This window comes from Gossypium hirsutum, chromosome A12 (genome assembly GCF_007990345.1).
Source record: "Gossypium hirsutum isolate 1008001.06 chromosome A12, Gossypium_hirsutum_v2.1, whole genome shotgun sequence".
NCBI classification, from domain to species: domain Eukaryota; kingdom Viridiplantae; phylum Streptophyta; class Magnoliopsida; order Malvales; family Malvaceae; genus Gossypium; species Gossypium hirsutum.
The window spans coordinates 30526683-30598771 of record NC_053435.1 but is presented as its reverse complement, the minus strand read 5'-3'; positions in this window follow the sequence as shown (position 1 = coordinate 30598771).

Genomic DNA, 72089 nt, shown 5'->3' with positions numbered 1-72089 from the left:
AAGATGCTTTCCAACCGAGCTAATTCTAATACTGTTAAAAGTAATACTCACGTACCTGAGTGAAAATGTTACTCATGATGAAATAGAATTCAAAAAGGTATGGATAGATGATTTATAGTACATGAGAATGATGAATGTTATGTTTTATTAGTATAAGCATATATGTATACATGAAAGTTAAATTTTGAGGCTTACGATCTCTAAACTCTTACCAGTATAGTATTACACAATGAATTTCACAAGATTTATATGGATTAAACTCATGAATGTGAAACTAAAGAGTTTAAAGGCTAAATGATTAATTATGTAATTAGAATCAAGAATGAGGTAGTAAATAAAGATGGGTTCTGAAGAGAGATATCAGATTTTTCTGAAAACTGTTTAGGATACACAATGCGTATTAAAGAAAGAAGTTATTCATGAGAAATTGATTTATTTAGATATGGTATCTACAGAATAGGTTAACTAAAAATTTCTTTCGAATAAGCTTCGTGAGTGAACTAAATGATGTGAGATTATTGATGACTTTATTAGTCAGTGGAATAGTGATGAAATTGCAAAGATATGTGAATACAACTATTATAATTGAGTATATTACAACAATCTCTTTTGGGTATTCTATATGTTCTATTTAGTCTCAGAGGCATATGAAACTGTGCATGTACAGATGCAATGTTTATCGTATTGAAAGGCTTGTAAATTATGATAAATGGAACTGCTGAAAGTCTGGTTGATTAATGAGCAGGATTACTTTATCATACTTGGGTTTTCTAATTTATCATGATTTATATAAGATTTGATGATAAGGTTCATATGTTATCATTTTCTATTTCTACTGATTGAAGCCCTGAATTGTAAATATGCAAGTTATATTGTCTTAATCACAGTTGTCTCTACTGAGTATGCGTGATATTACTCTTCTGAATTTTCTCTGAGGTATCATCAATCTCTTAATTATGTAAACATGGGTTACTTGTGAAAGATATTTATTGGTCAGTGGTGACTATATTTACTACTGTTATAAATTCTAGCTTGAGTACAGGAGTTTGGTAATATGGAACACAGATTATAGAAACTGTATTATTGCACTGGTTGATATTGGAGCCACCTTTGGTTTTCCTCTTTCATTTGAAAAATATTATTAAGATTGAAGTATTATTCCATTTACATTGTGGAATTTTAGATCTATTATAATGTTATGGTTTTAACCTATCTGATGATTGTGACCTCGGAATAATGTAAAGCTTTGGTATCCTTTTAATTCTTGTGAAAGTGTTTTCTATGATAGCTACATCAATGACAACGATATTACAGAAAGACGTAAGAGTTGAATGGACCAATAAATGTTAGTAAAGTTTTGACTAGTTGGAAGCTCTATTGATCAAAGTATTAATTTTGATTCAGCCTGAATTGGGTAAGGAGCTTGTTATTACAGTTATGTATTATTCAATGGGATTAGATTGTGATTTGATGTAGTAAGACAAAGTAATAGCCTGTGCTTTTAGACAGTTAAAAACCACATCGAAGGAATTACCCAATATTATGATCTAGAATTGACAGCTATTGATTTTGTATTGAAATCTGATAATATTACTTGTTTGGTGGAAAATGTTGTATATTCATCGATTATAAAAGTTTGAAGTATCTGATGTTGCTAAAAGATTTGAATTTGAGATAGCGTATATGGTTTGAAATGTTGAACGATTATGACTTGATAATTGTATATCACTTGGAAAGAATGAATGTGGTTACAGATGTTCTAAGTAAAAACTCTTTGTGTATTTTGTAAGCCATGGATATCGAATATAATTCTCCGATAATAATTTAATTTTAGCTGAGTATAGAGTTAAACTGATGTCTCTACATCAGATCAGATAAACTCAGAAAAGTGATAATGAGTTGTGAGTTAAATGAGTATAGTGTAAAATAAATTCTGAATCAGAATTTCAAAATAGATTCAGTAAATGTCTGTTATTCTGAGACAGAGTCTGTGTACTGAAGATATTAGAGCTTGTACTAAAAATTTTACATGAATGATTATAGTGGTACTATTCCTATTTATCAGGAGAATGATAAAATGCATAATGATTTGAAAAAGATGTATTAGTAGCTCAAAAATGAAATGTGGTATTTCTTAAATTTTACTTAAATGATGGATGTACCAGCCAGATAAGGATGAAATTTTCAAGATGGTTATAGTTAGAGAAAATACCGAAGTGGAAATGGGACAAAGTTACTATGAACTTTATGTTGGGATTATCCCTATCTATGAAAAAGAAATATACTATTTGAGTAATTGTTGATTGTTTGAAAAAGCCTGCACATTTTATTCTGATACGAATGGATTTCTCGCTCGATAGATTTCTTGAATTACCTATTTCTGAGATTGACAGATTATATGATGTGCTAGTTCTATTATCTCTAATAGAGATTTACGGTTTATATTCTGATTCTGAAACAAGTTACAAGAAACTCTGAGTATATGGTTATAGTTTAGTACGGTATTTCATCCTCAGATGGATGATCAATCTGAACATATGATTCAGATTTTGGCAGATATGCTTCGATGTTGTGTACTTGAATTTGAAGGTAACTGAGAAAAGTATTTGCCTTGGGTTGAAATTACTGATAACATTTAATAGTCAAATATAAAATTATATTGTACGAGGCTTTATATGGTCATTAATACAAAACTCCGGTGTTTTGGATGGAGTTCAATGAGAAAATATACATGTAGTAGTATTGATTCGTTGGACTCGAAGAGAAATGAAAGGGACCTAAGACAGTCTAAAAGTAATATTTGATCGTCAGAAATCTGATATGGATCTAAAATGAAAAGAAATGTAGTTTCTGATGGTGACAAAGTATTTCTGGAGATTCTCCATGAAAGAAAGTTCCCCAATTTGCCTGTAAAGGCAAATTAAGTCTGTGGTTTATCAGGTCATAAAGATTATTGAAAAAAATTGGACTTGTTTCATATTGATTGGTATTATTTTCAGAGTTCCAAAGAATTCATAATGTTTTTATGAGTATATGTATTATGACAAAATTGATCAGACCCGTCATCTGTTATTGCTTTGATAAATGTTAAATTTAGCCTGACACGATTTACAGTAAAAGATTGATTGAAATTTTGGTACTTAGAGAGAAAAGCTGAGAAATATAAAGGTATCTTTAGTGAAAGTTCTTGGACAATGATATGATATAGAGAAAGCTATTTGGGAAACGGATAGAAACATGATAAAGTAATGCCTGAATCTTCTTACTGGTAAAATTTTCGAGGACGAAAATTTCTTAAGGGGGGAGAGTTGTAACAGCCTAATTTCAGTAAAATCGGAACAGAGGTCTCGGGACCACAAATCCGAGCCTAAAAATAAAATTTATTTTTATTTTATTATATGATTCATATTATACTAGAAATGTCGTGTGAAAATTTTGAAACTAAAATTTTATCGATTATATGCTTAATTACAAGAAGGACCAAATCGCATAAAATGCAAAAGTTGGATTGTAGTAGCTAGAAGGATCAAATAGCTGTGGAATTCAAAACTTAAGGCCGTTGTATGGTAATTAGACCATTAATAAAAAGTATGTAGATATTTTTGGATGATTCATCCATGGAAAATGAGAAAAAGGCTAGGGACTAAATTGGAAAGTGAAAATATTAATTAATTAAAAAGATGAAAAGAAAATAAAAATCATATTTTCTCATCTTCTTCCCCAAAATAAACATGGAAACCCTAGGAGAGAGAGAAGATACTTTCATGGCCAAATTGGGTACGTTTTCTTGTCCCGTTTTTAGTAATTTTGATATTTTTGAAATCGGGATAACTTAAACTATCTGTTTGGGGGATCAATTTGAAAAGTTATCAAGGTATAAAAATTGGGTCAAGGATGTATATGCTGGAAATTTGCAATTTATAGTAGAAAATGAAATATTGATGATAGATAAACAACTTTTACAAAGTTATTTTTCATGAAAACTTGATTTAGGGACTAAAATAAAAAATGGTGAAAATCCATGGAAAATGCTAAAATTTGTGAAATGTATGTGCTGTAAAATTTGTATGTATAATTCAGATAGGCTTGGGTAGAGGGTCAGATTTCATGAGTTTCATTTTCCGAGTCCAGGGACGAAAATGGAATTTAAGAAAAGTTAGGGGCAAAATAGTAATTTTTCCTACGATGAAAATTTAGTCCACATGAATGTAAAATATGATAAATTGATGTTAAATTTACTTGTATAGATTTGGATAGACCAAATTCGGAGTTAGAACGAGGAATGAGGAAAATGTTGGATTAGTAGATTTTACGTACACGAACCTTTGTCAATGTAAGTTTGTATAACTAAATTGTATATGTTTTTATGCTTGATTTAATTGTTGGGTTTGTGAATTTTATTAATGTCATAAATATGTGAAATGATCACCTACTCGATATAGCCCGATAAATGAAAACGCCCGATAAAATGGTAAATGAATAAAGTGTTACTTTTATGCTTGACATGAATGTAGAATGTGTTTTACTCGAATTACATAAATGTTACGGAGGTATGAAATAATAAAATGCTCGACAATGCTTGAAAAGTGTTTAAACCCTTGTTGAATAAATGGAAAATCGATAGATATGTGATTTCCCGAAACGAAAGAGGTCCGGTATTTATTACGGATAGGATTTATAGCTCGGATGAGTAATCCTTTGACCTCAATTCTGATACGATTTAGCCTGGACAGGTAATCCTGATATAAGTCCTCTCAAACATATATTATGGATTGGATTTAGCCTGAGTGAGGAATCCAGATCGAGCTCTTTAGAGCATGTCATAAAAATGATTTAGCCTAGACTGGTAATCCTGTTGTATACATGTGTGGCTTGAAAGTGTACTTTATGAAATAGTACCTTATGGGTACCATTGGACACGAATTGATGAATTCTAATTTGTACACCTTCGGTGTGCTACTTGTGTATCCATTGATATTTTGAATAAATTCAACGGGTAAAGTTCTGACAAAGGCAAAGATGAATTTAAAATAAATTGACATGGAATGATATTTGTATATGGAAATTACTTGATGAGAATGTTCATCCTTCATCATAGACCCGAATACCTTGAATGTACTACTACTTGTGTGACCTTAATACTCGAATAAAATGAGTACAGTTTTGGTATGGAATGGTCTGAACTCGAAATGAATTATTATGAAATTATACCTGAAACAATAAGATGAATTATGCATATTGAATGAATACATGATGTGGAAGGCATATGTGCATGAGAACTTGATAGTTCTTAAGCCCTTACTTGTCTTGATGTTACTATGGAATATATGACTAACAAGGGCAATGAGGATGTGTGTAGGGCTCGAGATCAAAGTGGTTGAACATCTTACTTAGTTATCTCAAATAAGATAAATGGTAAGTTAAGTACCATGTTATATGAACTTACTAAGCATTTTATGCTTACTCTATTTTATTTTCCCCTTTTTTAGAGTAAATCGGAAGCTCTTTGGATTGGGATGCTTAGCAGAGATCACTCATACTATCCATCGACCCATGTCGGTATAGTACGGTAATTCATTTGCGGTTGTAATGGCATGCATAAGATATGTTGGCCATTTTGGCATGTAAATGTAAACGATACTTGTAATCTAGCCATTGGGATGGCTAGTAATGATTGTTTTGATATACTTGCAATGTCATATTTTGTTAACCACATGTATGTTAGTAGTTGATCAAATTATGTCTAACATGAGGACATAACCAAGTTAAGATTGTAAACATGTATGCATGAAATGTTATGCCATGATGATGGATGGAAAATGCTTGATTAGAATGCTTGAAATGGTTAGTAATTTGTATGTGATGATATATTAGGTTAATGATAGAATTAACTTGAATAAAATGCTTGGGATTGTTGGGTTATGAATGCAAGATGCGGTGTAGGATTATGGAAAAGATTGGGGTGAGAAATGAAGCTAGGAATCGCTTTATTTTGTCCACACGGGTAGACACACGGGCGTGTGCCTAGATGGTGTCTGACACATACCTGGTAACACGGGCATGTGGTTAGGCTGTGTGTCCCCTGCACCTAAATTTTGAGAAATAGAATGCTCAGAATTGAGCACATGGGCAGAGACATGGGCGTGTGGCATGGCTGTGTGTGCAAATCAGAAAGTTACACGGGGTCGAACATGGCCTCTAACACAGGGGTGTCCTAGGGTCACACGGGCGTGTCTCTTGGACCACACGGGCATGTAAGTCCTGCACCTTAGAAAAATTTTGAAAAGTTGCGAAAAATTCTTAGAGGTTCCTATTAAGTCCCGACTTGATTCTAATGCTCGTATTGGGCCTCAAGGGCCCAATCTAGGGACGTTATGAATGATTTCAAAATTTAAATAGTAACTTGCAATAATTGATTGTAAAATGTTCTGAATGTTCGGTAACGCTCTGAAACACTGCTTCGGTGGTGGACACGAGTTAGAGGTGTTACAGAAACTTAATTACAAGTTATTTGAGCCCTAATTATATATGTCTAACCGGTCCATTTGGTAGTTTGAGATGACCAAAAATGAATTGTACGTAAAGCTAATAATATGGAATCAATGAAAACGATGAACTAAGAGAAATATATCACATGTATCATTATTTGTACTGAATATGTTTTCTCACTAAATACAAAAAGATGACTTAAGAATTAATTTAATTTTTTTGAATTATTATTTAATTAATTGTAATTAGATGTGTAATAGCCTGATTTTGGACCTAGTTAGGATAGTGGTTATGGAACCACAAATTCGAGGTCTAAGAAATTATTATTAATATTATTTTTTGTGTCATAGTATGATTATATAAGTGCATGAAAATTTTGGCGAATTAATTTTAGTGTTTGTGAGCTTAATTGAGAAAAAAGACTAAATCGCATAAAGGGCAAGAGTTTTGTTTTGCTAGTCAAATGTGTTAAATAGCTAGAGAACCATAATTCGGGGTATTTAAAGTGAAAATAGGCCTTTAAATTAGTGGTGGTCGGTCATAGAGACAAAAAGAAGAAAGTTGTCAAAGTTAGGTGAGTTTTGGTGACTAAAGTGGCTAGAAATAAAATAAAATAAAGAGAGAATGATATCATCTTTTTCTCACCTTCTTCTCCACCAAAAATACCAGCAAATGGGGGGTTTTGAAAACTCAAAAATATCAGCCACTTATATCCCCTTGTAAGTGATTTAGATAGCCTTTCTTAATGATTTTTGCATTTTTAGGACCCTTGTAGCATAAGCTAGCTAATGAGGGGGCTATTTTGCAAAATAGTTGAAATTCTAGGGTTTTTCCATGAGAGTATTTGTAATATTTGCTGAAACTTTGTGAAAGAAAATGAATCTTTGTGACAGTCCTAATTTGACCCTAGTCGGAATGTGGTTTCGGGACCACAAAACCGAGTCATAAAAATTTACTTTAATTTTAATTGTATATATTTAATGTGTAATAGTGTGTGTATGAAAAATTAATGTTTTAATTTAGTCTTTGGAATGTGAATTTTCTTGAAAGGACTTAGTTGAGAAACTTAGAAAAGATGATAGGTAAATTGTAAGGATCAAATAACAACAAGGTGAGAAAACTTGGGTTTGCATGTCAAATTGCCCAAAATTCAAGTAGTGGCCGGCCAAGCAATGATGCTCCTTCCACTAAGTTGAATTTTTAATGTAATTCTTTTTATTAGTTAATGGTTAAAATAAATTAAAGAAAGGAATTATTAGAAAAAAGAAGATGAATAAAATAAGAAAGCAAGAGAAAGTATTCATCTTCTTCCTTTTGCAAGTGCCGTAAGCTAGGAGAAAGAAGGAAGAAATGTTCTAAGACATTCGGCCATCCTAAGGGGTTGATTAAGCTCAAGAATTTAAAGGAGGGGAATCAAGCAAGGGCAAAGCAAAGAACATCGAGTAGCCGAGTTGGAACCGTTTTACCCAACACAAAGTAAGTCATTAAGCAATTGTAAGGTTGATTAGTTTGTGCATAAATAATATTAGTGAATCATGAAAGAATCCCTTTTGTTAAGCGTTCTTTTGAAGCGATATATATATAAATTGTTACTATAACCATATATGCTAATCAAATTAAGTAAATTGCCTTATTATAATGAGTCAACATTGGCACTATGTGTGCGGATTTTATATGCTATTTGAAGTAAGTTAATTGCCTTATTATAATGAGTTAACATTGGCACTATGTGTGCGAAATTAAATGTCACTTTGTGTGCAGATTTTATATGCTATTCGAAGTAAGTAAATTGCCTTATTATAATGAGTTAACATTGGCACTATGTGTGCAGATTTGAATGTCAATGCATAAGTGAAAATTTCAGGCACTATGTGTGCGGTTTAGTATGGCACTATGTGGGCGAGCTTAATTAGCACTATGTGTGCGAATTCGGGTGACAATAAAATATGTGCAGGAAAATAATAAAGTGATAGAACTATTAATTAAAATATCGAATTTGAGACATGAAATGTATATGTATGAATTTATCTAGTGCAGCATTGTACCATGTGTTGAGGAAATGAATTTAGATCAATTGTGTCGTTTTGCTATTAGATTTAATAGAAGGACTTGGCTTGAGATTGAATTAATAATCTAAGTAACTAAGGCATACTTCAGTATGGCTGGAGTAGTAAATCTTACATTATTTTCTTATGATCTTTTATCAATGGAATATATTATATTGCTTATGATTTACTGAGATGAATACTCATCTGGTGTGTTTACTTGTCTTTTAACTAGATTCCTTCGGTCCATTTTGTGTGCTCGGGTCCATCGTCGAAGTCATCACACCAGCTTGCAACTTTTTGGTACCCTCTTTTAGTTGATCTAAGTGAACATTACGGCATGTATAGGCTATTATGTTTTTGTTTGAACCTTGATATGTATACTTCAGCCATACGAATATGGCTTAAATACTAAGTTTGAATTTGGTTATACTTAATCCTGGTTATAATGTTTAATGCTATTAATGAATGATATATATATGCTTGAGGGTTGAAAATGCTAAGAAATTTTGACTATGTATTTTTGGGGTGGTTCGATTATGACACATTTATATAAGTGATTAAGTTGCAACGTGGCTATTGTGTATGATCTTTTTAGTTAAATCGAGATAGTATAATGGGTCGTCTGGTTATGTTTGAACTTGAATATGAATAACTATGTATTTCGACTATGTATGAATAAGGGTCGTGTATGGTAGTATATGGAATTATGCATTATTAAACATGAATATATCGTATTGAAGATGTTAGAAATAAATGCATGAAATTTTATTTTTTTTCTTTCGAATAAGTATTTGCTTCAGTAGTACCACGTAACCCATTCCAGCGATGGAAGTAGGTTAGGGGTGTTACAATCTTGGTTGTTTAATAAACAACTTTTGTGAAAAGATTTTCATGAAAACACCTCAAATGAACCATTTTGTAAAGTTTATAAAATGAGTGATAAGTGTGAGAAATAATTGAAATTTTGGGCTAATTCTAGTATAAAAAGAATTCAACTAGGCTTGGTAAATGAGAAAATTTGATAAAAAATCATTTTACGAGCCTAGGGGCAAAATCGTAAATTTTGTAAAAGTCTAGGGGCAAAATAGTCATTTTTCCAAAGTATAAATTATGAAATGTATTGGTTAATATGATGATTAAAGTAGTGGATTTTATTATTTTAGATCAAGAAAATAGAGATTCAGGCTTAAATCGAAAGGTACGAGGTTATGGACTAAAATGGAATAATTAGCTGAAATTTCATTCGAGGTAAGCCCGTGTGACTAAATAAGCATGTTATCCATGTTATTGTTAATATACTTGAAATCTATCTTGCTATGATTGTATTGAATTATATGTTAATAGTATTGAATATGAGAAAGTGATGCCAAATGTTAATAACATTTATGTGATGATTGAATACATTGGAAATTGGATGGAATATGATATTCCATTGAAACGTGTAAGTTGTATGTAAGTAAGGTAACTTTATCATTTTTATGTGTTGAATGATTAATTTTGCGTAATATGATTGAAAATGCATGATGAAATTTAATGTAGTAGAGTCCCGATTGAACCGAGGAATAGATTGGATATCCATGCCATGACATTCGGGGTGACATGTGAACTAGTGTAAGACCATGTTGGACATGGCATCAGCCACATTTTGTATGCCAGTGTAAGACCATGTTAGACATGGCATCAGCATTGACTGTGAGCCAGTGTAAGACCATGTTGGACATGGCATCGGCGTTGATTGTGAGCCAGTGTAAGACCATGTCTGGGACATGGCGTCGACCACCATATGAGAGCCAGTGTAAGACCATGTTGGACATGGCCTCGGCATTGAGATGAGAGCTAGTGTAAGACCATGTCTGGGACATGGCATCGGCCTCGACATGAGAGCTAGAGTAAGACTATGTCTGGGACATGGCATCAGCAACTCACCCTTTTGTGTGAGGCTTATCGAATATCCATTAGTATTATAAAAGGGTTCACAAGTTATTTGAAGGCTCAGGATAATGATATGAAAGGATATAATCATGTTGTGAGTGGTACATGTTCTTATTTAAACTCATGAGATATGAGTCTAGTTATGTTGCCCTGATGGTAAGAACGATCCGAGTAAGTTCTAGCTATGAAAATGAGTAAGCTGTGTTTATGATCATGTTGAAAAGGTACAAGTATGTACTAAAAATTCATGAGTGATGAGCTCGATACATATTGGACTTTTGGTAAGAATGTAAATGAGTAAGTCATACTTATGAGAATGACTTTGTGACAACCTTGTAAATATTAGGTCGATACCTATGGTGGGTAATTATGTTGTAAATTTGATTGATGATTATGTATGAGGCTTTTAGGTCAAATTAAATTGGGACATGATATGTTTGTTTACCCGTTTACCTTGTGGCCTAATGAATATGGAAAGAGAAATTGATTGGCATAAAAGCCTATTTAAAGATAATTATGAAGAGGTAAAATTAGCATTGAAATAGTTTTAGACAGCAGCAGTAGTCTAACTTTAAAAATCCACCAAAAATTGTGAAAATTGAATTAGAGGTTTAATAAAATATTAAATTAAATATTATTGAGTCTAGTTTCATATAAAAAATGGTGTAAGCAAAAGAAGTCCATGTTATGATATATTTGAATTTTTGTGAGACAGATTCAGAATGATTTCAAAATCCCCTATTCCAATTTGGGAAAATCATTAGAGATTGTAAAAAAATAATTAAGGGTTATAATTTATATGATTAGAATCCTTAATGAACCTATTTTCAAAAAAGACAAAAGGGAACATCATATGAATCCTGTATGATAAGATAGTTAGTTTTTAGTGAAGAGGGGTCGAAACTGTCGGACAGCAAAATAAGGGTGAATTTAAAGAATAAAATGTACTTATTGGCTTGATCAAAAATTCTGAAAATTTTATGGTAAGAAGATATGTGAGTCTAGTTTTAGTAAAAATTATTAGAACTTAATTTTGAGTTATGTAGCTCTAGATATAAATAATTTAATGACTATGACTTGAGAAAATAGCTTGACCTGAACATAAATAAAAGTACAAATATGGTTGTATTACCTTGAGAAGCAAGTTGATAAATTGCTTATTATTTTCATATGGTCTTACTAACCCATAAAGCTTACTCCTTCCTTTCCTTTTCTTTAGTGTTGATAGGTTAGCTCAGGGTTGGAGATCATCGGAGGCAGCATCACACTATCAAGCCATCACCTTTGAAGCATTGGCCCATATATGTTAAGCGTTTTCATGTGAGTGGCATGTATAGGGACTTAGTTTTTATGTTATCCGTTATTATGACTAGTCAATGGTATTGGCTTACCTTGAGTTACTTATATATGACCATGAGGTGTGGCTCATAGTGATTATGGTTTGTAAATCTATCTATCCATGCTAAGTTCTAGTGCTTGTGATGTGATTATGCTTGTAAGGCATGCATGATTGGTATTAAGACATATGTGCATGATGAATGTTTTATGACCAAATCTAAATGGTCATGGCCATGAATTAATTGTGTATTATGGAAATAAAGATGTGAAGGATTAAGGGTAACTTAAAGGCTTGGAAAATAGCCTAAGTGTTGGCCACACAGGCTGAGACACGACCGTGTGTCTCAACCGTGTGGGGGACACGGCCTTAGCACACGGGCGTGTGGCTTGGTCGTGTGGTTCAGATTATTCGCTGACGTCATAGTCAGAGAGTTACACGGCCAGAGGACATGGGCGTGTTGAAGGCACACAGGGGTGTCCTTGTGTCCACATGGGCGTGTCACCTTGTGTCATGGAAAAATTTTCTAAGTTTTCCCAAAACTTTCTAAGGTTCTTGGTTTAGTCCCTAACTACTTTCAATGCATGTTTAAGGCTTCGTAGACCTATGAATGACACATTATGCATATGTATGAAAGGTTTTGATACGAACGAAATTTTGTAGCCCATATTTTTCATGTTTGTGAACAATTAAGTCTGGTAATGTCTCGTACCCTGTTCCGACGTAGGACAGGGTAAGGGGTGTTACAAGATTATTGAAGTTCGAAGTAAGAATTAAATTAATTAGTTGTCGTGAATTGATTGAGTAAGAAAAATATATTTTCTCATAAATTCTAATGAAATAAAGTTGTCATGACTTAACAAAATTAGAATTGGGTTGAAAATTTAATTTAGTTAAATTAATTTATTAAATAAGTAATATTTTGGAAAATAGAAAATAATTATTGGGTTGGATAAATTATATGTGTTGGATAAAAGTCCAGATAACAAATATAATATTATCCAATACACAAAATGTCCAAGTATGTAACACCCCTAACCCGTATTCGTCGCCAGAACAGGGTTACAGGGCATTACCAGAACATTCTGAAACTTTTACAAATAACTTATGTAAACGACTATTGATTTACCGAGATCATTCATAACATCCCTTGATTGGGCCATCGAGGCCTAATACAAGCATTAGAATTGAGCCGAGACTTAATTGGGAACTCTAAGAATTTTTTGCAAAATTTCAAAATTTTTCCAAGGTGCAAGGCTCACACGCCCATGTGGTCCAAGGGACACGCACGTGTGACCCTTGGGCACGCCCGTGTTGGAGGCCGTGTTCGACCCCATGTAACTCTCTGACTTGTACACGTGACCATACCACACGCCCATGTGTTAGGTCCTGTGTTTAATTAACTCAATTCAAAAATAGGTGTAGGTTTCACACAACCAAGACACACACTCGTGTTCCAGGCCATGTAGCACACACGGGTGAGACACACGCTCGTGTCTCTGCCCATGTGCTCAATTCTAAACATTCTGTTTCTCAAAATTAGGGTGTAGGGGACACACGGCCTAACCACATGCCCATGTTACTAGGTCGTGTGTCACACACAGTCTAGACACATGCCCATGTGTCTGCCCGTGTGGACAAAATGAAGACATTTCTAGCTTCATTTCTCACCTAAAATTTCACCCAAGACATGCAATTGAAACATACATCCAATACCAACCAATTCAAGCATTCGAAATTGGGTAGTTTCCATCATTCACAAGGCATATCACTACAAGCATATATGATCACAACCTTACTTTAGTTTAACTTAGGCATTCACAACATTGATCACATATTTGTAACATAACACATGTGTATATATATATCATAATAATTTACTTAGTCATTCCAAAATGAACCATCACTAGCCATTCCAATGACTAGGTTACAAAATAACATTTCAAGCCACCATTGGCCAAGTTGTCCTATACATGCCATTATACCAAAATGATTTTTACTACTTATACCCAAAATGACTAGTTGATAGTGTGACGATGCTTCAATTATCTCCAACCTTCCCGAGCCTACAAGCACTATAAAATAGGGGAAAATAAAACGGAGTAAGCATTAAATGCTTAGTAAGTTCGTATAATGAAAACTAAACTTAGCAATCCCGTTTATTAAATCTAAGCATACAACGACAAGTTTTCCACCCAATTGGCTAAATTGCCTAAACACATGCATTCAATCAAACATGTTAGTCACCAAAATCTTCATATCAATCAAGTAACATAAATGAGCTCATCAAGCAATATTCTTTCAAGTCATTATCATTTCATCTCAAGATTTTCATGCCATGTCAAGAGTTTTATGTCCGTTGAATCATTGAAATTCTGATGGATGCTTAAGTTGTACACTTGAAGTGTACGATTCAATAATCCGTCAATTTCTTACTCAAGGGTACCCATTAGGGCACTAAACCAAGAAACACTCTCTCGAGCCACATATCGTGTAACAGGATTACCTGTCCAAGCTAAATCCTTTATATAACGTAAGCTCAGAGGAGCTCGATTAAGATTACCAGTCCAGGCTAAACCCTAATCATAATGTATGCTCGAGAGGTATTATATCGAGATTACCTATCCGGGCTAAATCCTTTCTATAACAATGTCAACGAGATTACTCGTCCGAGCTAAATCCTGTCTGCAAAAAATGTAGGAGCTTATTAGTTTCAGGAAAGCGCATATAAACATCAAAATTCAACAATCAATCGGGGCTTAACCATTTATCACAATTTCAAGCATTATATCAAATTTTTCATCATAGTATACAAGTAAAGCACATCAATATAAATCACATTACATACAAACAAAACTTTCAATTAACATTATTACATGCTCGATTAAGTTACACAAACTTACCTCGACACTTGTTCGCGTAAAAAGTCTACTAATCTGAGACCTTTTCTTTTCCTCGATCTAACCTCGAATCAGTGTTGTCCAGATGTAACATCCCAAACCCAGCCTGGACATTACGGCCGAGTCCAGTGGTGTCACATGGTAGTGTGTTTAAAAACTGTAGAACGTGTTGAAAAATCAAACTTTGCTGAAAACATTTTTCGTTTGGAATCTTTTCATTAGTACTTATTAATTCGATTATCACATTAATTAATCATTCGAAAGCTTTCACAAAATTATTCTATGCGGAAGCTTTTAAAACCGTTTGCGTATTTGTGAGTATTTTGTTAAAACAGTTGGTTCTTTTGAAAACTCGAGTTTTCCCCAGTATTAGCAGATATAAACTAAAACAATAAAAATCTCAAATTAAAAATAAAAATCCAAAAAAGCCATGATAAAGTAAAATAACCCAAAATAAAATCAAAATCAAAATTAAGTACTAAATAGAATGAAATAGGCCGTGTGGCCACCGCTGAGGCTTCCACCGCACCGATCTGCCTATGTCTGGGGATTACTTGTACAGATAAATCAGAAGGGTGAGTTTACGAAAACTCAGTGTGTAATCCCATATAAAACAACAGACAGAAAGCAATTAAAGTCTAGGCCTAAGCCCTTTTCAGTACCAGATTCAGTTTCAGTTAGGGCCTTAGCCCATCTCAATACAAGAGCAGTCATGTATTAGGGCCTTGGCCGATTTTAGTATTAGTAATCAATACAGTAACAGATATGCAATCACAAAATCCTACCCAGTCAGCCTCTACACACAATCTCTGTCCAACCCTACACTCTATATGGGGATAAAATCAACCCACCCATCCCTACACTCTAAAAAGTACCGAATGTGGCACTAGACAGTGTTTGCAGCTGAGCTGTCAATAAATTAGGCTCGAGGCCTTTCAGTACACTTCCTCCGAACAATATCAACCCCCATCCCAATGCAATGCAATATACAAATATGACATGCTACAACATAATATCATGCATATAATCAGGGCATACAATATCAAATCAGTGGGACATAATCATGCTTAATAACATGCACAATCGTATCAGTCATACAGTCATTTCAGTTAATTAGGAGTCTAGGTAAGCTTACCGAGCCTACAGTAGGTCCAAAATTGACTCGGGCGACCCGTGCAACCTTAGTAGTCAAATAGTGAAAATGGGCCCACGAGCCCATATTGTTTGCCCGTATGGGCCCAAATGCTCCTGTGGCCCACACGTCCCAAAATGGCCTTGGCCGTGTGGATCACATGGCCTGGCCCAAAAATCCCACACGCCCGTGGGCCCACATGGCCCAATTCAATCCAACCCGTGTATCTCACATGGCCAGCCTCGTCGATCACACGGCCTATTACACGGGCGGCCACATGCCCGTGTGGAGTTGACAGTCCCATTTTTTGGCTTTTTGCCGAATCTCATTTTCATTGACGTGGTTACACACCTGATTCTAATTTTTACGCCTAAAACTCCCGAACACTCCCACTACCTTAAATCAGCCATAAATACTTGATTAAAATTAAACCATCGAATTCATCAAAATCCTGAAGTAAGGTAAGACTTTCGAGCGGTAAGCCATTACCTTAAATCGAGTAGCAGAAACTCCCCGCCTTCAGAATGTTAACAACCGATTATCGTCCTTTCAATAAACCCCTAATAATGATTAGAACAACACCACAATTAGTCCTTAACTTATAATTGATCACAACCCCAAAACCCAAAAATGGTTCAAAACCCAATATGACAATTGCCAACGATAACCAAAGCCCCGAACACAGTAATCGCAGTAGCAGTACCAACCAATTCATTGTCTTTCACCTAAACCAAAAATACAGAAAACATCGACTTAGAAAAAGAAACCAATGGAAGAATTGACAGAAGACAGAATCGGTACTTACCAAGCACGTACGAACACACGCGACATGCAAGGAGGCGATAAACTTGATTACCACTATTGAAAAAGAAAACGAGGGGAAGAAAAGATAGAGATTCAGTAGAGAAGAAAGGGAATAAACGTTAGAGCATTTCAAAAAACTAGAGAGTGGGTGCCAAAATTGGAAAAAAGAAAAGGAGTAATCAGATTTTTGTAAAAACCCCCTTAATGCCTTAACATTCTCCCCATATCCCTAACTTCCCAACTAAATCCGTCCATCACACTCCCACTCACCCTTAAATTACCCTAAACCATCCACCACCATCTCCTCAACAACTGAATTCAACCCTCATTCAAACACTACAGTATTTCGGCTAAACCAAAATACCTACACGGCACAAGCAGCAAAATAATCCCTTGTTTGCACAAAGACTCGAACTCCAGACCCCCAACTTAATTACACTCCACTCAACCACTAGACTAGAAGGCCCATTCTAACATATTTTTACAAACTTTTAACTATAAGCCTATTGAACAAAAGCAAGGCTTTATTCAATTAAAACACAAATTTAGCTCAAAACAAGGCTTGAACCCAAGATTTCTCAGACACTCCCAGAACACATAACCACTGAAGTAGATACACATTTGTGACATAAATATGCAAAAACAAATATACAAACTTTGGGGCGTTACAATTCTACCCTCTTATAGAAAATTTCAGCCTCAAAATTTTACCTAATCAGAACAAATGAGGATACTGTTGTAGCATTGCATCCTCACACGTGGCCTCCTCAGAGCTATGATTATGCCAAAGAACCTTAACTAGTGGGATGGATTTTTTTCTTAGGACTTTTACATCACGATCTAATATCTGAACTGGCTCCTCCTCGAAAGTCAGATCTGGCTTAACCTCAATCTCTTCCACAGGAACAATATGCATGAGATTAGAGCGGTAATGCCTCAACATCGAGACATGGAATACGTCATGAATCTGATCCGACTCTAGAGGTAGCTCCAACTGGTAGGCAACTGGTCCCACTCGCTTCAGAATACAGAAAGGCCCAATAAACCTAGGACTCAACTTACCCTTGTTACCAAACCTCAGTACTTTCTTCCATGGTGAGACCTTAAGAAAAACGGAGTCCCCCACAGAATACTCGATTTCACGATGCTTCAGGTCTGCGTAGGACTTCTATCTATCAGATATCGCTTCCAGTCGGTTTCGAATCAGTCTAATTTTATCCTCAGTATCAGAATCTAGTTCAAGGCCCAAAACACAATGCTCGCCCAACTCAGTCCAACATAAAGGAGTGCGATACCTAAGACCATATAATGCCTCGTAAGGTGCCATCTGAATGCTAGACTGATAGCTGTTGTTATAAGTAAACTCTGCTAATGGCAGGTAATCCTCCCAACTACCTCAGAAGTCAATCACGTAACTCCTCAACATGTCCTCTAGTATTTTAATCACCCTCTAAGATTGACCATCGGTCTGAGGATCGAACGCAGTACTGAAGTCTAACCTTGTACCAGAGCTTCATGTAGCTTTTTCCAGAATCAAGATGTGGAGCGAGGATCCCTATCCGAGATGATCGAAATAGGTACCTCATGCAATATCACTATCTTAGATAAATATAGTTTAACCAGCTTCTGTAGAAAGTAGTTAGTACGAACCGGTATGAAATGGGCAGAATGGTTAATCGATCCACCATAACCCACACTAAATCCTTCTTAGTGGGTGTGAGGGGCAACCCACTAACGAAGTCCATAGTCATTCTCTCTCATTTCCAAAGTGGAATCTTAACTGGCTGCAACAAACCTGAAGGTAATTGATGCTCAGCCTTAACCTGCTGGCAAGTCAGACATTTACCACAAAGTCAATAACCTCTCGTTTAAGTCCTGGTCACTAGTATAACTTATGAAGGTCCTGGTACATCTTATTTTCACCAGGATGCATAGTATAGGGGCTATTATCTGCCTCTCTCAGTATCGACTGCCTCAATTCAGTGTCTTTCAGTATACAGATTCTCCCACGGAAATAGAGTACCCCTTCGCTATTAATCCAAAATCCATAGTATTCCCACTCTCAACCTGTCGCAGGCGAAGACCCAAAGACTCGTCATCCAATTGCTTACCCTTAATCTGCTTAATCCACGTTAGTTTAACCTGAAGTTCGACCAATAGACTACCATCATCAAATAAACTGAGGCGAGCAAACATTACTCTCAGATCAGTCATAGCTTTACGGCTCAGTGCACCAGCCACCACATTGGCCTTACCAGGATGGTATTCAATCGTACAATCATAGTTCTTAAGTAGCTCAATCCATCTATGTTGCCTAAGATTTAGCTCCTTTTGAGTGATGAGATACTTGAGACTCTTGTGATCCTGTAGATGATACACTTCTCACCATACAAGTAATGCCTCCAGATTTTCAGTGCGAATATTGTAGCGGCCAACTCCAAGTCATACGTCAGATAATTCGCCTCATGAGTCTTAAGCTGACGAGACGTACACGCTACCACCTTACCTCATTGCATCAACACACATCCTAAACTGACATGTGATGCATCGCTGTAAATAGTAAACACCTTTCCAAACTCTGGTTGTATTAAAATAGGGGCCTCAGTCAATATAGTTTTGAGCTTCTCAAAGCTCCCTTGCTACGCAACAGTCCAGTTAATGGCACACCCTTACGTAGTAGCTTAGTCAAAGGTGCCACAATCAGTGAAAACCTTTATATAAAACGTCGATAATACCCTACTAGTCCCAGAAAATTGCGAATCTCAGATACAGTCTTAGGTTGTTTCCAATCCAACACCACCTCAATCTTTCGAGGATCAACTCTAATCCCCTCAGCAGAAGCCACATGTCCCAGAAACGTTACATCACGTAACTAGAACTCACATTTACTGAACTTGGCAAATAGTTGTTTCTCTCGCAGAATCCATAGAACGACTCTGAGATGTTCATCATGTTCATCCTCGGTCTTCGAATATACCAGTATGTCATCAATAAATACCACTACAAACTAATCCAGATATGGCTAGAACACTCAGTTCACCAAATCCATAAAAGTTGCCGGTGCATTCGTCAGTCCAAATGGCATTACTAGGAACTCATAGTGTCCATAACGAGTCCTAAACACTATCTTATGCACATTAGCCTCCTTAACTCTCAACTGGTGATACCTTGATCGGAGATCAATCTTAAAGAAAGTAGAAGCTCTTCGGAACTGGTCGAACAAATCATCTATCCTTGGTAAGGGTTACTTATTCTTTATGGTCAACTTGTTCAATTGTTGGTAGTCAATGCACATACGCACGGATCTATCCTTCTTCTTTACGAACAGAACTGGTGCTCTCCATGGAGACACACTAGGGCAGATGAACTGACGATCCAAAAGTTCTAGAATTTGAACCTTAAGCTTCACCAGCTCCTTCAGTGCAATCCTATAAGGGGTGATGGGCACCTGAGCTGTACCAGGAAGGAGCTCAATCCCAAACTCTACTTCACGACTCAGAGGTAACCTAGGTAGCTCCTCAGGAAAAACATTCGTAAAATCCTTAATCGTCTTGATATCCTTAATCGAAGAATCCCTAGAATCTGAAATACTGATGTAGGCTAGATACGCCACACATCCCTTGCAAACCAACTTTTCTGCCCTCAGTGCAGAAACACATTCGATAAATAGTTCTGACAGTCTCCAATTACGACTACTTCACTGTCTTCCTTAGTTCTCAATAAAACTCTTTTTGTGGCACAATCTAAGCTCACTCAGTACTTGACTAGCCAGTCCATTCCCAGTATCAGATCAAACTCTCCAAAAGGCAGTTCCATCAGATCAGCCAGAAAGATAGTCCCTTGAACCTCTAGAGGAACATCCTTAAATAGTTTGTTAACCCTTATTGACTGCCCCAACGGACTCAGTATAGTGACTTCACTCGAAGTGCTGTCAACCAGAATACCCAAGTTTTTAGATACGGTACAAGCTATATAGGAGTGATTGGATCTTATATCTATCAATGCAGTATAAGGTACATTATAAATAAAGAACGTACCTGTAATGATGTCCGGAGCATCTCCATCCTCTCGGCAACTCTAGCATAAACTAGAGCCAGCTGCCTCGCCTCAATATACCTAGCACCTCTGCCCAGTGCTCTCTAAATGGCCCAAACCATTCTCACCTCTAGCCTGACCATGGCCTCTTGGTGGCTGCTGAACTACTCTCGGTGGTGGTGCAGTACCAGTACCTGGAGCTTGCATCTGATCGGACCTCCACAGACACTCTCTAATACGGTGCTCTAATGAATCGCACCTCAAACAAGCCCCAGTTCTTTTCCAACACTCGCCCTGATGGCGTCTACCACAGTCAGTACACGGCGGCTGTCTAGTAGTAGTAATAGAAGTCCCAACTCTGATCAGCCCATCAACTCTGGCCTTTTTCTTAAGCCTCTAAATGAAACTTGAGGGCTCTGACTCCCTCTTACTCTTACCTCTCTATCGGTTCTGGTGCTCAGCGCGCTTCACTTCCTCGATGATCTTCGCCTTATCAACCAGTGCAACAAAGTCTCACTCCCTTTGTGGAGCTATCAGAACCCTCAGATTATCCTTGAGGCCATCCTCGAAATGAGCACATCACTCGTACTCAGTCGCCACCATACCCCGTGCAAAATGGCTCAGTCTCAAAATTTTGACCTCATACTCGGCCATCGATCTATCACCCTGAGTCAAATTTACGAACTCTAGCCGACGGGCATCCACGTAACTGGCACCCACATACTTTCCCTGGAAAGTGGTCTTAAAATATTCCCAAGACAGTCGTTCAGGCTGAGTGCCCTCCTTAACAGTGAGCAACCACTGATATGCCTCATCACGTAGCAACGATACATCACCATTTAATTTTTACTCGGGGGTGCAATCCAGATCGTCCATAATCTTCTCTGTGGCCTCAATCCAGTATTCAGCCACATTAGGGGCAACCCAACTACACCCCTAAAAATCTCGGCTCCATTAGACTGAAGTTGTTTCGTAACTGACCCGCTACCTCCAACTCCAGTAATAGGCTTAGGGACCCTCTCTAGAATCTATAACATAACTTAGGACACTGCTTCATCCTCAACCACTCGACATGAGACCCAGTCTCAGTCATAGGTGAAGCTGGTGTCTCACTAGTATCCAAATTAAGCAGATTTCCAGATGATAAGGACCCAGCTCGAGCACCTCTACGGCCTCTACCACGACCTCTTATACCCCGTCCATGAGTACCTCTGGTGCTCATTGTCTAATTTCGTTTTATCTATATTAACAGTTTTATGTATCAGTTTACAGTTCCAGTGTTTATTAATAGATATTTTATGAAAATAGTATCGGGGGTGTAACATTTGTTTTGTACATCGCAGTGTCAATCAATGTCTGTCAGTTTTACTACAGTCTCAGTATACACTATCTTAAGTGTTTTCAGTACAGTCTATCTATAGCAGCCTCAGTCTATACTACCTATAGCAGTTTCAAGATATACAATCAAAAGTAGTTTCAGTTTCAGTTTAACAATTCACAGTTTCAAAAAACTTACTGGATCGACGCTGGAGACTTAGTGTACCACACATTTGGTAAAAATATTTCAAATCATTAGAAAATAGTTCTTAGAAAATCGAATCTTAAAAACCCAAATCCACAGTAAAGTTTTGCAACCTGGCTCTGATACCACTAAATGTAACACCCCAAACCCGGCCTAGACGCTCTGGCCGAGTCTAGCGGTGTCTCATGATAGTGTGTTTAAAAACTGTAGCTCGTGTTGAAAAACAAAACTTTACTGAAAACATTTTCCATTTGGAATCTTTTCATTAAAACTTATTAATTCTATTATCGCGTTAATTAATCATTCGAAAGCTTTCAAAACGTTTATTCTATGCGGAAGCTTTTAAAATTGTTTGCGTATTTATGAGTATTTTGTTAAAACATTTGGTTCTTTTGAAAACTCAAGTTCTCCTTAGTACTAGCAGATATAAACCAAAACAATAAAAATCCCAAATTAAAAATAAAAATCAAAAGAGGTCATGATACAGTAAAATACCCCAAAATAAAATCAAAATCAAAACTAAGTACTAAATAGAATGAAATAGGTCATGTGGCCACCACTAAGTCTTCCGTCGCACCGATCCACCTATGTTTGGGGATTACCTGTACAGATAAATCAGAAGGGTGAGTTTACGAGAACTCAGTGTGTAATCCCATGTAAAACAACAGATAAAAAGCAATTACAGTCTGGACCTAAGCACTTTTTAGTACCAGATTTAGTTTCAATTAAGGCCTTAGCCCATCTCAGTACAAGAGCAGTCATGCATTAGGGCCTTGGCCCATTTCAGCATCAGTAATCAGTACAGTAACAGATATGCAATCACAAAATCCTACCCAGTTAGCCTCTACACACCATCTCAGTCCAGCCCTACACTCCATGTAGGGATAAAATCAACCCACCCATCCCTACACTCCAAAAAGTACCGAATGTGGCACTAGATAGTAGTTTGCAGCTGAGCTGCCAGTAAATTAGGCTCGAGGCATTTCAGTACACTTCCTCCGAACAATATCAACCCCCATCCCAATGCAATGCAATATACAAATATGACATGCTATAACATAATATCATGCATATAATCAGGCCATACAATATCAAATCAGTGGGACATCATCATGCTTAATAACATACACAATCGTATCAGTCATACAGTCATTTCAGTTAATTAGGAGTCTAGGTAAGCTTACCTACCCTACAATAGGTCCACAGTCGACTCGGGTGACCCGTACAACCTTAGTAGTCAAATAGTAAAAATGGTCCCACGAGCCCATATTGTTTACCTATATGGGCCCACACGCCTGTGTGGCCCACACGGCCCAAAATGGCCTAGCCCAAAAATCTCACACGCTTTTGTTGGCCCACAGAGCCTAATTCGGTCCGGCCAGTGTATCGCACATGGCTAGCCTTGTCGATCACACGCCCGTGTTCGATCACACGGCCTATCACACAAACGGCCCAACGCCCTTGTGGCGTCGACATCCCATTTTTTGGCTTTTTCCTGAATCTCGTTTTTGATGATGTAGTTACACACCTGATTTCAATTTTTACGCCTAAAACTCCCAAACACTTCTGGTACCTTAAATCAACCATAAACACTTGATTAAAATTAAACCATCGAATTCATCAATATCCCGAAACAAGGTAACCACTTTTGAACGGTAAACATTACCTTAAATCAAATAGCAAAAATTCCTCGCCTTCAGAATGTTGACGACCGATAACCAGCCCTTCGATAAACCCCTAATAATGATTAGAACAAGACCATAATTAGTCCTTAACTTATAATTGATCAAGACCCAAAACCCGAAAATGGTTCAAAACCCAATACGACACTTACCGACGATGACCAAAGCCCCGAACACAATAATTACAGTAGTAGTACCAACCAATTCACTGTCTTTCGCCTAAACAAAAAATACTGAAAACATCGACTTAGAAAAAGAAACCAATGGAAGAATCGACAGAAGACAGAATCGGTACTTACCAACCATGTATGAAGACATGCGACACACAAAGAGGGGATAAACTTGATTATCACTATCGAAAAAGAAAAAAGAATGGAAGAAAAGAAAGAGATTCGGCAGAGAGGGAAGGGAATGAACGTCAGAGAATTTGGAAAACTTAAGAGTGGGTGCCGAAATTGGAAAAAGAAAAGGAGTTATCAGATTTTTTTATAAAACCTCTTTAATCCCTTAACTTTCTCTCCATATCCCTAGCTTCCCTTCTAAAACCGTCCATCACACTCCCACTCACCCTTAAATTCCCCCAAACCATCCACCACAATCTCCTCAACAATCGAATTCCACCCTCATTCAAAAACTACAGTATTTTGGCTAAACCAAAATACCTACACGGCACAGGTAGCAAAATAATCCCTTTGTTTGCATAAAGACTCGAACTCTAGACCCCCAGCTTAATTACACTCCACTCAACCACCAGACTAGCAAGCCCATTCTAACATATTTTTACAAACTTTTAACTATAAGCCTTGAACCCAAGACTTCTCAAACACTCCCAGAACACATAACCACTGAAGTAGATACACATTTGGGTCATAAATACACAGAAATAAATATACAAACTTCGGGGCGTTACACCAGATCTATATAAATTAATTTAACCATCAATTTCACATATTTCATATTTAAATGGACTCAATTTATGTACTAGGAAAAATTACCATTTTGCCCCTAACTTTTCCATAAATTTTAATTTTGTCCCTTGGCCCTGAAAATAAAACTTGTTCAATTTACTCCCTATTCCAAGCCTAACCAAAGCCCAATTACAAATTTCATAGCACATGTATTCATAAAATTTTAGAATTTTTCATCAAATTTTACAACTTTTCATTTTAGTCTCTAAATCATGTTTTCATCAAAAATCACTTTGTAAAAGCTATTTATCTATCAATAATCTTTCATTTTCTACCATAAATTTCTAATTTCCAACGTATACATCCATGACCCATTTTTCATGCCTTCATAACTTTTCAAATTAATCCTTCAAATAGAGAGATTAAGCTACCTCGGTTTCAAAAATACCAAAATTACTAAAAACGAGACAAGAAAACTTACCCAATTAGGCCTTGAAAGTTTCTTTTCTCTCACCTAGGGTTTCCATGTGTTTTTAGGTTGAAGATGATGAAAATAAGATGATATATGTTCTTTTCATATTTTAATTAAATAGGTATTTTGCTATTTCCAATTTAGTCCTTGCCCTTTTTCTATATTTCAATGGATGAGTCACCAAGAAAAATCTTCATACTTTCTTAATGGTCTAATTACCATATAAGGACCTCTAGATTTGAATTCCATAGCTATTTAATCCTTATAGCTATTAGAATTCAACTTTTGCATGCTATGCGATTTAGTCCTTCTCGTAATTAAGCACTTAATCGATAAAATTTTCGTATCAAAATTTTCACACAACATGCCTATTATAATACGGACCATATAATGAAATAAAAATAAACCTTATTTTTGGATCGAATTTGTGGTCTCGAAACCACTGTTATGATTTTACTGAAAAATGGACTGTTACAACTCTCCCCCATTTAGGGATTTTCGTCCTCGAAAATCTTACCAGTAAAAAGATTCGGGTATTGCTTCCTTATAGTATCCTCTGAGTCCCAGGTAGCCTCTTCTATACCGTTTCGTTGCCAAAGAACTTTTACTAAAGCTACCTTTTTATTTCTTAACTTTTTTATTTCCCGAGCTAAAGATTTTGATTGGTTCTTCACTATATGTCATATTAGGCTGAATCTCTACCTCTGTCGGAGAGATAACATGTGAAGAATCGGATCGATACCGCCATAGCATAGATACATGAAAAACATTATGAATCCGATCAAGCTTTGGTGGTAAATCTAACAGATATGCAACCAGTCCAATTCTTTCTGTAAGCTCATATGGTCTAATGAACCATGGAATAAGTTTTCCTTTGCATCCAAACCAGAGAACTTTCTTCCAATGCAACACTTTCAAGAATACTTTGTCACCGGCTTGAAATTCTATTTCTTTTCGCTTCAAATCAGCATAAGACTTTTGATGATCAGAGGCTGCTTTCAAGCTGTCTCGAATTACTTTCACTTTTTCCTCGGTCTCTCAGACCAAGTCAACTACGTGTAACTTTTTCCCATTGAGTTTTGTCCAATACAATAGAGTTCTACATTTGCGTCCATACAAGGCTTCATACGGTGCCATTTTAATACTAGACTGATAACTGTTATTATAAGCAAATTCAACCAAAGGTAAATACCTTTCCCAGTTACCTTCAAACTCAAGTGTACAACATCGAAGTATATCTTCCAAGATCTGTATTACCTGTTCAGTTGACCATCTGTTTGGGGATGAAATATAGTGCTAAAGTGTAACTGAATACCCAGAGCTTCTTGTAATTTGCTCTAAAATCAAGATGTAAACCGAGGATCTCTATCTAAAATAATGGAGACAAGCACTCCATGCAATCTGATAATCTCAGAAACATATAGTTCAGCCAACCTATCCAAGGAATAATCCATATGTATTGGAATAAAGTGTGCAGGCTTTGTCAACCGATCAACAATTACCCAAATGGCATCATTCTTCCTTGGAGTAATCCCATTACAAAGTCCATAGTAATTCTTCCCATTTCCATTCTGGTATCGTAACCGGCTGTAATAGTCTAAAAGGTAACTGATGTTCAGCTTTTACTTGCTGACATATTAAACACTTAGATACAAACTTAGAAATATCTCGTTTCATTCCCAGCCACTAGTACATCTTTTTCAGCTCATTATACATTTTATTACTACCAGGATGTATAGACTTGTTACCATTCTGAGCTTCATTCAAAATCTTCTGTACTAGTTCTAAACTTTTTGGTACACAAACTCTGCCTCTGAATAACAAAAAACCATTAGTCCCTATCTAAAATTCTGAGTCAGAAGTCAGTTCACCTTGTACCCGTTTTGCTTGCAACTTACTATCATTTTTCTGAGCTTCAGAAATCTGTTGCAAAAACATTGGTCTAGCTTTTAACTCGACTACGATTGAACCATCATCAAACAACAACAATCGAGTGTTCATTACTCACAAAGTATACATGGATTTTCTGCTCAAAGCATCTGCCATTATGTTGGCTTTTCCCGGATGGTAGTCAATAACAAGATCATAAACTTTCAATAACTCAAGCTATATACGCTGTCTCAAATTCAAATATTTCTGTGACATTAAGTATTTTAGACTTCTATGATCAGTGAATATGTGACATTTTTCACCAAACAAGTAATGTCTCCAGATTTTCAATACAAACACTATGACTACCAATTCAAGATCGTGTTTTGGGTAGTTCTTTTCATGTGGTTTTAGCTGTCTTGAAGCATAGGCTACTACTTTACCTTCTTGCATCAAAACATAGCCTAAACCATTCAATGACCATCATTGTAAACTATAAATTCCTTACGCGATTTAGGCTGGACTGACATAGGTGCTTCTGTAAATAAAGCTTTTAATCTATCAAAACTCTGTTGACATTTATCAGTCCACTCGAACTTTACATCTTTCTATAGTAAATGAGTCATCGGATAAGCTATGATTGAGAAACCTTTTACAAATCTCTGATAATAACTAGCTAGTCCCAGAAAACATCAGACTTCAGACACATTCTTCGGTGGCTTCCAATTAAAAATGGATGAAATTTTATTTGGGTCTACTCTAGCACCTCAGCTGATACTATATGCCCAAGAAAACTAACTTGCCATAGCCAAAATTCACATTTACTGAATTTGGCATACAATTGCTTCTCCTGCAGAGTTTGTAACACTATTCTCAAATGCACAATATGCTCATTTTCATTTCGAGAGTAAACCAAAATATCTTCTATAAATACCACTACAAACCTGTCTAAATACGGCCTAAAAATTATGTTCATCAAATCTATAAACACTATAGGTGCATTTGTCAAACCGAATGGCATCATAGGAAACTCATAGTGTCCATACATGGTTCTAAAAGTTGTCTTTGGGACATCTGATTCTTTTACTCAGAGTTGATAAACCAGAATGGAGATAAATTTTGGAAAATATAGTGGCACATTTTAACTGGTCAAATAGGTCATCAATACGAGGCAATGGATACTTGTTCTTTATTGTAACTTCGATCAGCTGTCTGTAATGAATGCACAGCCTCAACGATCCATCCTTCTTCTTTACAAATAGAACCGGTGCACCCCAAGGTGAGAAAGTAGGTCTAGAAAAACCTCTATTAATCAATACTTGTAACTGTACTTTCAACTCTTTCAATTTAGTAGGAGCCATTCTAGGTAACAACCCGATTTAGGGCCTAGTCGAAACAGTGGCCTCAGGACCACAATCTGAAGATAGAAAAATTATTTTATTATTATTTTTATGAGATTATAGTATGATATTATTAGTGCATGAAAAATTTGGTGAGTTAATTTCAATGTTTTCAAGCCCGATTGCAAAAAAGAACTAAATCGCATAAAAGACAAAAGTTACATTTTAGTACCCAAATGTGTTAAATAGCTAGAGAATCAAAATTGAGGGTTTTTAAAGGAAAATTACACCCTTTTAATAGTTTTGGCTGGCCATGTGATGGATTTTAAACAAATAGTCAAAGTATTAGGTGGATGATGTCATGATTTGGTGATAAAATAATGCCTAAAAGCCTAGCTATCATTTCCTTCTTCTTCATCTTCTTTATCCACCAAAAATATCAGCAAAAATGGAGTTTTTAAAGCTAAAAACTTACAGCAATTTATTCCTCTCATAATGTAAGTGATCTTGATGATTTTCTTGATGATTTTTACATTTCTAGTATGGTTGTTTCACGGGCTTTCAAATGAGGGGTCTATTTTGCATAATGATTAAAAGTGTAGGGAGTTTCCATGATAGGATTTGTGATTTTTTATGAGTTTTATGGAATAATATGAGTCCTAGTTGTGTGATAAACAACTTTTGTGAAAGGTGTTAGCATGAAAATACCTAAAAAGACTATTTTGCATAAGTTGCAAAATGGGTGGTTAGTGTGTAAAATAGTGAGAATTTGGGATTGATATAGTAGTAAAAAGAGTTTATCTAGGCTTGAAATACGAAGAAATTCGATAAAATTGATTTTCGGGCATAGGGGTAAAATGGTCATTTTGTCAAGGCTTAGGGGCAAAATGGTCATTTTACCAAAGTTGTGAATTCATGAATGCCTAATTGTGTTTAGTGACTAAATGGATACATATTGTTATTATAGATCAAGATTCGCCAAAACCGAGCCTAGGCCGAGGCAAAGCCAAGCAATCCGATTAAGCCGTCTAGTCAAGTACTTTTTGTAATCCGAGGTAAGTTGTATGTAAAAGATACAACCAAACTGTTAATATTTGTATTCATATTGTCATTGAATTGATAATGTATGAGTTGTTAAGTTATAAATTAAGAATGCCTTGTAATATTTGAGATAGTAGAAATATCCCGTTGAAATCTTAGGATATGAACTGGATATTCATGCCAAGACATTGGGTGATTTGTGCGCCAGTGTAAGGCATGTCTGGGACATGCTTCGGCCACATTATGAGAGACATTGTAAGACCATGTCTGGGACATGGCATCGACATCCAGTTGGATTAGTGTAAGACATGTCTGGGCCATGCATCAGCTATATTATGAGAACAAGTGTAAGACCATGTCTGGGACATGGCATCGGCACAGAGATGAGTGCCAGAGTAAGACATATCTGGGACATGCATCGGCCTCAACAGAGATAGGCAGTGTAAGACGTGTCTGGGACACGTATCGGCTAAGAGTTGTGCCAGTGTAAGACCATGTCTGGGACATGGCATTGGCAATATATCCCACGTTGAAGGTTCATAAAATATCTAGTAGTATTCCAAACGGTTCAATGGTGAAAGTTATAGTTCAACTTTGATAAAGAAAGGGTGATCATGTTGTGAGTGTTGTAGATACCTATATGATAAGCATGAGTAACGAGCTTAATTTAGAAAATGAGACTCGAGTAGATGATAATAAGTTGAGTTATGTTTACCTTTGAGCTATAAGCATAATGGAAAACAGTGAGATTGTTGTTGTATATTTATTTATATGCAACTTACTAAGCTTTATGCTTACCCCCTTTCCTTCCCTTTTCTTTTAGTGTTGCCAAGCTAGCTTAAGGATCCCTTAAAGTCAGAGATATCGATCACACTATCAGCCACAGCACTTGGTATAGTTTGATTTATATTTTTTTGAAGGTGGCATGTATAGGGCTAGACTAGGATGTTGTATTAAGAGAATCATTCATGTTTTTGGCTCAAGTCAAAAGCCCTTCATTTTGTATCAAGCCTAGAATAATGGCTATTATTCATTTTGATAAATGCATATAATGTCCTTTCTATGAATGAATTGGTGTCCATTGTGATGAAATTTGTATATTGACATGATACTTGTATAGGTTGTGCAAAATGGGTGACAAAATGGCTTAATAAATAGCCTAGTTTGTCCACACGGGTAAGACACACGGGCGTCTGTCTAGGCTGTGTGTGACACACGACTCACACCTATGGGTGTGTGTCATGGCCGTGCGTCCCCTGCACTTAAAATTTTAAAGTCAATTTAGTACATGGGAAGGCCACACGGGTGTGTGCCCATGCCGTGTCACAAAGTCAATATGCATGCTAGTGGTACACGGGAAATAGACATGGCCGTGTGTCTCAACCATGTGAAGGACACGGTTATAGGGCACGGGTGTGTGCTTGGGTCGTGTGGATTTGGTAGAATGCCTAAGTTTTCAGACACGGGTTCGGGACATGGACGTGTCCCTAGGACACAGTTGTGCATTTTATGTCCACACGGGCGTGCATTCTATGTCCACACGGGCGTGTGGAGTCTTGATGCATGAAATTTTCTAAGTTTTTCATGAGGTCTTGGTTGGGTTGCGAACCACCCTGAATCTATGTTTTGGGCCTCATAAGCCCGTATATGAAACAGTTTGCTTGTGAAAAGAGAAGTTTTTAAATTGTTTGAAATTTCACAGCCTAGTTTTATACAGTTGATTGAGTTTAAGTCAAGTAGCACCACGAACCCTATCCTAGCGTCGGATACGGGTGAGGGGTGTTACATTCTATAAGGTGCTATGGATATCGGTGTTGTACCCAGAACAAGATCTATAAAGAATTTCACTTCTCTATCCAGTGGTAACCCAGGTAATTCTTCTGGGAATACATCAAGAAATTGACATACTATTGGCACTGACTAAATCTTTGACTTAGATACTTTAGTATCTAGCGCACATGCAAGGTAAGGATCATAACCCTTTCGAACATATTTCTGTGCTAATATTGCTGAAATCACATTAGGTAATCCATCTAGTTTATTAGATTCTACATGAAGCAATTCACCATTCTCACATTTCAATATAATATATTTCTGCTTACAATTCACCACTGTGTCATATTGGGTTAACCAATCCATTCCCAAGATCACATCAAATTCATCAAATGGCAATAACATCAAGTGAGCCAAAAAGCAATAAGCTTTTACCATCACCAGACAGTTCTTACAAACTTTATCCACTATAACACACTGGCCCAGGGGGTTTGACACTTTAACTACAAATTCAGTGAATTCAACAGGTAAATTTTTAACAGGCACTAGGTTTATGCATATGTATGAATGTGTGGAACCAGGATCAATCAAAGCAGTAATATCAGTATCAAGTAGAGAAAATGTACCAATAATGACGTCTGGTGTAGAGGCATCTTCTCTAGCTCGAATAGCATATGTCCTTGCACGCACTCGTGCCTTAGATCTAACTGTTGTATCCTTGGTAGTACCTCGACTACCACTAACATTACCAGGGTGACAGGGTGGTCTGCCTCTCGTAACAGGATTACTAGACTTTAGAGCTGGTTCTATTTCCTTTTCAACTCTTTCGGGACAATCCCTGAGAAAATGGTCAAGTGAACCGCATCCGAAACAAGCTCCACTTCTAAATCGACATTCCCTTGATGAAATTTGTTGCAATGTTTACATTTTGGTTTAGGATTACTAACACTACCCACACTGGTCACAGATAGAGATGAAGACCTTGGGTTAGAACGTTGAGAGCCCCATTCTCTTCCAGAATATCCCGTAGAGGTGGTAACTCGATCATAATACTTCTTTAATTTCTTAGAAGAAAATGATTATGACTTACTCATAGTTCTTTTTCCAGAAACCTGAGCCTCTTTTGGCTTGTTTCTTATCTTTACTCAGTTCCTCAGTTTTGTGTGCTCGATCAGCTAACACTGCAAATTCCTTTATCTCAAGAATTCCAAACAACAATTTGATGTCTTCATTTAAACCTTCTTCAAAGCATTTACACATCTCAGCCTCGGTTAAAACCCATTCTCTAGAATACTTACTCAGTCGAACAAATTCTCATTCATATTCAAACACAACCATATTTCCTTGTTTAAGCTCTAAAAATTCTTTCTTTTTCTGATCCATAAATCTCTGACTCACATACTTCTTTTTGAATTCAGCTTGGAAGAATTCCCGTGTGACATTCTCACTCGGTACTATTGAAGTTATGGTATTCCACCAAAGATAAGCTGTATCCTTCAGTAGAGATACTACACATTTTAGACATTCAGCAGGTGTACAAGATAAGTTATCAAAAATCCGAATAGTGTTTTTAACCAAAACTCAGCCTTTTCCGGATCATCATCTGCAGCAGCTCTAAATTCTTCCACCCCATGCTTACGAATTTTATCTATAGGAGGCTTACCAATTCTAATAGGTTCGGCACCCTGTGGTACCTCAGGAATCGATTAGGGAGCAGGTGGGGAAGTTCATTGTATAGCAGGGTTTGTTTTCAAGTACTATGTAAACCATTCATTCGTTATTTGAAAGAAGGCTTGTTTCGTGTAACACCCCTAGGCTGTAACACCCCAAACCCGGCCCAGACATTATGGCCGAATTTGGTGTGTCACATCAAACTATTTTTCAAATTTGATCTTTCTGGTGAAAATCCATAACTGAATCTAAATTTATTAAACCACAGTTCCCATCAAAACATTTACCAATTTTTTGCCTTTGGTATATTACCTCATTTAAACTCGCGGAAGCATTTTGAAAACTTTGTTGTTGGAATTCCTTAGAAAAATCATGCCATTTTGAAATCTCGAGTTTTCCTAGACTAGCAGTTTAGTATAAGAAATCACAATCCAAATTAAAACTTAAAACCCACCAACGGCCTTATTACATAAAAAAAACCCAAAAACGAAATCTAATTGCAATTAAAAGAAACAGAAACAGTAGTGTGGCCATCTTCGAGCCCCTCGCAGCTCCGATCCGTCTAAGGCTGGAAATTACCTGAAAGGTTAATAAATTGGGTGAGTTTACGAAAACTCAATGTGTAATCCCAATAACACGGAATCAGTACAATCTGGGCCAAAGCCCTATTCAGTCTCAACATATACTGGGCCGAAGCCTTTCGTTTAACGGTTACTGGGCTGAAGCCTTTTCATAAATCATATCACTGGGCCGAAGCCTTTACTGTAAACGATATGGCCCATAGGCCCATTTCACTATCACATGAAATACCAATGAATGTATGCAAGCCCATTTGGGGAGACTACTCAACCCACCATCCGGTACTCTCCACCCGTACCAACCAAGCTCTCTATGTAGGGAATAACTCAACCCACCCAACCAAACTCTCCACTGGAAGCATAGCTACTTTATCATATAACTAGAGGCCTAGCTTCTTTTAATAACTGGAGCAAAGCCCTTTTTGATAAACTGGGGCAAAGCCCTTTTCGGTAAATTGGGGCATAGCCCTTTTAGCAGTTCCTCCATTTATAAAACCCGACCCATGCAACATGTCATGTATGCAGAATGCCATGCCCATATTTGAATCAAACAATCACAGTCAAGTCATTCATATCACCAACATATATTCACAATCAAATCCGTCAACTACACAGTCCAAGTCAGTCACTTGCCCACAAGGGCAAAACAATCATTTAACACCCTAGGGGCAAAATGGTAATTTTACCCGACAAGGGTATTTCGGTAATTCTACCCTACAGGGTGTTTCAGTAATTCTACCCTACAAGGGTATTTCAGTAATTCTACCCTACAGGGGTATTTCAATAATTCTACCCTACAGGGGTATTTTGGTAATTCTACCCTATAGGGGTATTCAATAATTTTGTAAATCGAGGGTAAAATGGTAATTCTATAAATCGAGGGTACTTTGGTAATTTTTACAAGTCGAGGGTATTTCAATAGTTTTACAAATCGAGGGTATTTTAGTAATTTTGCAAACTGAGGGTATTTCGGTAATTTCACAAATCAGGGGTATTTTGGTAATTTTATAAACCAAGGGTATTTTGGTAATTTTGTAAACCAAGGGTATTTTGATAATTTTATAAGTCAAGGGTATTTCAGTAATTTCACAAATTAGGGGTATTTTGGTAATTTTACAAGTCGAGGGTATTTCAGTAATTTCACAAATTAGGGGTATTTTGGTAATTTTACAAACTAGGGGTATTTTAGTAATTTTACCAATTGAGGGCATTTTAGTAATTTGGTAAACTAAAGTATTCTAAACATGGATAACAATACGAATGGGCCTAAAGCCTATTCTCGACCCAAATGGGCCCACATGCACGTGTGGCCCTTTTAGCCCAAATCTAGCCACAGATATGAGATTCACCTAGCCTAGTCCAATATTTACTACACAATCAAACAACTTATCCAATTGGGCCTGTAGGCCCATTGGGCCCACATGACCCCTTTCGGCCCATTGCGGCCCGAAGTAGCCATCCTACAGCTAGAGTAGCAAGAAAATACACACATGATAGGAGACTGGAGTTAATCCGCGCTCCGAGCACTCTTAGCCGACGCCCAACCCAAACGAGCATGCCATAAAGCGAAAGGGATCAGCCAAGAAAGGTACCTTTACTCTCCTCATGGTTCTCTCTATTTAAAGCCAGCTTCGCATCCACTCTTATGTTAGTTTCCTGATGTGGGATCCCTCCATCATCAGAGTTTAAATTCAACACCAACTCTTGCCACCCCTTGTTAGCAAAATAAATGCTCTTTACTTGCCATGAGTTTCGAACCCTGGACCTCCTTACCAACTCTCTGACGCCACCCTCCTACCTCTTATGTGGCGCTACTTTGCCACTAGACCACAAGGCTTTTTGTGGCACAATTTCTCCAACAATATTCTTAAGGCCTACCTACTACACCCAGGGTTTGGTTCACCTTAAACCAAATTTTTTACTAGAGTCCAGGTTTGAACACAAGACTTCTCCAACACTTCTCAGCACGCTTAACCACTAAAACAAGCCTTCGTTAACGAAATTTACAAGCACAACAAAATATTATAAGCTGCCTTCAACCGCTCCCATGCTCAAGGCCCAAACTTCTAGGCCCAAATTCAGGGTGTTACATAGGCCGTATCCGTCATCGAATTAGGGTTATGAGGCATTACCGATCATACTATTATTCATACAATTATTCATTATAAATTGCAATTCAAGATTCAGATCAAATATATGCTTATAACTAAATCCAATATCAAATCGTAAAAGATTTAACATGTACAACGCAACATAAATAATATATAACCTAAATCATATATTTATACATATATGTAACATTTTATACATTTACAGGACATAGTTATATCAATAATTTCATTATTGAGTATTAGATTTATTTATTAAAAGTCATGCGAATGCACAAACTTTACATCAATTAAAACAATGTCATTACCAACCTTATTATTTATTTATGCGGCATTTATACATTAGCATATATGGATTTTGCATATTATGCATAATAACACAAATTAAGAACAAGCATTCAGGTACATACATAGAACCCATTCCATTCTTTACATACTCAGCTATCATAATTCATTTACACATTTTCATAACCTTACAAATAATCAATAAATTTATACAACCATGCACATGCGCATACCAACCAAACATATGCATATAAAAAGACAAGTGAAAGCTCATCTACATGCCATGACCGAATACCTAAGCACACCTATTCATTATCATTATTCGAATATCTTAATCTTTTAATCACATATTATCCTTCTTGACTTAGCTTACACAGCAACATCATAATAACCAAATTTATGCATACAAACATATTAAATAATCTAATAAGCAATCATATATGTTCCTATGCAATATACCAAGGCTGAACCTGTAAGTACAGCACTTATATATTATGTGTATTACACCTAAAATAAAGACCACATTTACATAAAATACATACTATTTAATCAACCATATTTATCCATGAAACCTATACAATATTTATCAACAATCAAACTTAATGAATATTTAATCTAACATATAAAACCGAATAAGGACATAGCATCAACCCTTTTTCAGCACACGTAGTCCATAACTCAAATATTACGCATACATGGCTCATAACTATAGACCAAAGTGAACAATAATCGAAAATTAACATAGTCGAGTCTTCTATTCAAAAATCATATACATATCCCAAAACTTTCATCATCACTTACCCACGAATATGCTTATAAAATATTTTGACTAAGATCTTACCATACCAAGTTCAAACATAATCAACAAGCCATTCTCAATCACATAATGTTTACCACATATATTATACTTTCATGGCACGCAACTTAGTAACCATAATTAATGTAAACCTTAACTAACATAACCAAATTCTAATATAATAACTTAGCCTTTTTCGCATGGCTTAGATTATACATAACCGAATATCCAACTTACAAAAGCACAGTTTACCCTATACATGTCATAATTTGAGTTTGAATAATAAAATACCAAAGCTGTAGATAGTGTGATAGACTTTGCTGACGATCCTCGAGCTTGTAACTTGAATACAAAATCTATAAAACAAAATAACATGAATACATAGAGTAAGCTAACATAGCTTAGTAAGTTATAAGCACATGAACAATTTAATTATATAACCAATTCATTTAAACTAAACTGAACCACTTAAACATTATTATGCTTAATCTCAAGTTACAAATTTCATTAATGATATTTATTTTTGTACATAATTCTCACCTTAGCCGAATGCTCATTTAACCAAATTAGAATAATTTACCTTTCATTTACAAGCCAATATATCATTAGATAGTCAAATATACATATTCTCATAGTTACAAGCTCAGGTATCATAATAACTTATCATGTACACATATTGCCAAAATGGCCGAATACTCATGGCTACTTATACACACATAAAAAATACTATCTCAAAGACATTTATAGTATGCATATCAAGAACAAACAAACTTTTATAATTATACACATTCTATATTTACCTCATAAGTCAAATGTAGCAAACATTAAGTACTTAATTTATTTGTCCTGAATTTAGACTTTTGTAACTGAGAATCCACATTTTCTTTTTTTACCTTATCACATGTAATATAATCTACTCCATACATGGTCTTTTAGCTTATACCACATGTACGTTCACATCTTATCATAGCCCGATGAACCTTTTGGAATTGGATAGGACACTCGGATAATCACACATATCGTACAATGCCAACGTCCCAGACATGGTCTTACATGTAGCCACATATCGATGCCACTATCCCAGACAGGGTCTTACTCGTAAACACATATCGGAATTACATATCGATGCCATGGTCTTACTCGCACACATAAATTGGGATCCTATGTCATGACATATGTATCCTAACTATTTCTAAGGTTCATACGGGGCTTCCAGACTTCGTAACTTGGTCGAAACAAATTCGAAAACATAGTAATTAAGCTAAATCATATTCGGCTATAGCTTAAATAAAATCATAAATTTCATTTCAGCATGTATATTTTGTATTTATTTAAAACTAAATACATTTATTTGCTTATAAACTTACCTCGGAGAACGAAAAATCGGTACGGATCGATTAGTCGACAACTTTCATTTTCCCCCGATCTAAATCCGATTTCTTTGGTTCTTGATCTAAACATATTCAAATTAAGCTCATTCAAACATATTTTCATTCAATTTAGTCCAACAACACATAAATGAGAAAATTACCATTTTACCCCTGACATTTACACTTTTTACAATTTAGTCCCTATTACACAAAACACAAAATACACAAAATTTCAAGATACCCATGTTTGGCCGAATCTTGCCCATTACCATACAAGTCCATATATTTCATTTATTTCACATTTTAGTCCCTAAAATTATTATTTTTGCAATTTAGTCCTAATTACTCAAAATCATCAAAAACTCCAATACAAAATATGTTAATCTAAAACATATCTTTCATATTTCATCATCAAACAACAAAATTCACAAGCTATCAACAATGGCATAACTTAAAATATTCATCAAAATCAAAAATTAAAGCTTGGGTCTTGAAGATTACTAAGCAACGATCTCAAAAACGTAGAAATTATCAAAAACCGAACAAAATCTAACCTTGATTGAGCTTTACAAAGCGCCAAACCCTAGCCTTTTTTTTCTTCTTTTTCTTTGTCTTAGTTTCGGTGTATAAACAAAGATAATGATATGAATATGACTTATTTTATGTTTATTATATGATATTTTATAATATATTATTTCATTTACAATTTTAACCTTAGTTAAAACATTATATTATCACATTTTAATGTCTTTAGCCGTCCACTTATATTGCTAATGGTCTATTTTCAACTTAAGGACTTCCATTTAATAAGCCAATGACAATTTGGCCCTTTATGCTTTTAACTATCAAATTTTTAATTTACGCGATTAAGTCCTTTTATTTAATTAGATACCTAAAAGACAAAATTAAATCACGAAAATTTTACAGATATAAATTCGCACAAAATAAACACAAAAAATAATTTTTAAATATTTTTCTGACTCATATTCGTGGTCTCAAAACCACGTTTCGATTAGGGTCTAAATTAGGCTGTTACATTTTGCCTCCTCACTTCGGCCCTCAGACACGGGCCTTTCACTACCAGACGCAGACGCAACTTTTTGAATTGAAGCTGAATCATTGCTATCAGCTTCCTCGGGTTCAACTCTAGCTCGATTGGAGGACATTACTATATGAAAAACACAATAAAAATGATCAGGATTCATCACACTATCACAATTTATATAATGGCATGTATAGCTAAACTCGTGTTTTCTACGTCAAATTCGAGAATCAGCTAAACCGTAGCTCTGATACCATTAAATGTAACACCCTTAACCCGTATCTATCGCCGAAACAGGGTTACGGGGCATTACCAAAACATTCAAAAACTTTTACAAATAACTTATGTAAATGACTATTCATTTATTGAGATCATTCATAACGTCCCTTGATTAGGCCCTCGAGGCCCAATACAAGCATTAGAATCGAGCCGAGACTTAATCGGTAACTCTAAGAATTTTTGCGAAATTACAAAATTTTCCAAGGTGCAGGGCTCACACACTCATGTGGTCCAAGGGACACGCCCGTGTGACCTTAGGGCACGCCCATATTGGAGGCCTTGTTCGACCCCGTGTAAGCCTTTGACTTGCATACACTACCTTACCGTACACCTGTGTGCTAGGCCATTTGGTTAATTAAATCAATTCGAAAATAGGTGCAGGTTTCACATGGCCAAGACACACGCCCGTATCATAGGCCATGTGGCACACACTCCTAAGACGCACACTCGTGTCTCTGCCCGTGTGCTCAATTTTGAGCATTTTATTTCTCAAAATTAGGGTGTAGGGGACACACGGCCTAACCACATGCCCATGTTAACAGGCTGTGTGTCACACACAGTTTAGACACACGCCTGTGTGTCTACACATTTGGATAAAATGAAGCCATTTCTAGTTTCATTTCTCACCCAAAATTTCACCCAAAAATTGCATTTGAAACACACATCCAATACCAACCAATTCAAGCATTCAAAATTGGGCAATTTCCATCATTCACAGGGCATATCACTACAAACATATATAATCACAACCTTACCTTAGTTTAACTTAGGCATTCACAACATTGATCACATATTCTTAACATAACACATGTGTATATCATAATAATCTACTTAGTCATACCAAAATGAACCACCACTAGCCATTTCAATAGCTAGGTTACAAAATAACATTTCAAGCCACCATTGGCCAAATTGTCTTATACATGCCATTATACCAAAATGATTTTTACTAATTATACCCAAAATGACTAGTTGATAGTGTGACGATGCTCCAGTGATCTCCAACCTTCCCAAGCTTCCGAGCACTATAAAACAGGGGAAAATAAAACGGAGTAAGCATTACATGCTTATTAAGTTTGTATAACAAAAACTAAACTTACCAATCTCGTTTATTAAATCTAAGCATGCAACAACAAGTTTTCCATCCAATTGGCTAAATTGCCTAAACACATCCATTCAATCAAACATGTTAGTCACCAAAATCTTCATATCAATCAAGTAACATAGATGAGCTCATCAAGCAATATTCTTTCAAGTCATTATCATTTCATCTAAAGATTTTCATGCCATGTCAAGAGTTTTATGTCTATTGAATTATTGAAATTTCGATGGATGCTTAAGTAGTAAATGCGAAGTGTACGATTCAATAATCCATTAATTTATTATTCTTTTTTTTGATAAAAATGACCCAAGGGTCAAATCAATTTATTGCATCTTTCAAAACTAAATCATGGATTTCCTTCGGATAATCCATATCAAAGTCCATGGTATAATTTTTCTCTTTAGCCAACTTACAAAGTTGGTCCGCTACTCTATTACAACATCTAGGGACCCATTACTTATACAAAAGACGCATACAATAGCCCATAGTAGTCAAGTCTAAATTTCTTTTATAAAAGCGGTTCACTAAACTGGTGCAGTCAGAGTCCAGATCCAACTTGTCCCATCCATTTTTTTTCTGGGCGTAATTAATACTCTCTTCCAGAGCCTGCATCTCAGCCCTTTTGATATGCATTTCTTTATTCACAATTCTCGTCCATCTCCTGAGGATAAAACCATCGTTATCCCTTGCCACTAAATCGAAGCATATTTTTTTTCCAATAATAGTGGCGTCAAAGTTGATTTTTACAACTCCTAGTACAGGCTCCTTCCAAACTTTTTCCCCTTTCGTTCTCAGCAACATAGGGGCCTCCATTAGGTTAAAAATCCAAAAGTCTTGGCTTAAAGACACAGCTTTTCCCAGGTAACTTTGGCTTCTTCCTTAACATCCCAACAAACTCGATTATTCCTACTATTCCATATGTTCCAAAGGACCGTAATAAAGATAGAGACAGCCGTTTTGTCCAATTCACAAGCCACCTCTTCGATCTAGTCAATACAACGAGAGTAATTTCCAACAATAAATTTGTTGTGAAGGCCCCCGTACTCCAGCACCGCCCTAGCCTTTGGGAAATCCTTCATTGCATGAATAAGGGTTTCTTTATTGTTACCACACCTCGGGCAAGAATTATTAAAGCCACTACAGATGATTGCAATTTTGTCATACATGGTTAAGATCTCGTGACCTATTCTCCAGTAAAAGATACAAATTTTTGGCAGTGTTTTCAACTTCCATATCATTATCCAAAAAAAACCTATGTGGACTATACCTAATCTGCTTGAGGATCAGCCAGGAGTAGGCAGATTTAGAAGAGAAAAGGCCATTAGGGTTATGGAACTAGATACGTTGGTCTTCATGGCTATTATGAAGAATAGGAAATTTACAAATTTGGTCCTTCATATTTTCACCGTAGAGCTCCAAGACCCTGTTCTCATTCCAACCATCCTTACTCTCGTTAAACAGCTCACACACCTTGTTTTTGTGAGTCATCCTCCTCTCAGTATGAATGGATGAGCCCGATAGTCCTTCAAAGCCGCAATTGTCAGTCCAAATATTGATACTTTTTCCATCTCCCACATTCCAACCGAAACCCTCGTGTAGGATATTAACGGCCTTGGCTATACTCTGCCACGTATAGGATGGCTTATCCATACTTTTAGGATAAAACACATCACCATCCAAAAAATATTTTGAACTTAACACCCTGTAGCACAAAGTGTTTTTGCAATTGATAAGGTGCCAAACTTGACGACCCAAGAGAGCCACATTGAACAGCCGGATGCCCTGAACCCAAGGCCCCCATGCTTTTAGGGTAACACATCTGATCCTATGCTAATATGTTCCAACCCCTGTTCGTCTCTCCATCCCCACCAAACTCGACTCATCATAGATTGAATCTCCTCGAGCACCCCCTTTGGAGCCAAAAAAATGAAAAAGCATAAGTAGGGATCGATTGGATGATTGACTTGATGAAGATCTCCTTACCCTCATTTGACAGTAAACACTTTGACCAGCTGTTGATTCTATTGGCCATACGATCCAAGATACTCTGAAATGCACTAGTTTTCTTTTTGCCAACAGGGATAGGAAGCCCAAGATAGTTATCCAACTTGTCAGCCACCTTCATTTTGAGTAATCTACTCATGGTCATCCACTGAGGAATAAGGGTATTAGGGCTGAAGCACACCATTGACTTTTCCAGATTTATGCTTTGGTTGGACATCTTTTCAAATATGTCTAAGATTTGCGTAAAAGCTTCCACTTCACTCTATTAATTCCTAACAAACAAGAGAGCATCATCAACAAAAAATAGATGGTTGATTCTAGGGCCATCCCTACTTATACGGATGCCCTTAATCTTATTGTTCTCTTAAGCATTAATCAACATACGCGACAACACATCCATGCAGAAAAGAAAGAGATAGGGAGATAAGGGGTCCCCTTGACGGAGTCCCCTCTCCGGGATTATAATATCCGTAAGATTCATATTGTATATGACTTTGTACCGAACCGTACACACACAATCCATAATTTTCTTAACCCAATCACTAGAGAATCCAAACTTTAATAGTACTTTTTCAAGGAAACACCACTCCATACGTTCATACGCTTTGCTCATGTTGAGCTTGACCACACAACCATTGTTCAGACCATTTTTAGAGCTACGAATATAGTTCATAAGCTCATGGGCAGTAAGAATATTGTCCTGAATCATCCGACCAGGGACGAAGGCGCTTTGATTCTGACTTATACACTAGGGAAGGACTTCTTTTAGCCGATTCACCAAGGCTTTGGAGACAATCTTATAGATTACCATGCAAAAACTTATTGGGCGTAAGTTAGTCATCTCTCAAGGATTCTTAGACTTAAGAATCATAATTAATAAAGTTTCATTGATACAATCAATTTTACTAGTATCTCTCAGAGTCTCATTGCATATTTTCAAAACATCCTCACTCATGAGCTGCCAATGTTCTTTAAAAAAGCTCCCCAAAAGCTCATCAATACCCGGGGCTTTTCGCAGGTCCATCTGATTGAAAGTTGCCAAAATCTCTACATCGGTAAATTCTCTATTAAGGTTCCTATTCATGTTGTCTGTGATACATGTCGAGATAAAGTGCAAGTCAACCTCCCTATTAATCGTAGTAGTTGACATGTAAAGATCATTAAAGTAGTTCCAAGCAATGGTACAGATCTCGTTCTTGTCTTCATGCCACATCCTTTGCAAATCTTTTAACCTCTCAATACTATTTTTTTTCTTCCAGCCAGTAGCCCGTACATGGAAATATAGGACCTTATTAGTTTTAGGAAAGCACATATAATCATCAGAATTCAACAATCAATTGGGGCTTAACCCTTTATCACCATTTCAAGCATTATATCAAATTTTTCATCATCTAATACAAGTAAAGCACATCAATATAAATCACATTACATACAAACACAACATTCAATTAACATACTTACATGCTCGATTAAGTTAAACTCTCGACACTTGTTCGCGTAAAAAGTCTACTAATCTGAAACCATTTCTTTTCCTCGATCTAACCTCGAATTAGTGTTGTCTGGATCTATATAAATGAATTTAACCATCAATTTCACACATTTCATATTTAAATGGATTCAATTTACGTCCTAGTCAAAATTACCATTTTGCCCCTAACTTTTCCATAAATTTTGATTTTATCCTTAAGCCAGAAAAATGAAACTTGTGAAAATTACTCCCTATTCCAAGCCTAAACAAAGCCCCATTACAAATTTTACAGCACATGTATTCATAAAATTTTAGAATTTTTCATCAAATTTTACAACTTTTCATTTTAGTCCCTAATCATGTTTTCATCAAAAATCACTTTGTAAAAGTTGATTATCTATCAATAATCTTTCATTTTCTACTATAAATTTCTAATTTCCACTCTAAGACTCCTTGCGCTTAGCCCGCCGCAGGTGCTTTGATAGAGAGTAACTTTCGGGCTGTAGGGCGCAAGGGGATCTTGAATCAATTCCCTCTTTGCCAGTAGCTAGTTTAGATATGGCAAGCGGTTCGAGTCAAGTGTCAGTTAAAGAATTAATTGTTGGCAAGAGTCACAAATATGAAGTAAACGACTTGGTCTCTTCTGTAAAGTGACTTTGACCAAATAGAGTATCCTTCCGTATAGGGGAAGGAAAGGCTCTCGCAGTTCTATAAGGGCTTTCATTAGCGTGAGAAGGCAGTACCCCTTAAAGATGGGAAACTCTTTATTTTCCTGCTTAGACAGGGGCCTTGTCAACAGAATATTCAAATTAGCATGCTTGATAACTTTTCAATTAATCCCTAAAATAGAGAGATTAAGCTATCCTGGTTTCAAAAATACCAAAATTACTAAAAATGGGATAAGGAAACTTACCCAATTAGGCCTTGAAAGTTTCTTTTCTCTCACCTAGGGTTTCCATGTGTTTTTAGGTTAAATATGATGAAAATAAGATGATATATTTTCTTTTCATCTTTTAATTAATTAGGTATTTTGCTATTTCCAATTTAGTCCTTGCCCTTTTTATATATTTCCATGGATGAGTCACCAAGAAAAATCTACATACTTTTCTTAATGGTCTAATTACCATATAAGGACTTCCAGGTTTGAATTCAATAGCTATTTAATCCTTATAGCTACTAGAATTCAACTTTCGCATTCTATGCAATTCAGTCCTTCTCGTAATTAAGCACTTAATCGATAAAATTTTTGTATCAAAATTTTCACACAACATGCCTATTATAATACGGACCATATAATGAAATAAAAATAAACTTATTTTCGGATTGGATTTGTGGTCTCGAAACCACTTTTTTAATTTCTCTGAAAAATGGGCTGTTACAAAGTAGGGCCGGTTGAAGTATGAGGGTCAGCAAACCCTAGTTCCCTTTGAGTTGTCACCGCCCCTATCTATTATACTTTGAGTAGAGTTTGTATTTTTATTAGAATATGATTATTTTATTAGACCTTATTCAAACAGAACTTTTATATCTATAAATAGGAACTAAACTACTTTCTTACATTATTGAGCTAGTGTCATTGTTTTGTCAAAAAATTGTAAAATATTATTTTTTAAAATAAATTCTATTTTTAGGGAAAAAGCTCATAGTTTTCAATTATAAAAAGAATTACTGAAATTTAATCAATTTTTTCATTTTTTGTACTTGGTTCATGTTGTTAGGACTTACACTCAAAGCAATTTAGGGATTGAAGATTGCAGAAAAGGTCGTCCTATAGAAAATTGGGATAAACTTTAAACCACCTCGTACAAAGCATATGTATAATTTTAGTTTAGGATTTATTGTTATAAATATCACAAGGCTCTGTTTTAAGAAAAATCTTAGAACTTTTTTTATGCCTAAAAACTTGTTTTCTAAACCATTTTTCCAACAACATAAACTTTGTTTATTGAGAATTTGCAAGCTGACTTTGGAGTATCTGATGGTGGCAATTTCATAATAATCTTAAATATGCAAAAATATTATTTTTATTTGTTTAATTTGAGTTTTTTTTAAAAAATAATACGAAAAAATAATTAAAAATGGTATGAAATACAAATTAATTACAAAATAGGTTGAAATCCACAATGAACATGAGTGTAGCCACACTACCAGACGGCACCACCCAAACTCTACCAAAAATCATTAGCTAATTATGTTGCGGGGAAAAAGTAATTTTTTAAGTGGTGTCACCTGAAACATTGGTGGCACCGATATAATTTTTACAAAAATACAAGTATTTCCTCTTAAAGAAACTAGAAATAGGATACATGATAAAAAATAATATTTTTTATATCGCCTAACACATTGGCAGTACCAGTATTAATTTTAAAAAAAGGTGGCTAGCAAAAAAAAAGCTGAAAAGGAGAAAAAGGCGAAAGCTGGAAAAAAAAGGGTTGGTGGCTGAGCCTATGACTAATTGCTCATGTTAGATGACAATGTGTCAGCCTAGTGCCATTTGATGTCGTGTACACTTCAACACGACATTAACAGACTCTACAAGGTTGGTGATCATACAAGTATTTCCTCTTAAAGAAACACCAGCGAAGAGGCGTATGCATTATCATCATCGCTTGCGCCTTCCTCGTCAATATCATCTAATACCTCACCGAGATTGAAGTCATTAAAATCTTCACCTTGGTGATTAGTACCACCATCATTATTGAGTCCTTCCTCACCATATGCATTAGTACCACTCACCAATAAATGTATCTATAAATGGGGACTCAGATTAGGGTTGATATACACAATCAGAGCATTGTGTGGATTGCTGCCCTATGTTGATTTCCCTCCATAATCGCATGGTTCTACCCATCCAACATTCAAATAAAAAGTCAAACCTGTGTACAAAAGATTGCCTATCGGCAGAGGCACTCGAAACATTTGTATACGGGGATTCAACTCTATATTGTTGATTTAATGGAATGACATTTTGAACGGGCTCAACATCTGCTAACTCAGCGAACAACTCAATTGGATCAAGGTTTCTAGATGAGCAATACAAAGCGATCATAGTCTCCACATCATCATCCTCTACAACTTCCATCTCCTTATATTTGCACGAATTTGATGAAATTAGAAACTTGTATAATAGTCTGTAAACCTTCCTCTCAAGACATCGAGCAATTTTCTCACTAAACTTTTGTTTCATTTCGTCAAGTTTTAAACTCTTGTTAAACCTCATTTCACCAATTGTTGTTTGGAAACCCTATCATTATAGACGTATACGAAGAATTAGTTATTTGTCTTTGATACTAAATCTATAAAATAAATTAAAAGTAAAAAAAATAGTTTTTATCTAAACAATTCATACCATTTTAAAGCAACAAAAAAAATTATCAAACAGTATAATTTGAATCACATTCTATTAATTATCAAAATATAGTCACATAACCATACATAATAGTAAAATAAAATCTAAAAAAACATAAAAATAATTACAAACTAACCTTATTAATTCAAACTTTATTTTTGAGGTCAAAATGAAAAGCAACTATTGTTAATATTCAATTTTGATTTGTAACAAATTTTTTTTATTTTGTTTCGTTAAACAATCAATTTTTTTTACCGAAATAGGGTTACAGAGCATTACTAGAGTTTACAGAACAAATACAATTAATTCATGTCTTTTACTATTCATATCCAAAACAAATCATAATTCCATCATGTTGTCCTTTAAATGGACCATCGAGATCCTATTTATATATTATAAACAAGTCGAGACTAAATCGGGAACTCAGAGAATTTTTTGCAAAATTTCAAAATTTTTCTAAGGTGTAGGGGACACACGCACGTGTAGTCAAGCCGAATGAGGCACGCAGTCGTGTACCAGCCCGTGTAACTCTCTAACTTGAGTCACACGGCCAACCACATGCCCATGTGCCAGGCCATGTAGGCAATTTAATTTTCAAAAATTAGGTGCAGGATTCACACGGCCAAGACACACTCTCGTGTATTGAGCCGTGTGTTTCACATGACTAAGACACACTCTTGTGCCTTTGCCTGTGTGACCAATTCTGAGCATTCTGTTCTCAATTTTTAAGATGCAGGGGACACACGACTAAACAACACGCCCGTGCGCATGGTCGTGTGTCACACACAGTTGAGACACACGTCGGTGTGTCCACCCTTGTGGACAAAAACAAGGCCATTTCCAAGCCTTATTTCTCACCCAAATTTTGCCTTGTACCTACATTAATACTTGCATACATATACCAACCAATTCAAGATGTTAAAACAGAGGCAACATTAACATTATACTTGATATATCATCACATAAATTCAAACTTACCTTTTTAAAAGACATATTCAATCAAACCATACCAAGCACACATATATTAACAATATTATAACCTCAAGTATATAGTTACTAAATATACTATTACTAGCCATTCCAATGGCTAGATTACAAACATCCATTTACATGCCAACATTGGCCAAGTTAGCCTATACATGCCATTATACATAAATAAGTTTTCTATTTATACCAAAATGAGCTGAATGATAGTGTGATGATGCTCTGACCGATTCCAACCTTTACGAGCTTCCAAGACTATAAAACAGATAAAAGAAAATCGAGTAAACATTTCAAATGCTTAGTAAGTTCTTATAACAATAATTTAACTTACCAATCATGTACATTCAAATAAGTACACAAACATGCATCCAAATCATTATGGCCATTTTCCTAAACACATATGATCTGAAGAAACTTGTTAATCATGTATATCATGTAAACATCAAAAAGCAAAGATGAGCTCATCATGTAATAACTTTCATTAACATGTGCTTTTCATATCATATTTCCATATAACATGTACTTTTCTATAATCAATCATCTTAAGTCCAATTCAACCATGTTAAAACTATTCCCGTTCAATTTATTTGAAATATCGATGGATACACATGTAGTATACTCAAAGTATACAAAACTGTAAAACGTCAACTCATATTTAGAAGTACTCGATTAGAGCACATAATTAGGAATCACTCTCTCGAGCCATATAACAGGATGCTCATGTTAGCCATGTAACAGGAAACTTATCCGGGCTAAATTAGGACACTCATAAGAGTTTAGAACAGGAAGCTCATTGAGCTTAACGGGTAACTCCGAAGAGCTATTATGAGGGAGCTCCGGAAAGCCATATAACAAGATGTCCAAGCGAGCCATTTCAGGAAGCTCACAAAGAGCCTATATCAGGACACTCATAAAGAGTTGTGTTTGTGTCCGCAATATATGCAGGATCACAATCGATCATATAACAAGACGCTCACAAAGAGCTGCGGTAGTCCGCAACACATGCAAGATCACTACCGATCAAGATGCTCGTAGGAACCATGTATCAAGAAACTCGAGAGGCTTATAACAGGATGCTTTTTCGAGCTAAGGTGTATTTGCACCATATGTAAGACTACAACCAACCAGGAAATCCTGTATCCTTCGAATTCCATCTATTCAAATGGGACTCATTATTTATCGGGCATAATCGAACATGTAATCAATTTCATATATAATGCATTTATAGAATTCACATCTACCACGCTCAAATCAAACTTATAAATACACACAATTTAGTAACACGAACTTACGTCGTCACTTGTTCGTATAAGGAAATCTACTAATCTGACACTTTTTCTTTTCTTCAATCTAACTTCGTACTTGAGTTATCTGGATCTATATAAATGGATTTAACATCAATTTAATCCATTTCATACTCCATTTCATTCAATTCACACCTTAGGTAAAATTACTCTTTTTCCCCTATACTTTCTATAAATGGTGATTTCGTCCCTAGGCTCGAAAAATAAAATTCGTCCAATTTAATCCTTATTCCAAGCCTAACCAATTTTTACATATAACATTTACAGCACATATATTTCATAAAAAATCAGAAATTTTCCTTGAATTTTACATCTTTAAAATTTAGTTCCTAAATCATAATTTCATGAAAATTCACTTTACAAAAGTTATTTATTTATCAACAACCTTTCATTTTCTACCATAAATTTCCAATTTTCAGCATATTTATCCATGGAAAAATTTCAATACTTGGATATCTTTTTAAATTGATCCCCAAAATTGATAGATTAGGTTATTCCGATCTCAAAGATATAAAAATTACTAAAAACGAGATATGATTACTTACCTAATTAAGCTTGCTTGATTTTCTTTCTCTTTCTCGTTCCTAGGGTTTCCATAGAATTTGGGGAAGAAGATATAAAATGATGGTATTTGATATGTATTTTATTTATCATCTTTTATTTATTTCAATTTCTAATTTAGTCCTTTTCTTTTTCTAATTTTCAATGGATGAATCATTTAAATTGTCTACTAACTTTTCTTAATGGTCTAACTATCATATAAAGACCTCAAGTTTTGAATTCCATGGCTATTTGATACTTATAGCTACTAGAACTCAACTTTTGTATTTTATGCAATTTGGTCATTTCTATAATTAAACATGTAATCGGTAAAATCTTCTTATTGAAATTTTCATACGTCTTTCCTATCATAATATAGACCATGCAATAATATTAAAATAAATTTTCTTTCTGACTCAAATTTGTGGTCCAGAAACCACATTCCAATTTCACTGAAAGCAGGCTGTTACAACTCTCCCCCCTAAAAGAATTTTCGTCCTTGAAAATCTTACCAGTAAAGAGGTTCTAATATTGCTTTCTTATGGTATCCTCTGATTCCCAGGTAGCTTATTCCATCCCGTGTTGTTGCCAAAGAACTTTCACTGGAGCTACCTTTTTATTCCTTAACCCTTTTGTCTCATGTGCTAAAATTTTGATCGGTTCTTCACTATAAGTCATGTCAGGCTAAATTTCCACTTCTGTCAGAGAAATAACATGTGAATGATCTGATCGATACCTTCGTAACATAGATACATGGAAAAAATTATGAATTCTATCAGATCTGGTGGTAATGCTAATCTGTATCCAATAGGTCTGATTCTTTCAATAATCTTATATGGTCCAATAAACTGTTGACTTAGTTTTCCTTTATGGCCAAACCGAAGAACTTTCTTCCAAGGTGATATTTTCAAGAATACCTTGTCTCCGACTTGAAATTCCATCTCCTTTCGTTTAAGATCAGCATAAGACTTTTGACAATCAGAGGCCGTTTTCAAACTATCCCAAATCACTTTTAACTTTTTTCAGTTTCACAGATCAAATCAGCTCCGTGTATCTTTTTCTCACTGAGCTCTGTCCAGTACAATGGAGTTCTACATTTACGACCATACAAAACCTCATACAGTGCCATTTTAATACTTGACTGATAGTTATTATTATATGCAAATTCAACTAAAAGCAAATATTTTTCCCAGTTACCTTCGAATTCTAACATACAACACCAAAGCATATCTTCTAAAATCGGTATCACACGCTCAGATTGTCCATTAGTCTGAGGATGGAATACGGTGCTTAAATGTAATTGTGTACCCAAAGCTTCTTGTATCTTATTCCAGAATTGGGATGTAAATCGAGGATCTCTGTCTAAAATAATGGAGACTGGTACTCCATGTAGTCTAATAATCTCAGAAACATATAACTTAGCCAATCTATCCAGGGAGAAATCTATACATACTGGAATAAAGTGTGCAAACTTTGTTAATCGGTCAATGATTATCCAAATGACATTTTTTTTCGGAGATAGGGGTAACCCTAATACAAAATCCATAGTAACTCTTTCCCATTTCCATTCTGGTATCGTAACTGGCTGTGATAATCTTGAAGGTACCTGATGCTCAGCTTTTACTTGTTGACATATCAAACATTTTGATAAAAATTCAGAAATGTCATGTTTCATTCCTGGCCACCAATACATCTTTTTCAAATCATTGTACGTTTTGTTACTCCCCGGATGCACAAACATAATACCATTGTGAGCCTCATACAATATCTTCTGTACAAGTTCTGAATCCTTCAGTACACATATTCTTCCTCTGAATAATAGACAACCATCAGAACCAATCTGAAATTATGAATCGGAATTTGACTCATATTGTACTCGTTTAGCTTGTAATTCATCATCACTCTTCTGAGCTTCACAGATCTGTTGTAAGAATATTGGTTTATTTTTTAACTCAGCTATGATTGAACCATCATCAGAAAAAGACAACCGGGTATTCATTGCACACAAGGCAAACAGGGATTTTTTGCTCAGAGCATCTGCAACCACATTAGCTTTTCTTGGATGATAATCAATAACTAGATCATAATCTTCCAATAATTCAAGCCACCTGCGTTGTCTCAAATTCAAATCTTTTTATGAAATTAGATACTTCAAACTTTTATGATCAGTGTATATGTAACATTTTTCACCAAACAAATAGTGTCGCCAAATTTTATGTAACATTTTTCACCAAACAAATAGTGTCACCAAATTTTTAATGCAAATACAATTGCTGCTAATTCTAGATCATGTATTGGGTAATTCTTTTTATGTGGTTTTAGATGTCTAAAAGCATAGGCTATTACTTTACCTTCTTGCATCAAGACATAGCCTAAACCATTCAATGATGCATCACTGTAAATTACAAATTCCTTACCCTATTTAGGATGAACTAACACGAGTGCTTTAGTCAACAAAGCTTTCAATCTATCGAAACTCTACTAAAATTTATCAAACCATTCAAACTTCACATCTTTTTGCAACAATCTCTTCATCGGAGAAGCTATCATAGAAAACCCTTGTACAAATATCCAATAATAATCGACTAATCCCAGAAAACTCCTGACTTCAGACATACTTTTAGTGGCTTCCAATTAACGATAGCTAAAATTTTATTCGGATCCACCCTGATACCTTCTGCAGATACTATATGTCCAAGAAAACTAACTTCTCGAAGCCAAAATTCACATTTACTAAATTTGGCATACATTTGTTTTTCACGCAGAGTCTGTAACACAATTCTCAAATGATCAGCATGCTCATTTTCATCTCGAGAATATACCAGAATATTATCAATGAAAACCACCAAAAATCTATCCAGATATGGTCTCAAAATTCTATTCATTAAATCTATAAATACTGCAAGTGCATTATTCAAGCCGAACGGCATCACAAGAAATTCATAGTGTCTGTACCTGGTTTTAAAAGCTGTTTTCGGTACATCTGAGTCTTTTACTCGTAGCTAATAGTAATCAGAATGAAAATTAATCTTTTAAAATACAGTGGCACTTTTTAACTGGTCAAACAAATCATCAATACGAGGCAATGGATACTTGTTCTTTATTGTAACTTTATTGAGCTGTCTGTAATCAATAAATAGCCTCAACAACCCATCTTTCTTCTTAAAAAATAAAACTGGTGCACCCTAAGGTGTTGAACTGGGTCAAGCAAAACCTTTGTCTGTTAATTCTTGCAAATGCATTTTCAACTCCTTTAATTTAGTAGGAGCCATTCTATAGGGTGCTATGGATATCAGTGTTGTCCTTGGAGCAAGATCTATAGAAAGTTCCACCTCTCTAATAGGTGGTAAACCAGGTAATTCTTTCGAAAAAAATATCAGGACATTCACAAACAACCGACACTGACTTAATCTTCGATTCAGATACATTAGTGTCCAACACATATGCAAGATAAGCATCATACCTTTTTCTAATATATTTTTGTGCTGATATAGCTGATATTACATTGGAAAACTCATCTAGTTTATCAGATTCAATACAAAGTAATTCACCATTCTGACCTTTTAACACAATGTACTTCTATTTACAATTTACCATTGCATCATGCTGAGTTAGGCAGTCCATACCTAGAAATACGCCAAATTCATCAAATGGCAGTAACATTAAATCAACCGAGAAACAATAACCCCGTACCATTAACGGACAATTTTTACAAACTTTATCCACCATCACATATTGGCCCAGGGGATTTGAAACTTTAACCACGAATTTAGTGGACTCAATAAGTAAATTTTTAATAGACACTAAATTCGTTCATATGTATGAATGTGTTGAACTAGGATCAATTAAAGAAATAATATCAGTATCAAGAAGAGAAAATGTACTAGTAATAACATCAGGTGGAAAGGCATTCTTACGTGCACGTACAACAAATGTTTTGGCTGGTGTTCGTGCTTCAGATTTAATAGTTGAATCTTTTGTAGCACCTCAGCTACCACAGACATTGCCTGGATGACAGTGTGGTCTACCTCTCGATCCGGGGTTACTTGGCTTTGAAGTTTGAACAGTATCTTTTTCAAGCCTTTCTGGACAATCTTTAAGGTAGTGGTCAAGAGAACCACATCTAAAGCAAGATCTACTTCTCATACGGTGCTATCCAAAATGAAATTTATTACAATGTTTACATTTAGGTTTGGTACTACCAACACTTCCAACACTTGCTACTGATGGAGATGGAGATCTCAGATTAGAACGTTGAGAGCCTCGATCTTTTCCAGAATACCCAACAGATGAGATAGAACGATCATGATATTTCTTTGATTTATTTGAAGCCGAAGATTGTGATTTCCCCATAAATCTTTTATTCAAAGTTCGGGCTTCCATCTTTGCCTTCCTCTTTTCTTTATTTAATTCTTCAGCTTTATGTGCTCGGTTGGCCAGTACAACAAATTCTTTTAATTCCAGAATCCCAACAAACAACTTGATGTCTTCATTTAATCCTTCTTCAAAGTGTTTACACATAGAAACTTCGGTCGAGATGCATTCTCTGGAATATTTAGTTAATCTGACAAACGCTCGTTTATACTCAGATACCGTCATATTTCCTTGTTTGAGCTCTAAACATTCTTTCTTTTTCTGATCAAGAAATCTCTGACTAATGTACTTCTTTTTTAATTCTGTTTGGAAAAATTCCCATATAACATTTTCCCTCGTTACAACAGAAATTATGATATTCCACCACTGGTAGGCTGAGTCTTTTAGCAGAGATACAACACATTTCAGACATTCTTCAGGTGTACAAGACAATTCATCCAAAACACTGATGGTATTTTCCAGCCAAAATTTAGCCCTTTCCGGATCATTATATGCAATAGCCTTAAATTCTTTTGCCCCATGTTTTCGAATTTTATTTACCGGAGGCTTACCAGTTCTAATAGGTTTAGTACCTTACTGCATATCGGGAACCGATTGAGGAGTAGGAGGGGGAGGTTGTTGTACAGCAGGATTTGTTCACAAGAATTCGGTGAACCACTTATTAATCATTTAAAAGAAGGTTTCTTTTTCCTCCTCACCTCGGCCCTCAGATTCGGGCCTTCTACTACTTCTAGATGGAACTCTTTGAACTGAAGTTGGAGCATTGCTCTCAGCTTCCTCGGATTCAGCACTAGCTCGGTTGAACGATATTACTATATTAAAAGCACATTTAAAATGGTCAGGAGATATCACATTATAACAAATTATATAATAGCATGTATAGCTAAACTCGTACTTGCTATGTTAGTCCGAGAATTGGCTAAACTGTAGCTCTCATACCAATAAATGTAACAACCCTAACCCATATCCGTCGCCGGAATAGGGTTACAGAGCATTATTGGAGTTTACATAACAAATACGATTAATTTCTCCTCTTTTACTATTCATATCCAAAACAAATCATAATTCATTCATGTTGTCCCTTAAATGGACCCTTGAGGTCCTATTTATACATTATAAACAAGTCGGGACTGTGACAGCCCTAAAAGTGACCCTAGTCGGAAAGCGGTTTTGGGACCACTAAACTGAGTCACCAAATTATTTAAATATGATATTTATTGTCTAAAATATGTGAATATGAATGTGTGAAAGTTTTAAGCTTCGATTTCGTTAACTGCATGTGAATTTAGTTAATAGGACTTATGCGTGATACTTTTGAATTGTGATAGGGGAATCTATAAAGAGCTATTAGTGCATGTAATCAAAAGGGGGGGACTTGCATGTCAAATTCCCCCCCCCCAATTAGTAGTGCCCGACCATGAGCATGGGTGGACAAAATGTTATGGCTAAAAACATGTCATAAACATGTTGGGGTAATGCATTATGTAAGGAATAATAAAATAAAGAGCATGGGCAATAAAATATTAGTGTTAGTAGGATGAGAAACAAAAAAAAAAGGATGTGTGTGATTGTTTCCCCCCCCCATTGCCGTGAGTTGAAGGGAAGAAAACAAAAAAAGAGTGTTCATCCTTTGGTTCATCCTTGGCCGAAAATTTTAAGGAGGAAGGAAGAAGAAAGGTTGAAGAGGTTCGGCCATGCATGTAACTAGGCTAAGGTATGTTTGATGATGTTCCATGAGATGCATGCATGTTTTAGTTGTTAGCTTGACTTCTACCTAGCCCATGGTCTAAATCTTGCTATGTGATGGAAATGACACTCGGCCATGGATGCATCATTCTTGCTTGGTGTTGATGTTGTGTTGGTGAGATATCAAGTTATTTTTGTGACCCAAGTTGAGATTTGAATTTTGGAATGAGTAAGGTTTTCGGCTATGGTAAATATAAGGGTGATGGATGTTGTGTCATGCTAAATCTAGATGAACAATGTTAGTGCTTATATCTCGATATTCATGAGTTTCTTTCTTGGTTTTACCTCAAACCCATGAAGTATTTTTAATTGGTGTTGTTAGAGGTTTCGGTCATGGGATTATAAGCTTGTTAGTTTTGATGGTGAAATTTATGCCTTGTAAGGGTAAATGGTGTCTTGATGCATTCGGCCATGGTAGAAAGTAGATGTGAAATGGTAGTAAGATGAAATGCAAAATGTTAGTATTTGATTACTAGTGTATAAATGCGTATTAGCCGAGTTTTGAATTTGAAACAAAACGATATATAATCAATACAAGTAACCATACTTGTAGGAAGTATTAAGCATATAATTGGCCTCAACATATACATGCATACTCGGCCACATGAGAAGATTAGTGTTGCATGTATTCGGTTAGAGGCAAGCATATTGATGCCTTTATCTTGGTTTAGACAATTGGCTAAAAGGAAGTGTGGGTTAATATGTTGAGTTGATGCATGATTTCACATGTATGTGACTTTAATGTCTAATGTATAAATATGGGCTAAGTACCTTGTGTTCCTCTTTTCGATGCTCAAATGATTAAATCAATTTATTTGTTAAATTAAGCTCAAGAGCAAAGGGGATCTAAATCCGATAAAGGGAAGGAAAAAGTGGTCGAATAGCCATCGAAATCGTTCGACAACATCCGAGGTAAGTTTTCGAGTAACGAGACTTAGTTTACGATTTGATTAAGTCATGACGTATGAGCGTAACAAATATACGGTGATATGATGATTCTACTTGAATTTTATGTTGAGTTAATTTGTCTATATGTGTGACGGGTAGCCGTATGTGCATAGAGATCGTGTCATAAAGCAAACTAAACCATGCTGTTTGTATGTGGCTAGTGAGCCGAAAATGGGATTGATTAATACGTGACGTGTGATTGAACTCCAATTATGAAAATGAAATATAGATGTGTCATGATTTATTGATATGTGTATGAATATTTGGATGAAAACCGGGCTAAGTCCCGAAGGCATCTGTGCGAGTTACTAAACCCGGGCTAAGTCCCGAAGGCATTTGTCCGAATTACTAAATCCGAGCTAAGTCCCGAAGGCATTTGTGCGAGTTACTAAATCCGGGCTAAGTCCCGAAGGCAATTATGCGAGTTACTCTAACCGGGCTATGTCCCGAAGGCATTTGAGCGAGTAGTTATATCCGGTTAAATTCCGAAGGTATGTGATTTGGGAATGAGCGATCTGCTGTAATAATTTCAATTAATACGCTCGTAAAATCCCAGCGATGAGGTATGTTTCGTATGTGCTTTGAATTAGTTGAGCCCTTACAAATAAGTATTCGCTCAGTTGATAAATGAGCTACCGGCCTTTGGCTAAGTTGATCTTTGTGTATGAATATAAGGGTTGGTAATGTGAAGTAAGTATGATATTGAGAATTTGTGCATATGAAATTATCTGTTTAGCTACATGAATGCTATACTTTGGTTGTGTCTAAATTCATGGCTCAAACTTACTAAGCATTAAATGCTTACTCCGTTTCTTTGATTCTCTGTTTTATAGATTTTGATTTGTCAGCTATCGGACTCGGGATTATTGAAGTCGAAGTCGCCCACACTATCAAAGCCCCCTTTTTGGTACACTTTTGGTTGAACTTTGAAATGGCATGTATAGGACTACCCTTTTTGTTATGGGTCATGGACCCCTTTGGATTTGTAAAACTTTGGATAGCCATGCAAAAATGGCTTATATATGTTTTGAGCATAATGTTATAGTCATCTTGAATGAATATGTTCATTAAGAGGCATGGAAATGTTTGGAAACGATTAGCCATTAGAATGGTTCATCATGATCATATTTTGTGCTATATATGCTAAAGGGCTAGTTGAATCATGGAAACTATGTAATCGGTAAAGTCTACCTTAAAAATAGATGCTAATAGCAGCAGTGACGTGAATGTGAAAAATCACTAAAATAGTAGGAATGGAATTAAATAGTGAATAAATTATGTAATCGAACCTTGATGAATCTATTTTCATAGGAAAGTAACGAAATGATTATATGAACAGTATAATATGAGATATTTAAGTTTTCGTGAAACAAGGCCAGAACGGTTTCTGGATTCCCTATTCCGACTTTGGAAATTCATTATAAATTAACCAGAGATAATTAGAAGTCATTCCATATATTTACAGATTCATTTTCGAGTCTAGTTTCTATAGAAACAAACGGAATCAGTATTGAAGCCCTGTACAGGGAGATATCCAAGTTGTAATGCATGGAGGTTAGTGTAGTCGAACCCTAAAATAGGGGAGACTTTAACTAATAAACTGTATTAATTAGCTCTACCAAAAATTCTAGAAAAAAATTTTTAGATGGATATATGAGTCTAGTTTCAGGAAAAATTTACGGAACTGGTTTTTTAGTTTTGGAACTCGAGATATGATTTTTAAGGTGACAGTGATGCAGTTAGCCAGCTCGTCTGGAAATTTTAAAATGGACTATACAAATAAGTGAGTTAAGTCTGCGAACCCCTCGTGTCTGACTCCGGCAACGGTCTCGGGTACGGGGTGTTACAATTTTATTGGTATCAGAGCTACGGTTTAGTCAATTCTAGGACTACCGTAATGCGTTTGGGTCTAGCTATACATGCCGTTTTATGTGATTATTTTATAGTATGGTGATTTCTGACATTTGTAAATGTGTTTATTTATAGTAATGGATCCTGATCCCGACCGAGCGGTAGCTGATGATCTTGAGAGTGTAGCGCCTGCTCCCGCACAAGGGACAGCACCGGCGGACTCTCAAGCTAATTCTAGTAATCCGAATGATGAAGCTAGACAAGCTTTCTATAGCGTGATGAATGATTGGTTCAACCAATACATTCGAACTAATACGGCTGTTCCACAACCTCCATTCCCGACAAATACCACCCCCGCACCTACCATACCTCCGGTAACTGACCAAATAAGGTCAATTAAGCCCCCAGTTGACAAAATCCGAAAACACGGGGCTACTGAATTTAAAGCCACGGACAGCGATGATGCCAAGCAAGCGAAATTTTGGTTGGACAACACTATCCGGGTACTAGATGAACTATCTTGCACACCCGATGAGTGCCTAAAGTGTACTATCTCCTTTCTACATGATTCTACCTACTATTGGTGGAATACGTTGACTTCTGTGGTGCCCAGAGAGCAAGTAACTTGGGAGTTCTTCCAAACTGAGTTTTGAAAGAAGTATATCAGTCAGAGATTCATTGACCAAAAACGGAAGGAATTTCTTGAACTCAAACAAGGTTCCATGTCGGTTACCGACTATGAACGAAAATTTGTGAGGCTTAGCCGGTACGCACGAGAATGCATTTCCTCAGAAGCCGTAATGTGTAAACGTTTCGAGGATGGGTTGAATGATGATATAAAGCTGTATGTTGGCATTTTGGAAATCCGAGAATTTGTGGCACTTGTCGAGTGAGCTTGCAAAGCCGAGGAGCTCAGTATGGAGAAAAGAAAAGCTGAGGTGGGAGTAAAGGAGTTTCGTAAGAGGTCTTCGGGGAAGCCCTTCCCACAGTCATCGAAGAAATTTAGAGATGGCTTAGGCCGGTCTAGAGACACTTCGGGCTTTTCTAGACAAGATCGCGATCGACCCCCTGCGAGTGCACGAGTCACTTTGGTCGCCAGTGTGGGAAATGATCGTCGAGATAGAACGGAGTGTCAGTATTGTGGTAAATGGCATTCGGGGAGTTGTAGATTCCATGACCGCTCCTGTTACAAGTGCGGATCAGTTGACCACTTCATTAAAGATTGCCCGAGGTTGTCTGAACAGAATGTAAATCAGAGTGGGAAACCGGGTGCTACCACTGCTCGAGGTAGATCATCTAGAAATACGTGCAATGCTAGTGGTGGTCAGAGAGGATCTAGAGATGCTACGACCAGATCTGAGGCTCGTGCTCCTGCTAGAGCTTATGCTATACGCGCACGCGAGGATGCTTCCTCGCCAGATGTTATTACCGGTACTTTTACTCTCTTTTATACTAATGTGATTGCTTTGATTGACCCTAGTTCTACTCATTCTTATATATGTGAAACCTTAGCATCTAGTAAGACTTTACCTATTGAATCTACTGAGTTCGTAATTCGGGTGTCAAATCCCTTGGGTCGTTACGTGCTTGTCGACAAAGTGTGTAAGAAATGCCCCCTAGTAATTCGAGGTTCCTGTTTTCCAGCGGACTTGATGCTTTTGCCGTTTGATGAATTTGATGTTATTCTTGGTTTAGATTGGTTGACCGTGCATGATGCGGTTGTGAATTGCAAAAGCAAGACTATTAATTTGAGGTGCGCAAATAACGAGATAATCCGAGTTGAGTCTACGGACTTAAAGGGGTTGCCAGCTGTAATATCATCAATGTTGGCTCAGAAATATGTAAGGAAAGGGTGCGAAGCATACCTTGCGTATGTACTTGATGACAAAGAGTTAGAAATGAAACTCGAATCTGTGCCGGTGGTTTGTGAATACCCGGATGTTTTTCCCGAAGAATTACCGGGTTTACCACTTGTTCGGGAGGTAGAGTTTGGCATTGAGCTTGTACCTGGGACTACACCGATTTCGATAGCTTCGTATCGTATGGCACCAACCGAGTTAAAAGAGTTGAAAGCTCAGTTGCAAGAATTGACGGATAGAGGTTTTGCTCGACCAAGTTTCTCGCCTTGGGGTGCACCAGTATTGTTCATGAAAAAGGACGGGACCATAAGGTTGTGCATCGACTATCGTCAGCTGAATAAAGTGACAATAAAGAATAAATATCTGTTACCACGTATTGATGGTTTGTTTGATCAACTAAAGGGAGCCTCGGTGTTTTCAAAGATAGATTTGAGATCGGGTTATTACCAGTTGCGAATTCGAGATTCAGATATACCCAAAACTGCTTTCAGAACGAGATACGGCCACTACGAGTTCTTAGTGATGCCGTTTGGGCTCACTAATGCCCCTGCGGTATTTATGGATTTGATGAATCGGATCTTCAGACAGTATTTAGACCGGTTCGTAGTTGTGTTCAATGATGACATCTTGGTCTATTCAAGAGATGAGACCGATCATGATGAGCACCTGAGATTAGTGTTGCAAATTTTATGGGATAAGCAGTTATATGCTAAGTTCAGTAAGTGTGAGTTCTGGTTAAGAGAGGTTAGCTTCTTGGGCCATGTGGTATCCGCATCGGGTATTCGAGTTGACCCGAGCAAAATTTCAGCCATACTTAACTGGAAGCCTCCGAGAAATATTACTGAGGTTCGGAGCTTTTTGGGACTTGTTGGTTACTACCGACGGTTTGTAAAAGGTTTCTCGATGATAGCCACACCAATGACGAAGCTACTTCAAAAAGATGTTAAGTTCGAATGGACGGAAAAATGTCAGAAAAGTTTTGATCAACTGAAAACTTATTTGACTGAAGCTCCAATTCTAGTGCAACCCGAATCAGGCAAAGAGTTTGTCATTTATAGTGATGCCTCCCTACTTGGGTTGGGTTGCGTATTGATGCAAGAAGGTCGAGTTGTGGCCTATGCGTCGAGACAATTAAAGCCACATGAGAAAAATTATCCGACCGATGACCTCGAATTAGCTGCTATCGTATTCGCCTTGAAAATATGGCGACATTACTTATTTGGTGAGAAGTGCCATGTATTTTCGGATCACAAAAGTCTCAAATATTTGATGACTCAAAGAGACTTGAATCTACGACAAAGGCGTTGGCTTGAGTTTTTGAAAGATTATGAGCTTGCCATTGATTATCACCCGGGAAAGGCTAATGTGGTTACGGACGCCTTAAGCCAGAAATCACTGTTTGCTGTACGAGCGATGAATGTACACTTGTCTGTTCTACCCGACAATGTGTTAGTAGCTGAATTAAAGGCCAAACCATTATTGATTCATCAAATTCGTGCAGCTCAGAAAGACGACGATGAATTGGTTGCAAAACGGGCTGAATGTGTTCCGAATATGGAATCTGAATTTCAAATTGATGATGACAATTGTTTGAGATTCAGAAGTCATTTGTGCGTTCCAAGAAATTCAGAACTCATTTCGATGATTCTGAACGAAGCTCATTGTAGCCGAATGTCAATTCACCCGGGGAATATGAAAATGTACAACGATCTGAGACGCCAGTTTTGGTGGCATGGTATGAAACGAGACATTTCTGATTTTGTTTCGAAGTGCTTAGTATGTCAGCAAGTGAAGGCGGAACATCAAGTGCCTACGGGTTTGCTTCAGTTGATCATGAACCTGAATGGAAATGGGAACGAGTCACGATGGATTTTGTATCTGGGTTGCCAGTGTCGGCAAGTAAGAAAGATGCGATTTGGGTCGTTGTTGATAGACTGACTAAGTCGGCTCACTTTATCCCCGTACGTACGGATTTTTCATTGGATAAACTAGCTGAAGTGTATGTTTCTCAGATTGTGAGATTACACGGGGTACCGATTTCTATTGTGGATAGAGATCCGAGATTCACCTCGCGATTTTGGAAGAAATTGCAAGAAGCTTTGGGTACCAAGCTGCATTTTAGCACCGCTTTTCATCCACAAACCGATGGTCAATCCGAGCGGATAATTCAGATACTTGAGGACATGTTGATTGAATTCGCTTACAACAATAGTTTTCAATCATGTATTAAGATGGCACCTTACGAGGCTTTGTACGGGCGTAAATGCCATACGCCATTGTTTTGGACCGAGCTCGGTGAGAGTAAAATTTTTGGAGTGGACTTGGTTAAAAATGCTGAACAGAAAGTAAGAATAATTCGTGAAATGTCTGAAGGCAGCATCAGATCGTCAGAAGTCGTATGCGGATTTAAAACGAAGAGATATTGAGTATCAGGTGGGAGACAAACTGTTTCTTAAGGTCTCACCTTGGAAAAGATACTCAGATTTGGCCGTAAGGGCAAACTGAGTCCGAGGTTCATCGGGCCATATGAGATATCCGAACGAGTCGGTCCAGTTGCGTATCGTTTGATTTTGCCTCCTGAACTTGAAAAGATTCACGACGTCTTTCATGTTTCGATGCTTCGACGTTATAGATCTGATTCGTCGCACGTAATTAGTCCATCAGAGGTTGAAATTCAATCTGACATGAGTTATGAAGAAGAGCCGATTCGTATCCTAGCTCGTGAAGTGAAAGAGTTACGAAACAAAAAGGTTCCTTTAGTAAAAGTGTTATGGCTCAAACACGGGATAGAAGAAGCTACTTGGGAACCCGAGAACTCTATGAAAGAGCGATACCCAAACCTATTTACCGGTAAGATTTTCGGGGATGAAAATTTCTTAAGTGGGGGAGAGTTGTGACAGCCCTAAAAGTGACCCTAGTCGAAAAGCGGTTTTGGGACCGCTAAACCGAGTCACCAAATTATTTAAATATGATATTTATTGTCTAAAATATGTGAATATGAATGTGTGAAAGTTTTAAGCTTCGATTTCGTTAATTGCATGTGAATTTAGTTAATAAGACTTATGCGTGATACTTTTGAATTGTGATAGGGTAATCTATAAAGAGCTATTAGTGCATGTAATCAAAAGGGGGACTTGCATGTCAAATTCCCCCCCCCCCCCGCAAATAGTAGTGCCCGGCCATGAGCATGGGTGGACAAAATGTTATGGCTAAAAACATGTCATAAACTTGTTGGGGTAATGCATTATGTAAGGAATAATAAAATAAAGAGCATGGGCAATAAAATATTAGTGTTAGTAGGATGAGAAACAAAAAAAAAGAAAGGATGTGTGTGATTGTTTCCCCCCATTGCCGTGAGTTGAAGGGAAGAAAACAAAAAAAAGAGTGTTCATCCTTTGGTTCATCCTTGGCCGAAAATTTTAAGGAGGAAGGAAGAAGAAAGGTTGAAGAGGTTCGGCCATGCATGTAACTAGGCTAAGGTATGTTTGATGATGTTCCATGAGATGCATGCATGTTTTAGTTGTTAGCTTGACTTCTACCTAGCCCATGGTCTAAATCTTGCTATGTGATGGAAATGACACTCGGCCATGGATGCATCATTCTTGCTTGGTGTTGATGTTGTGTTGGTGAGATATCAAGTTATTTTTGTGACCCAAGTTGAGATTTGAATTTTGGAATGAGTAAGGTTTTCGGCTATGGTAAATATAAGGGTGATGGATGTTGTGTCATGCTAAATCTAGATGAACAATGTTAGTGCTTATATCTCGATATTCATGATTTTCTTTCTTGGTTTTACCTCAAACCCATGAAGTATTTTTAATTGGTGTTGTTAGAGGTTTCGGTCATGGGATTATAAGCTTGTTAGTTTTGATGGTGAAATTTATGCCTTGTAAGGGTAAATGGTGTCTTGATGCATTCGGCCATGGTAGAAAGTAGATGTGAAATGGTAGTAAGATGAAATGCAAAATGTTAGTATTTGATTACTAGTGTATAAATGCGTATTAGCCGAGTTTTGAATTTGAAACAAAACGATATATAATCAATACAAGTAACCATACTTGTAGGAAGTATTAAGCATATAATTGGCCTCAACATATACATGCATACTCGGCCACATGAGAAGATTAGTGTTGCATGTATTCGGTTAGAGGCAAGCATATTGATGCCTTTATCTTGGTTTAGACAATCGGCTAAAAGGGAGTGTAGGTTAATATGTTGAGTTGATGCATGATTTCACATGTATGTGGCTTTAATGTCTAATGTATAAATATGGGCTAAGTACCTTGTGTTCCTCTTTTCGATGCTCAAATGATTAAATCAATTTATTTGTTAAATTAAGCTCAAGATCAAAGGGGATCTAAATCCGATAAAGGGAAGGAAAAAGTGGTCGAATAGCCATCGAAATCGTTCGACAACATCCGAGGTAAGTTTTCGAGTAACGAGACTTAGTTTACGATTTGATTAAGTCATGACGTATGAGCGTAACAAATATACGGTGATATGATGATTCTACTTGAATTTTATGTTGAGTTAATTTGTCTATACGTGTGACGGGTAGCCGTATGTGCATAGAGATCGTGTCATAAAGCAAACTAAACCATGCTGTTTGTATGTGGCTAGTGAGCCGAAAATGGGATTGCTTAATACGTGACGTGTGATTGAACTCCAATTATGAAAATGAAATATAGATGTGTCAAGATTTATTGATATGTGTATGAATATTTGGATGAAAACCGGGCTAAGTCCCGAAGGCATCTGCACTAGTGACTAATCCGGGCTAAGTCCCGAAGGCATCTGTGCGAGTTACTAAACCCGGGCTAAGTCCCGAAGGCATTTGTGTGAATTACTAAATCCGGGCTAAGTCCCGAAGGCATTTGTGCGAGTTACTAAATCCGGGCTAAGTCCAGAAGGCAATTGTGCGAGTTACTCTAATCGGGCTATGTCCCGAAGGCATTTGAGCGAGTAGTTATATCCGGTTAAATTCCGAAGGTATGTGATTTGGGAATGAGCGATCTGCTGTAATAATTTCAATTAATATGCTCGTAAAATCCCAGCGATGAGGTATGTTTCGTATGTGCTTTGAATTAGTTGAGCCCTTACAAATAAGTATTCGCTCAGTTGATAAATGAGCTACCGGCCTTTGGCTAAGTTGATCTTTGTGTATGAATATAAGGGTTGGTAATGTGAAGTAAGTATGATATTGAGAATTTGTGCATATGAAATTATCTGTTTAGCTACATGAATGCTATACTTTGGTTGTGTCTAAATTCATGGCTCAAACTTACGAAGCATTAAATGCTTACTCCGTTTCTTTGATTCTTTGTTTTATAGATTTTGGTTTGTCAGCTATCGGACTCGGGATTGTTGAAGTCGAAGTCGCCCACACTATCAAAGCCCCCTTTTTGGTACACTTTTGGTTGAACTTTGAAATGGCATGTATAAGACTACCCTTTTTGTTGTGGGTCATGGACCCCTTTGGATTTGTAAAACTTTGGATAGCCATGCGAAAATGGCTTATATATGTTTTGAGCATAATGTTATAGTCATCTTGAATGAATATGTTCATTAAGAGGCATGGAAATGTTTGGAAACGATTAGCCATTAGAATGGTTCATCATGATCATATTTTGTGCTATATATGCTAAAGGGCTAGTTGAATCATGGAAACTATGTAATCGGTAAAGTCTACCTTAAAAATTGATGCTGATAGCAGCAGTGACGTGAATGTGAAAAGTCACTAAAAATAGTAGGAATCTAATTAAATAGTGAATAAATTATGTAATCGAACCTTGATGAATTTATTTTCATAGGAAAGTAACGAAATGATCATATGAATAGTATAATATGAGATATTTAAGTTTTCACGAAACAAGGCCAGAACGGTTTCTGGATTCCCTGTTCCGACTTTGGAAATTCATTATAAATTAACCAAAGATAATTAGAAGTCATTCCATATATGTACAGATTCATTTTCGAGTCTAGTTTCTATAGAAATAAACGGAATCAGTATTGAAGCCCTGTACAGGGAGATATCCAAGTTGTAATGCATGGAGGTCAGTGTAGTCGAACCCTGAAATAGGGGAGAATTTAACTAATAAACTGTATTAATTGGCTTGACCAAAATTTCTAGAAAATAATTTTTAGATGGATATATGAGTCTAGTTTCAGGAAAAATTTACGGAACTGGTTTTTTAGTTTTGGAACTTGAGATATGATTTTTAAGGTGACAGTGATGCAGTTAGCCAGCTCGTCTGGAAATTTTAAAATAGATTATACAAATAAGTGAGTTAAGTCTGCGAACCCCTCGTGTCTGACTCCGGCAACGGTCTCGGGTACGGGATGTTACAGGGACTAAATCAAGAACTCAGAGAATTTTTTGTGAAATTTCAAAATTTTTCTTAGGTGTAGGGGACACACGCCTATGTGGTCAGGCCGTGTGGCTCATACGGCCAAGTGACATACCCGTGTCCCAACCCGTGTGAACATTTCATGTGAGGCACACAACCATATCCCAACCCGTGTTCATACCCGTGTAACTATCTGGCTTGAGTCACATGGCCAACCACACACCCGTGTGCTAGGCCGTCTGGACAATTTAATTTTCAAAAATTAGCTGCAGGATTTACACGGCCAAGACACATGCTTGTGTGTCGAGACACACGGCTAAGACACGTACACCCGTGTCTTTACCCGTGTGACCAATTCTGAGCATTATGTTCTCAATTTTAAAGATACAAGGGACATATCACAAGCCCGTGCGCATGGTCGTGTGTCATACACGGTTGAGACACATGCCCGTGTGTCTACCCGTGTGGATGAAAACAAGGCCATTTCCAAGCCATATTTCTCACCCAAATTTTGCCTTGTACCTACACTAATACTTGCATACATATACCAACCAATTCAAGATGTTAAAACCGAGCCAACATTAACATTATACTTGATATATCATCACATGAATTCAAACTTACCTTTTTAAAAGACATATTCAATCTAACCATACCAAGCACACATATATATTAACCATATTATAACCTCAAGTATATAGTTACTAAATATACTATTACTAGCCATTCCAATGGCTAGTTTACAAACAACCATTTACATGCCAACATTGGCCAAGTTAGCTTATACATGCCATTATATCAAAATAAGTTTGTTATTTATACCAAAACGTGCTGAAGGATAGTGTGATGATGCTCCGATCGGTTCCCACCTTTACGAACTTCCGAGCACTATAAAATAGATAAAAGAAAATCGAGTAAGCATTTCAAATGCTTAGTAAGTTCGTATGACAAGAATTTAACTTACCAATCATGTACATTCAAAATAAGTATACAAACATGCATCCAAATCATTATGGTCATTTGCCTAAACACATATGATCCCAATCAAGAACACCATGCTTAGCCCACCATGTCATTGCCATTTGTCTAGCCCACCATGCTTTCATGGATGACATTCCGTACTGAAATTTGGATTACATGTCAACAATCAAGACCGATACAAGAATGGTAGGCATGTCTTTCACCAGTGGCATGATGCAATTACAAATTGTTTTTGCATCAAGTTTCCGATGGTCTTGTTTCATCTGTGTAACAGTGCATGAATGAGGCCCAACATATTTTTGAGTCTTCTATAGTTGTGACCTTTGCATCAATGCAACTCATACCTACCAGTTGCAACCTTCTACAGACCTTCATCACTCCCCAATATGTAATGTCGGTTTAGATACAATGATTATGTAGCCCACTGACACTTTTATGCTATACTTCTTGATGGAAAATACACATTCCTCATTGTTTGCAAATTGTTGGGTTACAACCAACTCTTCTGGTTCGGAATCTAAAGCCAACTTGTGAGAATATACTACATCTAGGTATTTAGGGAAATCAAATGCATGCGCAACATTGAGATTTATGCTCAACATGTGGGTTGAAAGATCATTCCGTATAACAATGCCACAAGTCAAGTTCTCGAGCGAAGGGGTGTATACATTATCATCATCGCTTGTGCCTTCCTCGTCAATATCATCTAATACCTCACCAAGATTGAGGTCACTAAAATCTTCACCTTGGTGATTACTACCACCATCATTATTGGGTCATTCCTAACCATATGCATTAGTACTAGTAACCATTGGATGTATCTATAAATAGGGACTCGGATTAGGGATGTTATACACAATCATAGCATTGTGTGGATTGCCGCCCTATGTCGGTGTCACTTCATAACATGGTTCTATTCACCCCACATTCAAATAAAAGTCAAACCTGTGTACAAAAGATTGCCTATCAGTAAAGGCTCTCGAAACATTTGTATACGGGGATTCAACTCTATATTTTTTATTTAATGGAATGACATTTTAAACTGGCTCAACATCTGCTAACTCAGTAAACAACATAATTGGTTCAATGTTCCCAGATGAGTAATATAGTGCGGTCATAGTTTCCATATTATTATCCTTTACAAGTTCCATCTCCTTATATTTTCACAAATTTAACGAAATTGAAAATTTTTACAATAGTCTGTAAATCTTCCTCTCAAGACATCAAGCAATTTTCTCATTTTTCTTTTGTTTCATTTTATCAAGTTTTACAATCTTGTTAAACCTCATTTCACCAATTGTTGTTTGGAAAGTTACCCTATCATAATGGATGTATACGAAGAATTAGTTATTTATCTTTGATACTAAATCTATAAAATAAATTAAAATTAAAAAATTGGTTTTTATTAAAACAATTCATACCAATTTAAAGCAACAAAAAAAATTATCAAACAATATAATTTGAATCACATACTATTTAATTATCAATATGTAGTCACAAAACCATACATAATAGTAAAATAAATTTAAAAAACATAAAAATAATTACAAACTAACCTTATTAATTCAAACTTTATTTTTGACGTCAAAATGAAAAGTAAATATCATTAATATTCAATTTTGATTTGTAACAACTTATTTTTTATCTTTTGTTTTGTTAAACAATCCAAATTTTTTACCGAGGAAGGGGGTATGAATAGTGTAACAACCCTAACCCATATTTGTCACCGGAATAGGGTTACAGAGCATTACCGGAGTTTAAAAAACAAATACAATTAATTTATGTCTTTTACTATTCATATCCAAAAAATCATAATTCAATCATGTTGTCCCTTAAATGGACTCTCAAGGTCCTATTTATACATTATAAACAAGTCAGGACTAAATCAAGAACTCAGAGAATTTTTCGCAAAATTTCAAAATTTTTCTTATGTGCAGGGGACACATGCCCGTGTGGTCAAGCCGTATGGCTCACACGGCCAAGTGACATACCCGTGTCCCAGGCTATGTGGGCATTTGATGTAAGGCACACGACCATGTCCTAGCCCATGTTCCTACCTATGTAACTCCCTGACTTGAGTCACATGGCCAATCACACGCCCGTGTGTTAGGCTGTGTGGACAATTTAATTTTCGAAAATTAGGTGCAAGATTAACACGACCAAGACACATGCCTATGTGTTGAGCCGTGCGTGTCTCTACCCTTGTGACCAATTCTGAGCATACTGTTCTCAACATTTAAGATGCAGGAGACACACGACCAACCACACGCCGTGCGCATGGCCGTGTGTCACACACGGTTGAGACACAAGCCTGTGCTTCTACCCGTGTGGACGAAAACAAGGCCATTTCCAAGCCTTATTTCTCACCAAAATTTTTCCTTGTACCTACATTAATACTTGCATACATATACCAACCAATTCAAGATGTTAAAACCAAGCCAACATTAACATTATACTTGATATATCATCACATGAATTCAAACTTACATTTTTAAAAGACATATATGTTTAACATAATTTAATCTAATCATACCTAGCACACATATATTAACCATATTATAACCTCAAGTATATAGTTACTAAATATACTATTACTAGCCATTCCAATGGCTAGTTTACAAACAACCATTTACATGCCAACATTGACCAAGTTAGCCTATACATGCCATTATACCAAAATAAGTTTGCTATTTATACCAAAACGTGCTAAAGGATAGTGTGATGATACTCCAACCGATTCCAACCTTTACGAGCTTCTGAGACTATAAAACAGATAAAAAAATCGAGTAAACATTTCAAATGCTTAGTAAGTTCCTATAACAATAATTTAACTTACTAATCATGTACATTCAAAATAAGTATACAAACATGCATCCAAATCATTATGGCCATTTTCCTAAGCACATATGATCTGAAGAAACTTGTTAATCATGTATATCATGTAAACATCAAAAATCAAATATGAGCTCATCATGTAATAACTTTCATTAACATGTACTTTTCATATCATATTTCCATATGACATATACATTTCTATAATCAATCATCTTAAGTCCAATTCAACCATGTTAAAACTATTCCCGTTGAATTTATTTGAAATATCGATGGATACACATGTAGCATACTCAGAGTGTACAAAACTGTAAAACGTCAACTCATATTCAGAAGTACCCGATTAGAGCACATAATTAGGAAGCACTCTCTCGAGCCATATAACAGGATGCTCATGTTAGCCATGTAACAGGAAGCTTATCTGGGCTAAATCAGGACACTCATAAAAGTTTAGAACAGGAAGCTCATTGAGCTTAACAGGTAACTCCGAAGAGCTATTATAAGGGAGCTCCGGATAGCAATAACAGAATGTCCAAGCAAGCCATGTCAGGAAGCTCACAAAGAGCCTATATTAGGACGCTCATAAAGAGCTACGTTTGTTTCCACAATATATGCAGGATCACAATCGATCATATAACAGGACGCTCACAAAGAGCTGCGGTAGCCCGCAACACATGCAAAATCACTACCGATCAAGATGCCCGTAGGAACCATGTATCAAGAAACTCGAGAGGGCTTATAACAGGATGCTCTTTTGAGCTAAAGTGTATCTGCAACATATGCAAGACTACAACCAACATGGAAATCTTGTATCCATCGAATTCCATCTATTTAAATGGGAGTCATTATTTATCGGGCATAAACAGACATGTGATCAATTTCATATATAATGCATTTATACAATTCACATCTACCACACTCAAATCAAATATCTAAATACACAAAACTTAGTTACACAAACTTACCTCGTCACTTGTTCGTATAAGGA